Source organism: Eutrema salsugineum, unplaced genomic scaffold (genome assembly GCF_000478725.1).
Source record: "Eutrema salsugineum unplaced genomic scaffold, Eutsalg1_0 scaffold_9, whole genome shotgun sequence".
NCBI lineage: Eukaryota > Viridiplantae > Streptophyta > Magnoliopsida > Brassicales > Brassicaceae > Eutrema > Eutrema salsugineum.
The window spans coordinates 7,948,287-8,020,037 of NW_006256342.1; the positions used below are offsets into that span (position 1 = coordinate 7,948,287).

The 71,751-nt window shown below is 37.5% G+C and overlaps 7 protein-coding genes across 7 annotated transcripts in view; 1 reads left to right on the plus strand and 6 right to left on the minus strand.

Annotated features, from left to right (window-relative positions):
- LOC18008614 (beta-glucosidase 32) overlaps nt 1-2,239 on the minus strand; it is a 3,412-nt gene extending 1,173 nt beyond the window's left edge. The window contains exons 1-9 of the mRNA XM_006391282.2: nt 1,997-2,239; nt 1,825-1,894; nt 1,538-1,593; nt 1,227-1,302; nt 1,038-1,115; nt 827-914; nt 487-742; nt 260-378; nt 1-151 (exon numbers count right to left, since the gene is read on the minus strand). The exon at nt 1-151 is cut by the window's left edge and continues 67 nt beyond it. Coding sequence (XP_006391344.1) covers nt 1-151; nt 260-378; nt 487-742; nt 827-914; nt 1,038-1,115; nt 1,227-1,302; nt 1,538-1,593; nt 1,825-1,894; nt 1,997-2,146 — 1,044 coding nt within the window. The 5' untranslated portion in view covers nt 2,147-2,239. The remainder of the gene's footprint in view (nt 152-259; nt 379-486; nt 743-826; nt 915-1,037; nt 1,116-1,226; nt 1,303-1,537; nt 1,594-1,824; nt 1,895-1,996) is intronic.
- An 8,396-nt stretch (nt 2,240-10,635) lies between these two features.
- Nucleotides 10,636-11,591, minus strand: LOC18008608 (protein OPI10 homolog). The gene is made up of 2 exons (XM_006391283.2): nt 11,349-11,591; nt 10,636-11,268 (listed from the first exon to the last, which is right to left on the minus strand). Exons 1-2 carry the CDS (start codon nt 11,449-11,451, stop codon nt 10,799-10,801), a joined length of 573 nt encoding a protein of 190 aa, XP_006391345.1. The 5' UTR covers nt 11,452-11,591; the 3' UTR covers nt 10,636-10,798.
- A 14,313-nt stretch (nt 11,592-25,904) lies between these two features.
- Nucleotides 25,905-27,282, minus strand: LOC112085179. Its single transcript, XM_024154218.1, has 5 exons — nt 27,236-27,282; nt 27,097-27,147; nt 26,819-27,018; nt 26,699-26,774; nt 25,905-26,238 (listed from the first exon to the last, which is right to left on the minus strand). The coding sequence occupies exons 1-5, from the start codon at nt 27,280-27,282 to the stop codon at nt 25,905-25,907; spliced, it is 708 nt and encodes a 235-aa protein (XP_024009986.1).
- Nucleotides 27,283-28,143: 861 nt separating this feature from the next.
- On the minus strand, nt 28,144-28,578 carry LOC18008778. Its single transcript, XM_006391284.1, has one exon. It carries the CDS (start codon nt 28,576-28,578, stop codon nt 28,144-28,146), a length of 435 nt encoding a protein of 144 aa, XP_006391346.1.
- A 5,284-nt stretch (nt 28,579-33,862) lies between these two features.
- Nucleotides 33,863-36,965, plus strand: LOC18008400 (uncharacterized oxidoreductase At4g09670). The gene is made up of 3 exons (XM_006391285.2): nt 33,863-34,342; nt 34,921-35,215; nt 36,518-36,965. The coding sequence occupies exons 1-3, from the start codon at nt 33,878-33,880 to the stop codon at nt 36,841-36,843; spliced, it is 1,086 nt and encodes a 361-aa protein (XP_006391347.1). The 5' UTR covers nt 33,863-33,877; the 3' UTR covers nt 36,844-36,965.
- A 10,251-nt stretch (nt 36,966-47,216) lies between these two features.
- On the minus strand, nt 47,217-49,492 carry LOC112085181 (meiosis-specific protein ASY2-like). The gene is made up of 5 exons (XM_024154243.1): nt 49,162-49,492; nt 48,800-48,934; nt 48,397-48,734; nt 47,991-48,306; nt 47,217-47,914 (listed from the first exon to the last, which is right to left on the minus strand). The coding sequence occupies exons 1-5, from the start codon at nt 49,490-49,492 to the stop codon at nt 47,217-47,219; spliced, it is 1,818 nt and encodes a 605-aa protein (XP_024010011.1).
- A 12,226-nt stretch (nt 49,493-61,718) lies between these two features.
- Nucleotides 61,719-63,926, minus strand: LOC18008758 (zinc finger protein 4). The gene is made up of 2 exons (XM_006391286.2): nt 63,735-63,926; nt 61,719-62,796 (listed from the first exon to the last, which is right to left on the minus strand). The coding sequence occupies exon 2, from the start codon at nt 62,762-62,764 to the stop codon at nt 61,973-61,975; it is 792 nt and encodes a 263-aa protein (XP_006391348.1). The 5' UTR covers nt 62,765-62,796; nt 63,735-63,926; the 3' UTR covers nt 61,719-61,972.
- Nucleotides 63,927-71,751: the final 7,825 nt, after the last annotated feature.

Here is a 71,751-nt window from a genome sequence, read left to right on the forward strand (position 1 = left end):
GACATATCGAGCACTGTAGTAGTTCATCCCGATAAAATCGAACGAGTTTTTAATCTTTTCAGATTGTTTTTTGGTGAAAGAAGGTAATCTATTTCCAGCGTTTTTCTGCATCGTTTTTGGATAGTCTCCAAAAATTAGAGGATCAAGATGCCTACATAAATCACAAGAGAAACAATTAAGATCAATTCTTGCACAAACTTGTATTTGAATTCATAAAATATTGTAAAAAGGAGAATCAACATCATAAGTCTCAACTTACCAACCAAGATAGTAGTCAAGAGCTCGTTCAACAGCTTCTTTATCAGCATGTGAATCAACATCATAAGGTTCGACCCACATAGGTGATAACACTATGCCTATCTTACCATCTTGTGAGATCTGTTTTGCAACAACAAAAAAGACTTGATTATTATCACAAAATAATTTTTTTTTAAAGATCTTATATGTTTTTTTTTCGAGCCTTCCATATAAAGTTAGATAATATACCTTGTCACATTTTCTAAACTCTTCAACAGCTGCAGCATGAGCTAGAAGAAGATGATGAGAGACTAAATAAGGTTCTGTGCTCGAGTCACCAGCCACACATAAGCTGTTTACCCATTTTGAGCATCGTCCCATTGCTTTAGTGCCCTTGTCGTAACCCGCAACGGTATAAATATATGGCTCGTTGAACGTTACCCACATATCGACCTTGTCACCGAATTCTTGAAAACAGACTCTTGCAAAGTTCCGGAAATCATCACTGTTTTAGCAAAACACCAACCAAAAGTTAAAGACCAAATATAATAATCATTTCTTGTTGTTTTGTTTTTTTTAAAAAACTTACATGATTCGAGGGCTTAAGAATCCACCATACTCATCCTCGAGAACTTGAGGGATATCCCAATGGTAGATAGTTACAAAAGGTTTTATGCCTGTTTTCATGTTTGAATATACAGTTTATGATCAGAAAATAATAGAAAAAGTTGGACTTAAATAGTTTTTTTAGAAAAAAAATAATATATATATATAAACTCTTTTGAGTATTTGATTCTCACCGTTCTTGATAATTTCATCAATGAGATTTTTGTAAAATTGAATTCCTTCGCTGTTTACGCCGTCGCTTACTTTTCCACCTGAATATTCAACATTTGAAAAATCAACAAATGATGAATATGCATATAAGACAAAACTATATATGTAATTATCATTTTTAAATATATTTTGAAACTTCAAGTACTACTCACTTGGTAATATTCTTGACCAAGAGATGGAAAATCTGAAAGTATCCATATTCATTTCCTTGATCAGCTTGATGTCATCCTGTTCGTTCATCACGTGAATTTTATGGTAACTCAGTTAAACCCGTTTATGAAAGAAAAAAAATACACACAAAACGTTATTACTTTAAGGTTTTGGCCAATTTCAATGTCGGGGCCACCTACTTAATCAAGAAATATATTTTGTAACACACGTTTCAGATTTTCTGGTGTGGCAAATATTAAAATAATAGTTACGATCACTCACTAAAGAAATAAAAAAAATCATAAAACCACACCTTATATCGATGATAAAAATCGACTGCTATATCTCCATTGTCCATATTTGTTCTTTCTGCAAAACAATTACCACGTTACTTACAATTTAGACAGCCAAAAAGTTTCACAATTTATTAATAAAATAATGGAATAACAGTCAAACTTCTATAACGACGTCGAAAATGTTATATTTTTTTTTAGTTCTAGAGATAATATTTTGTTGATGAACCAATTTTAGAACCGAAAAAGCATATTAATTCTTTGAAGTATTAATTTATAAATGTTGTATTATAGATTATATACATACCTGGATATGCATGTGTGAAGTTGTCCCAAATGCTTGGTGTCCTCCCTCCTTCTGCGGTTGCACCTTCATACTGCATCACAAGAACATATACATAACATTAACCTTTAGTTTCACTAGTTTCTAAAAAATGTTAGGCAATATATATAACACAATTACATTATAAAAAACTAACCTGATAAGCTGAAGAACCAACACCAAAACTAAAATTAGGAGGAAAACTATAACGATCAAGATGCTTCGTCGAAGATCTAAGAGATCTTCCATTTGTAAGAGCGCATGAGGCTAGAAAGAGTATGACTACAAGTGCAAGCTTAATTGCCATTTTTTTTCTCAGCCTAGTTAAGAAAACTAGTTAACTGAATACTAAGAATGTAATTAGGGCTTGTTCGTAGCCTGAGAAATGATAATTTCTGTAGGAGAGCTTATATAGAGAGAGGAAGCTAGGGCATAAACGTGGCGTTAAAAAGTGGGAACTATTATTATATTATATTTACCGAGTAAATCAGTTGGCTTTCGTTGAATAATCCATGTGGGTTTCGTTGACTGTTGTTTATTTGTTGAATAATCCATGTGGCTAAAAGCTCAGTTTTTAAAAATATATAACCCATTATTAATTAAGGAAACCCACATCATCCTATTATTTCTAATTACTGAAATTGTGTATACCACTTTTGTATACATCGATTACTCTGCATCATCCTATTATCTCTAAGTTGGACTCTCTTAATTAAATTAATAATATGTAAACTTTAGTTTCCAATATAGTATCAGAGCAAATTTGCTCTCGAATCAATCTAATGATCGAATTCTCTCTGTTCGTCGTTGCTTTTTTAAACATCAAATTCGTCGTTTCTAAGCCAAATGTTTCTATGATTTAAGTCTATTAGAGATCTCTGCATCAGAGTCACAATGATCTAAGGATCGATCGACTTCGTTTCTCATTTTTGATTCTTTTTTTTTTAAGCTAAATGTTTCCATAAAATGCAAATTCATGATTCTCTTGATATTTAAGCAATATATTATAAGCCTATCATAAGCTTATCATAAGCCTCTGAATTTAAGCTTATCATAAGCCTCTGAATTTAAGTTATAAATTTCTAAAGACAAATGTTTACATTTGGATTTTTTTTTAAAAAAAATATATACTCATCACTGATATCATTTTCAAAGGTTTTTTTTCTAAATTTTCATCAAAACTCTTTTAAGCCAATGAAAGTTTCTTTATTTTCTTACAAGCCAACATGAGATCTTTGATCTCCACCGTGGCTCTTCCACAACTCAACACATTCAATGTTCTTATTAAGCCACTTCTGGTAGCTTCCTTCCAAGATCTGCGCTTCAAGATTGAAGTTGTCGAAGCCCCTTCATCTTACAAAAAAAATTACAAAAAATTTACGAAAAAGCAAGTAGAAACAAATAATTTCTTACAATATCGTATTATCACTTTTTTTCCAATGTTCGACCCAATGCATGAATGCAATGATACGATATATAAGCAAAACAATGATACGTCCATATATAAGACAACGATCTACTTTAAAAATAATAATAATAATAAGACAACGATCTTCCCTATAAAATGCATGCTTAAGTAGACCTTCTGTTTTTTACCTGTTTTTTTTTGGGTGTGTCAAAACTCAAAAGTCGTATTTGCGATCTCCACGCCATGAAAAAACCTTTCATTTAAGAAGTTGATGTATAGTGTGTTGAATTTTCCATATATTATACATCATCTTTAATTTATTATAGAAAAATATTTGAGACTTATGTGATATCACTATTTATTAGCAGCATTTTGCTCCAGTTTAAGTTTCTAATTTTTTTATTTAATTATTCATTTTTAAGATCAGTGACTTAAATTTCCCCTTTTTCATTCCTTCGTATATTTATGTCAATACTATTAACAGTAAATATAGTATAGTCAGATTCAAAAAAGGTAATCACATTTCTATTTCTTTTGAAATGAAATAAATATTTTCATTTCCTTTTGTGTGTCCCACATTGGTTAAATGGATAATGACTTCACAAATTCTCTTATAAATATAGCTAAGCTTTTTAGAAAAATATGTCAAGCCAGTTTAAATTCAAAGCTGGCTCTGAGAATTTGGAGACCAAATATTTATGTATATTACCTTAGAAATATTTAGAGATTAGAGGCCAATATTTCATCTGGCATTCCCCAGAGCCAGCGAATTGGATTACAAAACAAAACAAAAAAAACTGAACTTATACAAGTACTCAAAATTTGAATAATCTTTCTGGATAAAGTTAAATTTTGAATGTGAGACTTATTCAACAGTGTTCATTGACTGAATACAAGTGGAAATTGTTATCCGCCACACGACTAGTAGTCGGTATAACTTTCAAAATCTGAACTTAAAAAGTATCCACTTTTTTTTAGTTTGCACATTTTTCCCAAGAATACCAATATAATCTCGACCCTATAATCTCTGATTGTTCTTTTCCGAACTCCACCAAATTAATTGATATAGAAGTTTTCATTCAAGTTGGGCACAGTCGTTAGTTCTACCTGGGACGGATCTAAAAAAAAATTTTAGTTGGGGTACAAAGGTTTTTTTTTTAAACTATAATTAATTTTTAAATTTGGACATTTAAATAATTTTTGTACTAATAATTTTTTTTTAAGATGAGACACGTGTTACCTAACGTTTTCACCAGCATACGTCCCTGGGTTCAACTTCGGCCAGTCAAAAATATACCTCTTATTAGTTGTATTTTTTTTTAATTGACTTAGTTGCATTTATTAATTTTTCTTATAGAAAATCTTGTAGAATTTACATCTAAATGTTCGAAAACAAAATCGATTTTTTTTTTTTCATTATAATACCAATGCTTTTAATATGAACTAAGTATATGGTTACGCCAGTCAACAATGAAAATTGAATACAATATAATAACAAGATAACTGATGAAAATCTGCACATGTTAGTTTTTGTTTTTGTTTCTTGATTTATTTTTTCATTTCACCTACCATTTTCGCATCTACTTCAAAATAATATTTTTCTGATCATATCAATTGAATCACTAACACCAGATAAATTATTTCAAATACTATATAAGTAAGTAAACAAGGTAAACATGAGGACGCAACAGAGTACGTCCCGGGTCGTCTCAAACTATCGTTAGACCATGTTCAAATTATTTATTAAACATATATTTAGCATAGTAAAAAAATATAAATATAAACCCTATTTTAAATTTTAAATATATAGTTAAAGATTTTCAAATAAGAAAATTCGTATTTGAATAGGACCTTATTCGACCGTTCTATTCACATGTGGTACTTAAAGACGGTCTTGAATGCATGCCTTCAAAATTGAGAGATATTGCTACCACTGGATAGGAACGGAGACAAATATCCCTTTGCATGTTTCTTCCAAACTCCACCATATTAATTGTTATCGATTTCTTCATTCAAGTTCAACCAAAGTGGTATTACAGTTTTTGAAAACAAAAAAAAATATTCAAGAAATGTTAATTAGAAAAGTTTATTATGTCAATGACAAATATATTGAGTGGTTGATCCAACGGCTATCTAACATGCAGATCGAAATTAATTTTCCTCATATGAATTGCCCAACTTTTTTTTCGACGAGACTTATTCAAATCAAACAAACAAAACAAAAAGAAGTGGTAAAGATAGTAAAAACAAATGAAAGTTTCTAAACAAGTATAATAGGTTTAATTTGTCAAATAATTAATCAAACTAAGATCAATAACTTTGAGAAACATTGCCAATATATGTAATATAACAGTTTGTTTTAACGTTGTTGATGTATCACCACCAAAGTTTAGAGGGAGAATTGCTTTTATAATGTCAATTCAATTACATTTGTCTTTTTAATATTTTCTATTTTTTTGGTCGTTTTTTGACATATTTGTCCTTTTAAATCAGTTATAATAACAGTTATAATAAAAAAAAAAAATTTGAAACTATATTTTAAAATTTTCAAAAATATTTAAAAAGAAAAACAAAATATTTTTGGATATCATTTATGGAAAGAAAGTTTTAAAAAATATTTTTAAAATCCGTTCTATGCATGGTAGAATGTGTGTGCTATGTTCTACATCCACATAGAATCTCATTTCTATAGTTCTTTACATATTCTACCAGCCTGTAGAATTCGTTTTCCATAGTTCTTTATATATTCTACTAATTAGTGGAGAACGTATTTTATATATTACATATATTCTATATCACAGTAAATTACAAGTTCTACTGGATAGACTTTATTTAACATGTTCGTAGAATACAACTTCTACGTATTTATTAGATTAGGTTCTATGTTTTTGTAGAACAAGTCTTCTACATATGGTCTGCATTCACATTAACGTAGAATACAACTTCTACTAAAATCTTAAAAAAATATAGGAAAATTAGTTAATTTCCCAATTTGAATATTTTCAAAAATCTTTTATTTATTTTTTTTTCTACGTTTTAAATCTGTTTTTGATGTTAATATTAGTAAATTCCCTAGAAACAAAATCCAATTCTACGATGTTGAAACTTGTCTTGAATGACTCAAAGGAGAAATACCGGATTTTAATTTCAATAAGAACTCATTTCTGAGTTTAAACATTCGAGTTTAGTTTCAATAAGAAAACTAGTTTCTGACTCAAATGATTTGTTCTGGGTTTGTCCTTAATTTCAATAAGAAATAATTTTAATTTTATTTGAAGAGATTTTCAGTTGTTTTGCTTTGATTTTGTATTTCATCAAACAAAGAAGAAGAAGACTCACGTAAAAAACAAAAAGAGGAAGAAGAAGACTCGTGAGGGGAGACGAAGAAGAAGATTGAGTGGGACCACTTATGATTTGTTTTTGTTTTTAATTAAAACTAGATTTTAACTCTGTGCGTCCGTACGGGAATGTTTTATTTTTTATTTCCAATATAAATTGCATTTATCTTTTTTTGTTTAGATATAATTTATTTTTGTTATTTATTTTTTTAAGTCAAAAATTGTTATCATATTTTAATTTTAAACAGTAAAATTTGTATATTAATAGAATAAGAGTATACGTTAATTAAGTATACATTGATTTAATGTTAATTATAAACTTTGTTATTATGTGAATTTAGATTTACATATAAACAATCTATATATCTATGAATTTGCTAATCCATCCGTTTAGTTGTCTTAAATCATTTTAATATCTTACATGTTTTGACAAACTAACACTATAATTATAATTATATAACCTTATAAATATTTACTAATATGGAATATTTGGCCAATTGATTATGAAAAAATATAATAAGATATTTATTTACTATTTGTGCTATTAAAAAATGTATATATATATATATATAAACGGGCTAACTTATTAGTTTAGTTGTCTCAAATCATCTTAATACCTTACATGTTTTAATAAATTAACTCATGGACCTTAAATATATATATAACTTTAATCAGCTCGATTATATTATTGTATAATATAAATATTTATTAATCTCAAATATTTGATATTTTAGACCGATTGTTTATGATAAAATACGATAAAATATTTATTTACTATGCATTTTTATAAAAATATTCATTAAATTTAAAATTTAAAATTAAATCTTTTCTGTATTTAAGAATTCTAAAGTATTAAAATTATTATCTAAATTTTCGTAATAAAATTTAATTATAATTTGTTTTGAATTTTTTGAATTTAAATTAAATTGAATGCAAATTTTCGTAACTAAATTTAATTAAATTTCTAATAATTTAAAATTTAAATTAAAGATAACCTAGATTTTAGGAAATCTAAAAATATTTAAATCAATAACTAATTTTCAAAAATTAAATATAAAAATAAAATAAAATATTATAAAAAAAACTTTGGGAGTGTTTGGATGCAAGCACTAGATGTGCTTCTGTTTTAATAGAATAGATTTAATAAATCAAAAATTAGAAGGTAAAATATGATTAACATTAATATAAATATTAGTTAACTTTTCAGCATCTTGCGCGGATTGATATAATTTTTATTTAATTGTTTAAAAATCTAATAGTAGTTTGGATTCATTTGTTTTTTATTCTTGAGTATATTTGTTTGTTAGATTTTCTTGCATTTTAATGTTGGAAGACATGATTGTGAAAACAATATAAAATAGACGAGAGTAAATAAAAACATAGTAGTATCCAAATAATTATTCGATTTTGATCATTGTTTTATGTGTTTTAAACATCACAAAACCCGTCATTCCATTAGTTATATATATATATATATATATTTTTTTTTTTCTTCTTTTTTTTAACTTTTTTGTTAGAGTTTTTTTTTTAATTTCAGTTATTTTTTTTGTTTTGAAACGATATTTCATTACTTTTTAAATAGTTTCTATTTTTTGTTTCTTTTAACATTTTTGTTAGATTTTTTCTAAATTTCGAATACATATGAAATGGTAAACACTAAGAGATATATAGATTCTATTTTTTTTTATAAAATTTTTTTCTGCTAAATTTTTTTAAAATTTCAATTATATATAATTTTAAAAAAGATTTGATTGACTATAAAATTAAACATTAAACCATAATAGAATTGATTTAAAATTATACTGGTTTGTTTTAAGTCTTTTTTACACATCATCAGATAAGAACCAATAAAAAATGACAATTGCAAAATAGGGATAAACTCTTTTTACAACCGAAATTCGTTCTGGAACTGACACGTAAATGAAAGATTGTGAAAATAGCTATGAGCGCGACACATAAACAAATCACTACACAAATAAGTATATAGATTAAAGGCACAACTTTTTTCTAAAAAACATTAAGAAGACAAATAAGATTTAAATTTGCATTATAAAAGCAATTCTCCCAAGTTTAAATTCCGATTATGCAATTACCATTTCATAAATGAATGGAATTTCATTATTTTGAACATTTTCATATATAGTGAATGAAATTTTATTCATGACGAAGCCTTTCAAACCTTAACATCGTTGGATTTAATAACATCAGGTCCAATTCATTTTGCAAAGATAACTGACACTTATCATAAGTTATATAAGTTGCTGATTGTAAAGTCTTATGTCTAGTTTTATTATCAACGGTGGTGGAGTCTTGGAGACGAAGACAAGTTCTTGAAAAAATGCAATTATAGAGAAAACCTTAATTCGGTGAAAAACACTAAGAGATCTAGAAAGAAAAATCTCATTCTACTCAAGTTGCAGAATAAAAAGTTGAATTGAGATTTGTCCGGATATACAAACAAAAAAAAGCTATTGAGATTGAAACGATAAATAGAAAAAAAAAAGCATTAAATATAAGAGTAAGAGAACAATTTAAGTTTTGCTTAGAATCTTGAATCTATTTGGACTGGACGTACTTGTATACTGCCGTTTTTGTAGACGCACATCCATGCATGTTTTCCAAATTAGTCAAAACTTTTCAAAATACTTACTCATTTAATATTAAGCTTTTTTTTTCTTTTGATAAAAAAGCTTTCAATATAAATGCAGGAGAATGAAAAAAGAAAAATTACATACCCAGCCCACACCAGATTATTTATTGGGTTAAGCCCAGATTAAATGATAAACCACAAATAAACCAAACAAACATCAAGGATTTAATTTGAACTAAATCAGTAGTTTGAGAAGTGGCAAGTTTTTTTTTGGTAAACAGAAGTGGCAAGTTTCGATACCAGTAATACGAATTTAAGAGCACATATCTGAAAATATCAAAATTGCATCCAGTTACTGGAAATGAGAATATGAAAGCAAGTAAAAAGTGAAAGCGAATATATTCATATACCAAATCCTACTTTAGTTTCTCAACGGAAGATAGAAGGAGACACTGAAGCCTTGGACAAAGAAGGTCAAGATAATGCCACTAATAATCAAAGTTTTACTCCTTAATCTTTCATCTACCTTAGGGCAAAAAGATAAAGTTCAACACTTTAAATTGCTTAAAGAGCAGGGTTTTAGCTTATGAACACAAGACCATATCTGAAAACAGAATCCACTTACTGAAACTGGGATTCATATGCAACCAATAAGAATATTGAAAGCAAAATATTCACATCCTCACAATTTCTCATTGGCAAACTAAGTAAACTACAATATCTTCTTCACAGTAATCAAGTGAAGCTTCCTTGTAATGGATAAAGTTTTAACACTTTCAGTTGCTAAGAGCAGACTCTGAGCTTTAGTGAACATAACCAGATCTGAAAGAGCATCAAGTTAATGGATTTGTGACTCATATGCAAGCAAGAACAACAGTGAAAGCAAATTTATGCTCATTGGCAAACTAAAGTAAAATACGATCTCTTCTTCAATTTATCATACTGAACTACAATCGCCACTGTAGTGAATGAAGACTAGCATTTTCGATTGCTAAGAGCAGGCTTTGAACAGATCTGAAACAGCATCAAGTTAATGGATTTCTGATTCATATGCAAGAAAGAAAACACATCTCATTTGTAAACTAAAGTAAACCACAATATCTTCTTATATTCATCATACAGAATCACGACCAAATTGCAAAAAAGCACCATCATTGTAGTGCAGTGAAGCTTCCCTGTTAGTGAATAAAGCCTAACACTAAAAGTACACTTTGAGCTTAGTGAACATAACCATATCTGAAACAACATCAAGTTACTGGCTTTGTGATTCATATGTCTGAAAGCAAATATTTCTCATTGGCAAACTATAGTTAACTACAATCTCTTCTTCAATTCATCACACAGAACCCAAGAAAAACCGCCATTGTAGTGCAGCGAAGATCTCTCTAGTGAATAAAGCCTAACACTTTCAGTTGCTAAGAGCAGGCTTTGAGCTTAGTGAAGTGAACTAAGTAAACTACAAATTACTTCTTCAATTCATAGTTTCATCATACAGAACATAAGATCACAACAGGAAAAAAACCGCAATTGTAGTGAAGTGAAGCTAGCTTTCCCACTAATTTCCAAGTTGAAAAACACAAGATCAAAGGAGACAAAAACATTAACCTTTGAGTGTTTATAAAGCTACAAAGCAAAGCTTTTGAGAAAACCAGGATCACGTTTAGCTTTCTCCTGAAACTTCTTAAACCACCGATCCAAAATATCCATCGGAACAACCAACTTACTCCCATCGACGCCGCAGAAAGATTGCATGAAATTGAACAGATTCTCCCCAACTTTCATCGCCAACCTCTCGATTCTCCTCCCCGCCGCTACATCCATCGACTGAAGCGCCGCCGCATCTTCCACGGAGACACCGATTTTCGCCGATAAAGGACTCGAATTTCCCGCCGTGAGCTGCATCTGAGCTTCACTCCCCGGCTCCGGCCACTGAAGAGATAAAACCGCCGAGGGTCGGTTTAGGGTTACGGCGCCGCAGAATACGAAACCGGATCCTGGAGATTGGACGTAGACGGCTAATGCTTTATCCGGTGGAAGAGTGAAGTTGTTCAATAGGAAGATACACATCTCTCCTATTTGATCGTAAGCTTCGCCTGCCGGAAAAAAATGAGAAATTGAGATTTGGGTTTTAGGGTTTTGGGGAATTGGAGAAGAGGGTCATGAGGAAACTTACCGACGAAGTGGTTCATGTCGAGAACCCAGTGGAAGGTATCGATTTGGACGAAAGTTGAGATGTCGATTGGGAAACTCCGGTTGGGGAAGACGACGCCGAACATGGTTTTAGCGGTTGATTTTGAGTTTTAAGAGGAGAGAATTGGTTTTTGAAGTCGTCTCTGTGATTGATTTGACTAATGAGGAAGAAAGAGCTCAGGTCGGGATGATTCTAGAAACAGTTACAACAGTTCCGCACGAAGGGTCCTGGTGACCATAACTGAAAAAAGGAATGATAGAGAATATGATATTCCTTTCCATTCCCAAATATTTTTACCATTTAAATGGAATTTTTATTACACATAATTCCTCTCTATTCCTTCTTATAAGAGGAATTATAAAACAAATATATTCCTTATTAAATTTGATAGGGAATAGAGAATGATAAGGAAATAATAAATAATGGTAAAAATATATTGTTTGACATCAATTTAATGTGAATTTGTTCCATTTTTTGTTCCTGTTTTTTAATTACCATTTATTATGATAATTTGTTCCATTCCTTCTCTACATTGATTCCTTATATTTTTTTCCCTATGATTCCTTTTATTCTTTTTCCTTATCATTCATGTTATTCTCCAAATAGTCACCAGTTGGACCCGAAGACTCAAGTGCGTGTGTGTGGGTGTCACCAAAGACTTTTGGGGCAAAAAAGAGATTACCCAAAAGATTACAACAATGATGTAAAATCCAATTACAAAAGAGAATAATTACCGCTAAGATTGAACAAAAAAAAATTACAAGATTTAGGGGTTATTATAGAGTTTGGTAGATTTTAAAAGTCCAAAAGACTTGTTAAATTTTCATAGAGATTGTTTGGATTAATGACTTACCCCCAATGATTTCAGACTTCGAATAGGTGATATGAGATTCAGTAATTGATTTGTTTTTTAGTTCAATATTTTTTTAAGGTTTACAAAAACCAAAAAACAACTCACTAATAAGTATCCCACATAATTAAATATTGACATCTTTTGAGTATGTATAAAGTTTTATAGATAAATTAGAATTACTCCACTTTTGTTTTTTGAATGGTTAAATCTCCATTGAGATAACTTTTATAAAAGTCCAAAAACATCTATTAACACTTCATACTGAAATAACCTGGTTGTTGTCATGATTAATTTCACAGAATTTAGTTACTAATCTGGTTTAAGTTTAATGTTAAAACCAATAATTTATAAACTCGATTAAACCAAAATTAAACAACCAAATTAGATGTTTTTTTCCCTTAAAATTAGAGAACAGTGGCGAATTCGTTAATCCTAAACTAGGTGAATACCCGCACGTAACGTGCAGATTTTTTTTTTTCAAATTTTTCAATTGTTTTTATTATATTTTTATAAAAATTAATAGAATCATCACTTATTATTTACTTACTTGTTAATATTTTATTCTAAAATTTTTTAAAATATTAATTTAAAATATATATTGAATATTATTTAATAATTTAAAATTATATTAAAATTAATACATATCATTCAATATTTTTAATTAGTTATATCATAAATTTTTGTTTGACATTTACACAAATATTAATTAATAGTCAATTAATAAAAAAAATTAAAATTATATAATCATCATTTTATTTGTTACTTATTAGTATTTTATTATAAATAATCTTAAAAATTAATTTTAATATCTTGAATATTATTAAAAAATCAACAGTTATATAAAAATTATATATATATCTATCAATGTTTTTAATTAGTTATAACATTAATTTTTGTTTAACATTAATATAAATGTTAGTTAATACAATCTTTTCATATTCTTTAAGTGGTTATATAAATGTTAGTTAATACAAACTTTTCACATTCTTTAAATGCTTTAAAATTTACTATTAAAATTTATTATTTAAAATTTAGTTGACAGGTGTCAACTTCTCCAATGCTGATGTGTCAAGCATATGGAGAAAGTTGATTGTAAAAAATTAAAATTAATATAATCATCATTTTATTTGTTATTTATTAGTATTTTATTATAAATAATCTTAAAAATTAATTTTAATATCTTGAATATTATTAAATAATCAACAGTTATATAAAAATTATATATATATATATATCTATCAATATTTTTAATTAGTTATAACATTAATTTTTGTTTAACATTAATATAAATGTTAGTTAATACAATATTTTCATATTCTTTAAGTGGTTATATAAATGTTAATTAATACAAATTTTTCATATTCAAGCAATCAAGTGATATCATTTTTTCCAAGCTGCTGCTGCAAAACTTGATTCCTCTTCATTTCTAAGTGCTATGGATATCTGTTTCATACCCTGGCGCAGTAAACTGAAGGCGTATCTGCATTTGGAAAAACAAAGAATTTACTTCACTTAGTATCAATTATAAAAAAACCTCCTAGTTTCGGGGCCGTGGTGTTATCAGCAGCATAGAAGAACAACACACCCTATGTTGATTGCTGTCTCCATCTTATCTCCTGTCAAAACCCATATCTTGAGACCAGCTTGGGCAAGTTTATCTATGCATTGAGGCACCTGAAACGAACAATAAACACTAAGCTGAAAAAAATGTTCAAAATTTAGCGTCTTGGTGAGAATCACAACCAAACTTCCACTGCATACCCCTTTCTGCAGTTTGTCTTCCACTGCAGTTGCACCGACAAGAATCAATTCCTTCTCCATCATATCAGATACTTTTTCGAGCATTTCATCTCTATCGGCTCCAACTGAAGTTTTGGCTTTGTGAAATTCACTGTTCCAGACCGAATACTCAGTCTCATCCAGCTTTCTATAACTGAGCGCCAACGTGCGTAAACCTGCTTCACCGTATCCATTCAAATGCTTGGAAGTGGCTTCTAGATAAGTTTTACCATTCTTGGATAACCGGTCAAAAATGATGCTGCAAAATTTTAAGATAAAGCATTGAACTTTACTTCAGAAGAACTGATATGCATATGGAAGTGCTAGAAGTTATGCAGCCAACCTGTCAGCACCTTTACAGAGTTGAAAAATCTGCCCTTTTTCATCACGGACGATAACGTTACGTGCGGGTTTTTCTTTTCAAAATTTTTAAACTTTTTTTTTATATTTTTATAAAAATTAATATAATCATCACTTGTTACTTACTTACTTGTTAATATTTTATTCTAAAAAATTATAAATATTAATACATATTGAATATTATTTAATAATTTAAAGTTATAATAAGATTAATAAATATCATTCAATATTTTTAATTAGTTATAACATAAATTTTTGTTTAACATTTACAGAAATATTAATTGATAGTCAATTAATTTAAAAAATAAAATTAATATAATCGTCATTTCATTTGTTACTTGTCAGTATTTTATTATAAATAATTTAAAAAATTAATTTAAAATACATCTTGAATATTATTAAGTAATCTAAATATTATTAAGTAATCTACAATTATATAAAAATTAAATACATATCTATCAATATTTTTAATTAGTTATAACATAAATTTTTGTTTAACAGTAGTATAAATTTTAATTAAGAGTCAATTAATAAAACAAATTTTTCATATTCTTCAAGTGTTTTAAAATTAATATTAAAATTTATTAATTAAAATTTAAGGCAGGTGTCAACCTATCACATGCTGATGTGTCAATCATATAGAGAAAGTTGAGCAACTTTTATATATAAGACTAGATGAATACCTGCTGTACACACATGTGTTTTGTTTGTTTTAATATATATTATAGAATTATATTTTTCTACAAAATTAACCTATTTTTTATTTTTGATAATATAAATATCATCCAAATTTGTAAAAATAAAGTCATTAAATGTGATTTTTTTTGTTTAATATAATTTATTAATAGACATTTTTCTATAAGCTTAATCTAATTTTTTGTATTTGGTAATATGAATATCATATGAACTCATAAAAATGTAGTCATTCATATGAACTCATAAAAATATAGTCATTATTTTTTGTAGATGTAATACTTGTTATTTTTGGACCCAACCAAATATTTCTTCATTATTATTTTTCTCAACCTGTTTTTTTTTGTTTGTTAGTTAATTTTTAATGATAAAATATATATTTTGTAAGACAAATTTAAAATATTCACCAAATCGTATTTTTAACGCATTTCCATCATTCAGAGATATGTTTTCGCATATATTTTGTGTTAAAGATTAAAGCAGAGAGAGTGAGAGTGGAAAAAATACGATATTATAGTTTACGAAACCTCTATTTTTGTGATGAACTGAACAACCTGAAATGGTATATCCCCAACTGACCTTATTAATGATTCTTCAGCTTATGTCTAATCACTACGAATAGGAAGAGCGTCAGGAAGATGGTTTTTGTCGAGAGACTTGGTGCACTTGGAAGTAAAAAGCAAATATTTAAATTAAATAAAATTAAACCCTACAAACTCGTCCTGTTCACAGTCCATATTACAGGTTTATTTGAAAAATTAAGTCCTTTAAAAAAAATTCCGCATTACCTTCCATTGGAAACATGTCTTAAATATCATAGATGAAGAAGAAGCCTAAAAGAGCAGATGAGACACAAGCCAATCAGGCAACCAAATGATAAGGACATCAACTTTTTGCACATATCTATGGCACTTTTGTCTCAAGCTCCACTCTCAAACTTCCCTTCTTGACGAAAAGTTATAGCTACCATCCCATATTTAATATCATAACTGAAACTTCAAATCATACATCAAATAATAAAGTAAGAGACTTTCAACCAAAATTCAAAATAGATTTCATTAGAATTTAGAATTTCAAGAGCTGACCTTGAAGCTTTGTCATTGATTTGCTTAAACAATACAGCTCATTTCCTTGTCTTCTTTGACTAATCAATCAAGATTAAAGGAAATAAAAAAAATCAATGAGCATAATTTGAACTTAATCGTTCGAGATTAGCTAAATTCCTTTGAGTTGAGCTTTTCTTAACAATCAGTGGCAAATTCCCAACATGAACAATTATAAGAGCTTACTCTTTACTTCAAATCTTCCCTTCAAAACCATCTTATCCTCTACTTTCTGCCTCGTCTCACCAAGTGTCTTCTCTATGTTGTCGTACTTCTTCTTTGTGCTCAAACAGTGTTGTGTTCTTCCTTGTTCTTGTTGATTTCTACCCGAGACTTCAAGTCTCAATCCTTTATTCCGGTGGTAGCGTTGTCATCGGTGGGTATGCCTTTATTCAAAGAAAATGAATCAATGTCTATGTAAACAAAATCAGAATGAATTCAATACAAGGAATATAATGCAATTTTCAAAAACCCATAAATCAAAGAGGAGACGAAAAATAAAAAATCTTACCTATTGACTTGTGGAATTTTGAGTCATATTAGAAAGCATTGGAGATTGTTTGAGATTCCATCTTTCCAACTTCTAAAATGGAAATTAATTTGCAGTTCATTATGAACCATAAATTAATATGCACTTCTCTTTCGGTTTCTGTGTTCAATTAAAAACGAAATTAGTATAATTTAATAATTTAATTCTCTCATAATTTTTTTTAATCTGATGTGTCAAAAAAATAGATGCTGATGTGTCAAGATTGTGAGACTCAACTGAATCTTTATATAATAGATCATAAGGTAGAACACACAAGTAAACCAAGACAAACTCTCAAAAAAGGGAAAAAAAGGCCCCAAAGAGACAATACTGAACACTAATCACCATCAGAAAGAACCGGCAAACAACCAGAAAACAAAGCTCATAGTCATATCAAGATGTACATTTCTTCTCGTTGAAACCCATAAGTCCATAACCCCCTTAGAAGTGTTCTGTTTGACTCGAGTGGATTTATTCTGATCGATGCTTCAGTGATGTTTCATTAGGTTTATGTCAACATAGTCATCGCCGATAAATTCAAAGATTTGAACTTTCAAATGGCATTAGGTAGACCAGATACCATTTATTTTTATTTTTTTTAATTCTTATTTTTTGGTTAGATCCATTTATTTTTATTTTTTCAAAAGCAGAGATTATATAACCAAAAGTAAAAAAAAAAAAAAACAAGGATTATATCATCTGTGTAACACCCCGATTCCTGGTTCCAGAGGAAACCAGAATAAACTGGGATATTAACTAACCTAAACTAAACCAATTCCAAATAACTTGTTGTTCTTTATTCAAATCCAAACCCAAATCCAAGTCTTACAATAGAAATGAAATAACTTATTAAATCCGAAATAAATAGAAACATTGTCTTAAAAAAAAAGGTGAAATAGTTCTTAAAAACAATAAAACTTCCTCCATTTCTGAAGGCACACCACACTAGAATTACTCGTCTAGTTCTTCCCATACATCATCACAATCACACTCACAATCACAATCACCTGCACATCGGAATTTAGAGAGAGAGGGGTGAGTAATTTGGGAGAATTACTCAGTGAGAACCAAACCAGGCTCCCGCCTTATTCATTTATTTCCACCAACATATTAAGAATAAATCTAATGAAACCAAACAAGGACTCTACAAGTGCACAAGCAACTAACAAGCAGTGATGTCTCCGATCCCGCCTCTCAATAGGCCAAACCACCTTGTCACTCGGACACAGGTCGACATCTCACCCTGTCACACAGACAGACGCCCTGTCACACAGACAGAGACCCTGTCACACAGACAGTCCAATCCCGGCATGCCACATGGACAGCCCCGTGGGTCATCACTCCACCGGATGAATGGATTATTGCCACGGTCACACAGACGACACATAACCCAGCAAACAAGCCTGCATTCGGCACATCACTATACCAGAAACAGACTATGACCTTTAGGACTTCTACCAATCACTAACCAATCAACAGGGTTATCAATCAATCATGCTGGTTCTTCCTCTAATGAGATCCTAGATCTTATTAGTTATATACATATATATGAATCTGCCTAGATGCACAAGAAGACAGACCTGTCCCACCAGATCTAGACTCAACACACCAGAAGAAGATAAAAGGATAAGAAGAAAAACCTAGATCTAATCCTCACCTTGGCCTAAGAGCAGATCTGAGATTAAGGAGAACTAGAAGAGGCAAAAGAATTAAGCAACTTCTGAGAAGGTGGAGGCAGGCGAGTGCTCCTTCTTCTCTCAGCAAGCGGCGGCAGCACCCTTCTCCGGCGGCGGCGGCTTCCCTCCTCGGCGGCGGTGGCGTGCAGCTTCTCCTTCTCTCTCTCACTTTCTTTTCTTTGGGGGCTAGGGTAATTAGAGGCAGAATGAGGCTCATTAACTCATAATTCCCTATTTATATTAGGGTTTCTGGAGTGGGCCTGGATTTGATGGGCCTCCTCTAATTGGGCTGGGTTTGGGATGTTACAACTCTCCCCTACTTCCATAGAATTCGTCCCCGAATTCTCTCCTACTCCTCCGGTTTCTCCTTTGTCCTTAAAGAGTTCCGGGAATTCCTTCCGCATTTCCTGCTCTACTTCCCAGGTTTCCTCGCGGATTCCATCCCTTTCCCAACACACCTTAACTGCTGGCTTCCTCTTGCCATTCAGCTCCTTTTCCCGAAATTCCAACACTGCCTCAGGCTGATATGCTGCTGAGAAGTCCTTCCTTACATCTGATGGCGGCTGGGGCAAAATGAGCTCTGGCTCTCTCACAACTTTCCTCAGAAGCGAAATATGAAACACATCATGGAACTCAGCTAATTTTTTGGGCAACTCTAAGCGATAAGCCACTTCTCCAATCCTCTCCAGGATAGGGTACGGTCCCATGTACCTAGGCTTAAGCTTCTTCATCAGCCGATGCTTATCATTCCCTCTGAAGGTCCTCAACTTCAGATACACCAAATCACCAATTTCAAAAGACAACTCCTGCCTTCGCTGATCTGCATAGCTCTTCTGGCGATCATGAGCTTCTTTCAACCTTGTCTTAAGCATTTCCACTTGCTTAGACGCCTCCTCAAGAAGTTCTGGCTCTAGCACTCTCATTTCTTCTACTTCGGTCCAGCACAGAGGTGTGCGACAAGGCCGACCATATAGAACCTCATATGGTGCCATCCCAATGCTACTATGATAACTGTTATTATAAGCAAATTCCGCCAAAGGCAAATGCTTCTCCCAACTTCCTTCCCAATCTAAGACACACGCTCTCAGCAGATCCTCCAGGGTCCTAATCGTCCTCTCCGATTGGCCATCTGTCTGAGGGTGGTAGGCTGTGCTGAGATGAACCTTTGTTCCCAATGCTTTCTGGAAAGCCTGCCAGAAACTAGCTGTGAACTTTGGATCCCGATCCGACACTATGCTCACTGGAACTCCATGCAACCTCACGATAACATCAATATACTTCTGCGCCAACTGCTCCGCTCCATCCGTCTTTTTAATTGGCAAAAAGTGAGCTGACTTAGTAAGACGGTCTACGATTACCCAAATCGCATTCTTCTTACTTAGTGTCCTGGGCAACCCCGTCACAAAATCCATAGTTACCATATCCCATTTCTATTCTGGTAATGGTAAGTTCTGGAGAAGTCCACTTGGTGCCATCTGCTCTGCTTTCACTTGCTGACATGTAGCACACTGGGATATCCAAGCAGAAATATCACGCTTCATACCAGACCAATGGTAGTAGCGTTTCAGATCTCGATACATCTTGGTGTTCCCTGGATGAATAGAGAACTTCGACTGATGAGCCTGACTTAACACTTCCCTCCTTAGCTCATCATTCATGGGAACACAGACCCGATTTCTGTACATGTAAGTCCCATTGTCTGCTTTGTGGTACCCAACCACTTGCTTTTCAAAAATCTCCTTAAGAGACAAATCGTGCGCTTGCTCCTGACGAATCCTCATCAGCAGGTCAGCTTTATCCAATGCTTCCAATCCTGCGGCATCATCCTCTACTTCAGCGACACTCAAACTCAAATTCGCTAGAGTCGCTATCAGCTCCTGCGTTTCTTTAGCCTCAGAAACCGCATTTCTCCTTCTACTCAAGGCATCTGCCACCTGGTTGGCTTTTCCCGGATGATAGGAAATTTCCAAATCATAATCAGCCAATAATTCTATCCACCTCCTCTGCCTCAGGTTCAAATCATCCTCAGTGAACACATGCTTCAAACTCTGATGATCAGTATATATGTGCACCTTTTCCCCATACAGGTAAGCACGCCAAATCTTCAGAGCAAAGACTACTGCTGCTAATTCCAAATCATGAGTCGGATAATTCACTTCATGCTTCCGAAGCTGTCTAGATGCATAGGCTACGACCTTCTTCTCCTGCATCAGTACACATCCTAGCCCGGATCCAGAGGCATCGGTGTATACATCATATGGTATTCCGGACCTTGGAAGTACCAATATTGGGGTCTCTGTGAGTTTCTGCTTCAACTCCTCAAAACTCTGAGATCTCTTATCCGTCCACTCAAACTTAACATTCTTCTCCGTCAAGCTAGTGAGAGGTTTGGCAATACGGGAGAAATTAGGCACAAACTTGCGATAATACCCAGCCAAACCCAAAAAGCTACGGACCTCAATAACACTTTTAGGTACAGGCCACTCTGTCACTGCAGTGATCTTCTCAGGATCCACTGCTACTCCCTCTTCGGAGACAATATGCCCAAGGAATCCCATCTTCCTCTGCCAAAAGCTACACTTGCTTAGCTTCGCAAAAAGCTGCTGATCCCTTAACTTCTGCAGAATCATTCCCAAATGCCATTCATGCTCCCTCTCCTACCTTCAATAGACCAGGATATCATCAATAAAGACAATCACACACTTATCCAAGTGCTCCCGAAAAATATCATTCATTAACTTCATGAAAACTGCAGGCGCATTAGTCAATCCAAACGGCATTACCACAAACTCATAATGACCATATCGAGTTTGCAGTGCCGTGCTTAGATCTGTGATGGCTTTAGGCGAACTAAAAAAATATGACCCTTACAAAAAATTAGTATAAAAATATCATCTTAAACATACAAAAAAATAATAATAACCGAAACTATAAAAATTATAAAACATAATTTTTCTTCTTTTCTTTTCTAAAAAATTATTTACCAAACTCACATAATCGAGTTGTTTAACCACAAATCAGACGGTTATGTAACGTATAACCGGAAATCGGCTGACAATCCGGTCGAACTTTTAAAACCAGATAAATATGGAAATACTAATTAAAAATTTTCAAACCGATTGATCCAGTCAAACCCAAACTTTGTTTGAACATTGGTTTTTAAGCTTAAAAAGATTTTAATTGATACTAGATTTTGCGTCCACGCTATGCGTGTATACTTTTAAAAACCAGATAAATCTAGAAATACTAATTAAAATGTTTCAAACCGATTGATCCAGTCAAACCCAAACTTTGTTTGAACATTGGTTTTTAAGCTTAAAAAGAATTTAATTGATTTGCTACTTATATTGAAGAAAAATTATAGGCCTCCTCATTTAGATATGGATGTGAGACTTTTTAATTTATACTTAATTTAAGTTTTTAGTTTCCTTTTTTAATTTTCCTTTTTTATGTTTGAATATCCATAAAAATAAATATCAATAATATTAGTATATTGGCTTATCTCAAAGGAATAACCCAACAATATTTACCTCATTAACTATATACATGAACTAATTAATAAAATTGTGGCCTTAAACTTTTTTCAATTTTTGGTGGCCTTAGGCTAATGCCTAACTCACAAGACATGATGCACGACTCTGCGAGTTCGGAATGCTGTCTTACTAATGTCCTCCTCTGCTATTCGAATCTGGTGATAGCCTGACGCCAAATCAATCTTAGAGAACCATGAAGCTCCTTCTAACTGGTCCAACAACTCATCAATCCTTGGCAAGGGATACTTATTCTTGATGGTCACCTTATTCAGCTCTCTATAATCAATGCAAAGTCGAAAGCTTCCATCTTTCTTCTTTACAAATAGCACGGGCGCTCCCCATGGCGAGCTGCTTGGCCGAATAAATCCTTTATCCGTCAAGTCCTCCAACTGCTTCTTTAGCTCAGCCATCTCTGCTGGTGCCAATCGATATGGAACCTTCGAAACAGGGGCTGTTCCTGGTTCTAATTCGATAGTGAAGTCAACTCTTCTTCTTGGCGGAGGTCCAGTCAATGGTTGGAATACGTCCGCATATTCATTTACCACTGGTATCTCCTCAAGGCTCTTAGGTGCTCCTTCTCCTACCATAGAGACTGTCGCCAAGAAGGCTTCACATCCTTCCTCTATAAGATTCTCGGCATGAATCATCGAAATGACTGGCACTCCTGTGTCGGTCTTTACTCCTTGAAAGACAACCCGACCTCCTCGATGCAGAATATAGGCCCTCGACTTCCGGCAATTCAGGACAACTTCATAATGCTTCAGCCAGTCCATTCCAAGGATGACATCATAGTGGCCCAACTTTATTTCCACTAGAGCCCAAGGAAAATCTGCTCCTTCCAACAAGATAGGCACCTCTTCATGGATTCCAATAGTCTCCACCTGCTCACTTCCAGCAGTTTCCACTGCTTTCAACCTGGGGGTGAACTTTCCGGAGAAGGTCCAACACTGGGTCAACCTCGGGCTCACAAAACTATGTGTGGCACCGGTGTCGAACAGTGTATATGCAATCGCGCCCCCTACTGAGACCGATCCTACATGATTACTTATATCTAGTCATGCATTTCCATTCTACATTCCTATTCACAAGCAAAAATATAGAATCTCACAAAACATTACTAACCAGCGATCGGTGCTGCTCCTTCGGGATCTCCGATGGCGAAAACATGGGGTTCCACAGCTTGCCTCTTAGCTGGTGGTCCTGGCAATGCTCCCACTCCTTGCTGAGGATTCGCATTCCCCGGACAATCCTTCCTCTGATGGCCACTCTTCCCACAACGGTAGCACCGGTTAGTCCCCACGACTGCGCAATCCTTCTCATGGTGGCCAACACTACCACAGCCAAAACATTTGGGAGCGCCACACCTTCCTAGGTGCCTCCTTCCACACCTCTAGCACATAGGCAGTCCCACCCCTGGAGCTGCCATAGTGTCCCAAGTCCTTTTTGGCCCTTCCTGAGCACGGATTGGACAAGACAAGCCCTGCCTGACTCTCCTTAGCTCCTCAAGCGAGGTCTCTTAGATGGCAGCTGTCTCCACAAGCTCCACCAAGGTGTCATATCTCCTAAGAGAACACCTGCTCCTTAGCTCCAACTTCAAGCTCTTCATGAACTGACGAACCAAATCTGCCTGCGTGAACTGCTTCCTGGAGAACCTCCTCAACCGGTTAAACTCCTCCTTGTACTCCCTTACAGTACGGTGCGCCTGACGCAGGTCCTCGAAGGCACTCTCCATCTGATCTAAAGCTTCAGGTGAGAAATACTCCTTAGCAAAGGCTTCCTGGAATTCCCAGTAGGTCAACTCATAACGACCTTGAATCGCTTCGACCACACCATCCCACCATATCAGCGCCTCTTCCTTCAGGTACTGAACAGCTAGATCCTTCCGGTATTCCTCCGGACATCTCATGGCTTCAAAATTCCTCTCCAACCTCTTCCTCCAGTTATCCGCAGACACTGGGTCAGACCTCCCGCCAAAGGCTTCCATTCCCATATCCTTCAAATGTTTCATGGCCTGATAATAGGTCAGTCCAAACACATTGACAGGCGCAGGAGGCAGTGGAGGCACATACTGCTGCTGAACATACACTGGCGGCACTACCACAGGCGGCGGCTCAAACACTGGCGGCTGCACATTCTGCTGCTCCTGATGCTGCGGCTGCTGCTGGTCCTGCTGAGCATTCACTCCCACTCCAGGGTTCAAGTGGCCATACATCTCCCGATAACGGCGCAACTCCTCCAGGACTGCAGCATGAGCTGCTTCTGCTGCTGGAGGCACTTGAACAGGCACACCTCCCGCAAGGTTCTCTCCCTGCTGATCCACTGGAGCTGGGGGCACTAGGGCAACACTTCCTGATGTGTTCGAGGCCTCATCAGCACCACCTGAACGACGAGCTTGGGATCTGGTGCGCACATTCTTTGCCCTCGGAGGCATCTGACAAGACATGGAGACAGATAAGTTAGCCTGGTCCCGTAAAGACTAACTTCCTGCAAAAGAAAAGAACAACAAAACTAGAGAGGCTAGTCTAGGTGGTGGTTTTCTTTCTTTGAAAACATTTGAAAAATCTTTGAACTTTGAAAACTTGAAAACTTTTAAAAAAAAATTTTTAAACCATTTTTTCTTTTTTTTGAAATCCGAATCCCATTCCCACTATTCTAGACTTAGCTTTCTTAACACCTAGCTCGAACCATGCTCTGATACCAAATTGTAACACCCCGATTCCTGGTTCCAGAGGAAACCAGAATAAACCGGGATATTAACTAACCTAAACTAAACCAATTCCAAATAACTTGTTGTTCTTTATTCAAATCTAAACCTAAATCCAAGTCTTACAATAGAAATGAAATAACTTATTAAATCCGAAATAAATAGAAACATTGTCTTAAAAAGAAAGGTGAAATAGTTCTTAAAAATAATAAAACTTCCTCCATTTCTGAAGGCACACCACACTAGAATTACTCGTCTAGTTCTTCCCAGACATCATCACAATCACACTCACAATCACAATCACCTGCACATCGGAATTTAGAGAGAGAGGGGTGAGTAATTTGGGAGAATTACTCAGTGAGAACCAAACCAGGCTCCCGCCTTATTCATTTATTTCCACCAACATATTAAGAATAAATCTAATGAAACCAAACAAACACTCTACAACTGCACAAGCAACTAACAAGCAGTGATGTCTCCGATCCCGCCTCTCAATAGGCCAAACCACCTTGTCACTCGGACACAGGTCGACATCTCACCCTGTCACACAGACAGAGACCCTGTCACACAGACAGTCCAATCCCGGCATGCCACATGGACAGCCCTGTGGGTCATCACTCCACCGGATGAATGGATTATTGCCACGGTCACACAGACGGCACATAACCCAGCAAACAAGCCTGCATTCGGCACATCACTATACCAGAAACAGACTATGACCTTTAGGACTTCTACCAATCACTAACCAATCAACAGGGTTATCAATCAATCATGCTGGTTCTTCTTCTAATGAGATCCTAGATCTTATTAGTTATATACATATATATGGATCTGCCTAGATGCACAAGAAGACAGACCCGTCCCACCAGATCTAGACTCAACACGCCAGAAGAAGATAAAGGGATAAGAAGAAAGAACTAGATCTAATCCTCACCTTGGCCTAAAAGCAGATCTGAGATTAAGGAGAAATAGAAGAGGCAAAAGAATCAAGCAACTTCTGAGAAAGTGGAGGCAGGCGAGTGCTCCTTCTTCTCTCGGCAAGCGGCGGCGGCACCCTTCTCCGGCGGCGGCGGCTTCCCTCCTCGGCGGCGGCGGCGTGCAGCTTCTCCTTCTCTCTCTCACTTTCTTTTCTTTGGGGACTAGGGTAATTAGAGGCAGAATGAGGCTTATTAACTCCTAATTCCCTATTTATATTAGGGTTTCTGGAGTGGGCCTGGATTTGCTGGACTTCCTCTAATTGGGTTGGGATGTTACAATCTGGTTACTGAGAAAATCGATAAATATTAATAGGATTCACATACATGTTTATCAATTATCAAACACAGCTTCATAGCAATTGATAGCTATAATCCCAATATGACAGATGATAGATATTGTAATCAGACCGAGACCAAAGACTTGCGAGATTCGGTGATATATGAAGTACGAGGCTGTTAAAAGTCCAATTAGTTGGGCGTAGCTTCTGCACATCACATGTTCTGACAGTGAGATGTCACGAAATTCGAAATGAAAGTAAACTAGGAAGAGTATGAAGAAATATAATAAGCTCTTGATGATTTTGATATGGTAATGTGCAATCAACGCAAGATTGGCTCCCAATATTATCTCATACATGGTTCGACCAAACTCCTTCGATCCCCACCTATATCCACAGATTAGACAACTAAATAACGGGTTTGAATGGAATGCAAGTTTTCTCATATTTTTTCAAAACGCTATTCCACATATATATATATTCGCTTTGATCTGTTAACCACTTTAATTGGAAAAAAAATCCGGATATATGTAATTCTACAGAGCAAATTAAATATGAAAATCTAATATCCTTTAAAAATAAAGCAAATCCAAAATACTAAAAAGTACATCCAATAAGTATATATTGTATATAAATTGTATAGGTAATATTATAAGTAATATATATATATATAAGTTTTATAAATGTATGATCATCAAGTTAACTATTATAAAATACAAATTAAGATGAAAATATTATTTTTAATGAAATTATTGTCCAATAAAATTTAAATTTATACTATTTTGTTAAATGAAAAAAAAAATTAGTCTATTTGTGAATTTTGATATAGACTATTTTCATGACTTACCAACGAATCTGAGATATATGTTCAGCTGGAATATCATCAAGCAAATGCTCATCGTCTAGGCTTGTGGTGAAGTAAGCTACATTATTGTCCATTCTTCTTGGTAAAAAAAAAAACAAAGACAAAGAACAACCAGACAATATACGAAGAATAATATGCCCATATAGCGACATAATTGATCATCACTCAGTTCAAAGACCAAAGAGAGGATAATAAAACTGCCAAACGCATGGCTCAATCGTCCGAACATCTTGTGGACGACGAAGCAGATCAAGTCTCGATCATTTGTCCATCTCCAAGCGAGAAAAAGTTCACAGATTCCACAAACAAAGTACGAGACGAAGGGTGGTGAGAATATCAACTCGATCACTGTATGGTTATATATGTTCACTGCCATAATAACTCCTGTGATCAGCTCATGCATGCTTCGAGAATAGTTGCCTGATTCCCACCTAAACAAAATACAAAATCAATCGTATATTCTTTTAAATTACTCAAGATATATTATCTGAATTAATATTATAACAAAATCTCACGTACCATAGGAGCCAATGTGGAGGAAACTCTCTAGCTTCGTTAATATCCATCTCTTCGTCGGTTCGTCCTCACGATACTTTTCTCTCCCACTTTTTTTTTTTCTTCTTTTTGATTTGTTTTGCGAAAGTGAAAGAGAAAATAAAATCGCACCTACATATTTATAGCTAATTAGTCTTGTTATACTTTCATAAAACATTATTTTTTTGTTTTAATAAAAAAATCTATCAGTAATCTTATCTTTTTATATTTAGAAAATACACTCTTTGTATTTTGGTATAGATTTGAATGGTGGCTTACTTTTAGATATTTCTCTAAAAGGTCTTGTGGATTTTTTTTAATGAAGATTTTCTCTATAAATACATAATTTCCTCTAAAAGCTAATAAATTTAAACTTCAACAAATTAATTTTACATTAAATGTATCCTTTGATTTTATCTATTCATATTTATGCATTCAGACAGTGAGTAAGAATTACAAAGTGTGATGATTAAATTTTGGTGGAGTAATTGTGAAGTGGAGAATAAAAATATCATTGGTATAGCTTGGAAGTTTCAGAGATTTATAAAAGTGACAATATAATTAGCCTAGTTTAGCTAAGCAAATTAGTCGAATGTAAAATCAACCTCCAATTTCATATAACATAAAATCATAATGTTCTACGTACAAACTCTAGTTTCTTCACATTTCACAACATGCAAAATTCTCAGTAAAACCAATTACAAAAAAAAAAAGAAAAGAAAAGAAACCTAAACCCTAAACCTTCGAATCTTTTTGAGCAGTTAATATCAAAATATGCTTTTGAATGAAATCAAGAATCATCCTCGTCGCAATCTTTGAATCTTTTCTAACTCCATTGATTGTCATAATCATCAAAGCTAAACGTGGCATTTCGTACTCAGGCCCGCGAAACGTCAAAGCTTCTCGACACAAGATATGATTCTCGAGAGGGGTTTGGAATCAAGATCGGAGATTTCTTGTTGGACAAGGCAAGAGTTGAGAAGTTCTTTGATGTCATGCAACGCCTCTGTTTTCAATCTGATTCTTGAATCTTCGAGATCGATGAGAAGTGAGTCGAGGAGCGAGAGGGAATGGGATCGAACCATCGTCTTCGACTCCGGGAATCTGTAAACTTGGAGGAGTTTCACGGCTAAGAGATTCGGGAAATGTTTTTTGAAGGATTTGTAGAGAAGATCCGAAGATTGGTCCTCTGTTTCTTTCGCGAAACCGAGAGTCGTGACGAGTTTGGTGATTTCTGTGACGTCATGTGTTGCGAGGATCTCTTTGGCTTTTCGAGCGACGTAGAGAGGGGATGTTGTGAGGGAAGGAGGGTAGGAGGAAGAAGCCATGTTCCCGGATTTTCCCGAGAAAATGAGAGAAACTTAGACGAAACTCGGATTTTCCCGAGAAAATGTTGTTCTGTGAGAGAAGGCTAAGTCAAGAGAAGAGAGTTGATGATTTTTTAAGAATATAGACTGCGTATATGACTAAATTACAGCGTTAGCAGAATTGTGTTATGGTATATCAAGGATATAATGTGCTAAGAACTTGTTTATAAAGAACTTCTCTTCTTTATTAGATTTAGAAACTTCTCAAAACTAAACCTCTTATCTTAGTCTTAAGGAACATCTCTCCTTAGACTCTGTTTATATAGATATTAGCTTCTCCTAATTCTATATAACAAAGGAAATATAAAACCTTATCTAGATATTAAACTATATCTAAAACATTATTAAATAAATCCTTATGTTTATTTCTTAGACAACTTTCTAAGGAGATAACTTCCTAAACAAGTTAGGAATTATCCAACATTCTCCCCCTTAATTCCAACTTGAACTTCAGGTGAGAATATGTCTTCTACTCCAAGCAAACTCCTCATTTCTTTGAACTTGACTCTCGCCAAGGCTTTAGTAAGGATGTCTGCCTTTTGTTGCGTTCCTGGAATGTGTTGCACTTCGATCTGATCATTCTCCACACACTCTCGGATGAAATGATACCTAGAAAGAATGTGTTTGCTTCTTCCATGAAACACATGATTCTTTGTAAGGGCTATGGCTGACTTGTTATCAACTCTAAGTATGACTTTGCTGGAGTCGATACTTAGTATTTCTTTTAACAACTCTTGAAGCCATATTGCCTGTTTTGCTGCCTCTGTAGCTGCCATGAATTCTGCTTCACATGAAGATAGGCGACGGTGGATAGCTTCTGAGATGTCCAAGTAACTGGTGATGCACCGAGATAGAAGACGTGTCCTGCAGTACTCCTTCCATCATCGACATCAATGTTGTGACTACTGTCACTGTACCCAGTAATCCTTCTTGTTCCATCTCTCTTAAAGTCCAATCCCAAGTTTGTTGTTCCTCTTACATACCTTAGAATTCGCTTGATAGCCTGTCCATGAGATTCTCTAGGACTCTGCATATAGCGACTTAAAACCCCTACTGAGAATGCTAAGTCGGGTCTCGTGTGAAGAAGGTACCTCAAGCACCCTATTGTTCTTATATATCGTGTAGCATCGATTTCTGCTTCGTTTTCAGTTTTTGAAATCTTCAAGTTTGCCTCCATTGGAACATGAGACAGATTGCATGCCTCCATCTTGGTATCAACTAGTATTCCCTGAGCGTATCCTTCTTGTTTTATTTTTATTCCATCTGCTCCTTGAATTACTTCTATACCAAGATAGTATCTTAACTTCCCAAGGTCGGACATCTCAAACCTTGTTGACATATCTTCTTTGAATTGTTTGATAACCTTCAATGATGTTCCAGTAACAAACAAGTCATCAACATATATCGCCACAATGAGAGTGTCTTCCTTGTTCGTCTTAAGGTATACCGATGGTTCTTTTAAGCACTTCTTAAAGCCCATCCCTTTTAAGACCTGATCAAGCTTGATGTTCCAAGCTCTAGGTGCTTGTCGCAGGCCATATAGTGCCTTATGAAGTCTGTACACAAGATCTTCTTCTCCTTTCTTCACAAAGCCTTCTGGTTGACATACATGGACTATTTCATTGAGATCTCCATTCAAGAAGGCTGTCTTGACGTCTAAGTGATGTATTTCCCATCCTCTTGCTGCTGCTAGGGCTATTAAAAGTCGTATAGTTTCGATTCTTGCCACAGGGGCAAATACTTCGTCGAAATCTACACCTTGTTGTTGCACATACCCTTTTGCCACAAGTCTGGCTTTATACTTGTTCACTGAGCCATCCGCATTCCTTTTGATCTTGTAGATCCACTTTAGTCCGATAGGTTTAACTCCTTTTGGCCTTTTGACAAGCTCCCATGTTTTATTTTTTTGAAATAGAATCCATCTCGGCTTTCATAGCATCGATCCACTCTTGTAATTGCTCTGCTTCTTGAAAAGTTTCTGGTTCTCCATCTATGGTGAAAAGCAATCTCTCACTTTCTTCTTCTGCAAGCATTACAAAGTCATCTAAGTACCCAGGCTTTCTTATTACTCGGCCGGATCTTGTTGTAGCTGGCTGTGGTCCTATTTCTTGTTGCACTTGTTGTCCACCATGTTCTTCTTCCTCTTCTTGAATCGGTAGTTCTTGCTCTTGTTGATCATGATGATTTAGGTTCGATTTCTTCTTCTACCGAATTTCCTTGAGGAAGCCTGAACATTCCTGGTTCACCATTGGTTTCTTTAATCTTTGGTGACCAGTCCCAACCCCTTGTTTCATCGAAGATAACATCCCTACTAACCAATACTCTCCCTGCCTCTGGATCAAGTAGCCTGTAGGCCTTAGAACCCGGCTCAGTTCCTAGGTTTACTACACATCTTGACCTCTCATCTAGCTTCTTTAGATGTGGCGTTGTGATTTTAGCATAAGCGATACATCCAAAAACCTTTAAGTGCTCAATGTTTGGTTTCTTGGAGGTAAAGCTTTCATATGGAGTTTGATTCTTTAGGGCTTTTGTTGGGATTCTGTTGATGAGGTAGGTTGAGTGTCGAACGGCTTCTCCCCATAAGTGATTTGGAACTTTCATTGCGATGAGTAAGCTCCTTGTCATCTCCATAAGCGTCCGATTCCTTCTCTCCACCACACCATTCTGCTGTGGTGTGTATGGTGCCGTTAAGTGTCTTCTTATTCCATTCTCTTCACAGAACAGATTAAACTCAGAAGATGTAAACTCTCCTCCTCTATCGGTGTGAAAGGTTTTTATGGACAAACCTGTTTGCTTTTCAACACCTTCTTTAAACCTTTTGAACCGATCAAATGCTTCTCTTTTTTCCTTCATCAATATAGACCACATGAATCTTGAGAAATCATCGATAAGTACAAAGATATATCGATTGTTTGCTGGTGTTGGTGGTGATATAGGCCCGCACAAGTCACCATGGATCAGCTCTAATGCTTGTGTTGCTCGATACATTGTCTTTGTTGGGAATGACCTTCTTGTTTGTTTCCCTACTAGACATGTATCACACACTCTTTTCTCTTGCTGAAACCGTGGTAACCCTGTGACCAGATCATTGTCGACCATGTTCTTGAGTACTCCAAAGTTCACATGACCCAGCCGTGCATGCCAAGTCCAACCAGTGTCATCGTCTTGTGCTTGAAGACACTTAGGAACCAGTATTTCCATTGGAGTTTTGTACAGACGGTTTGGTGATCTTTTGACTCTGACAAGTAACCTTCCTTGAGGATCACTTAGTGTTAGTGAATCTCCTTTCATATTCACTTCACACCCATTCTCTGTTGCTTGTCCTAAGCTCAAAATATTATGCTTCAAACTCGGGATAAAGTAAATTTCTTTGAGAGCCTTCTTTTCACCTGTCTTGCTCACAAAGGTAATTGTACCTTTTCCCATTATATCAACATATGAGCCGTCACCAAACTTTACTTGTCCTTTTATACGCTCGTTTAGGCTGGAGAAGAATCCTCTGTTTCCCGTCATATGGTTGCTTGCACCATTATCTAGGAACCATATGCTCTTATTTTCTTCACCGGTATCATAGTTGTTTGGGTTTATCTTGTCCTCGTTCAGAAACACGACCTCGTGAACATATAATGCCTCGGCTTCTTCCGTTTCATTAAGGTTGTCTCTTGGTTTTTATTTTTCTTTTCTGGACAAGTTGATGCGAAGTGACCAGGTTTGTCGCATATCCAACAGATGACTTTCGACCTGTCCTTCTTTTGTTTCTGATTCGATTCTCCAGGTGCTCCTCCTTGGTTTTGGCTATTTGATCTCCCTCGACCTCTTCCTCTGCCTCCACCACCTCTGCTCTTTCCACGAGAACCTCCATAACCTCCACGGTTATTCTGATCAGAGTTAGCCCACATTAGCTTGCCTTGATCTTCCTTTTGAGCTTCTTCTCCTATTCGCTCTTCGTATGCTTTTATCCTCCCAACTATCTCTTCAAAACTTGTTGCGTTTAAGTCTAGAACTTGTTCTAGAGAAGCCACGATCTGGATAAACTTGTTTCGGGGAAGAGCTTTCAGGAATTTCTTTACTAGCACTGATTCTTCAATGGTTTTTCCTAATAAGGCTGACTTAGAAGCCAAACCTGAGATTTTTCCTGAAAAATCATCTACAGAATCAGTGTTGCTCATTGTCAGCTTGTCAAACTCAGCCATCAATGTCTGTTGCCTTGCTTCTTTCACTCGATCTGCTCCTAGATGTTGCGACTTGACTGCATCCCAGACTCCTTTTGATGTAGTTTGCTCACCTAGCTAAAGTATAAGCGATTCGGGTATAGATTGAAACAGCAGGGCTATCGCGATGTCATTCTTCTTTGCATCCGTAGACCCTGGTTCGATCGTGTCCCATACTTCGTATACTCTTAACATAACTGTCATCCTCATCGTCCAAACTGTGTAGTTTGTTGATGTGAGCATAGGACATTGGATCGCTGCTGATCCGATATCCTTTGGACGTGGTTGGACCAACTCGTCTCCCATCGTCGTGTTGCTTGTGATCTTCGTTTAGGTAATCCCTTAGGCTTCGTCTTTGCTCTGCTACCAATTCAAGGATATAATGTGCTAAGAACTTGTTTATAAAGAACTTCTCTTCTTTATTAGATTTAGAAACTTCTCAAAACTAAACCTCTTATTTTAGTCTTAAGGAACATCTCTCCTTAGACTCTGTTTATATAGATATTAGCTTCTCCTAATTCTATATAACAAAGGAAATATAAAACCTTATCTAGATATTAAACTATATCTAAAACATTATTAAATAAATCCTTATGTTTATCTCTTAGACAACTTTCTAAGGAGATAACTTCCTAAACAAGTTAGGAATTATCCAACAGTATAGTGCATTATAAGTTCCAGAAATTACTCTTTTAACCTTGTTCGTTTACAGAGGGAGATGGTCTAACAGAAATAGTGTTCTGCTATATTTTCTTTTTTTTTTGTCGCGTGTTCTGCTATATTTTTAATTCTTTGAAAGGTAGGTAAAATCCAGATAAAAAAAAAAAAGAAAGGGTAGGTAAAATAACCGACTTGAACCGAACTGAGATTTACTAATCCTAACCCGAACCGAGACCAACTTTAATTTGAATGGCATATAAATCGAAGAAGATAATTCAAAATCCTTACAAAGGCTCACGATTCGCCACGTGGCAATACCTTCAAATCTCATCACTTTCATTAGAAAGGAGTCTGGAGTAAAAGATTTCTGCAACAAAAAAAAAAGAAAAATGGGAGACAATACGGTGCGTTTTGGCCTTCTCGGATGCATTAGATTCGCGTCAAAATTCGTCAGAACAGTAACCCAATCCTCTAACGCCGTCATTATCGCCATCAGCGATCCGTCACTAGAAATCGCGAATACATTCGCCGCCGCAAACAATTTATCGCCGGAGACCGTCACGGTGTACGGAAGCTACGACGAGCTACTCAACGATCCACGCGTTGACGCTGTTTACTTGACGATGCCGGTGACGCAGCGAGGGAAGTGGGCGGTGACGGCGGCGGAGAAGAAAAAACATCTTCTGGTCGAGAAACCGCCGGCTCAGAACGCGGCGGAGATTGATAAGATCGTGGAGGCGTGTGAATCTAACGACGTGCAGTTTATGGACGGTGCGATTTGGTTGCATCATCAACGGACGGTCAAGATTAGAGAAACGATGTTTGATTCTGGATTACTTGGAGACGTTCGCCACGTAAGCTTTGCATTTTAAATTTAATATTGCAAAATACTCCATAGTATCTGTTACTTTCCTAATTGCTCCCATTTTTAAGTTAGAACAATTCAAATAACCTATATTTTCCGAATTGTGAATTGCAATTCATTAATATACAATTTTTTTTAATCTATTCAATTAAATCGAATTGAAATTCATTCCAAACAGTATCGAACGAATGATCCGACTGAAATCTGAATTTTGTGCAGCTAAAATGAATTAACCGAAATTCATTTAAGAAAATTCTTATATTCAATAAATGTATATACAGAAAAATATATGTGAATAGAATCGAATTTATATTATTAATCCAAAACAGAATCAAAGCTTTTTAAACCGAACCAAACTAAATGGAATGCCTCGGCCTAAAATCAAACCATGTGTGTTGTGTCCCATTTAAGTATAAGGCAGATTATTGAATCCATTTTAGTATAACGCAGATTATTAAATCCATTTCATGAGTATATATGTTAGTATCAATTATACACTGTTTCACTAATCACTAGCCCCTAAAGCATATCAAACTTAATCTGAAAATGTGTTAATAAATTTTGCAGATGTACAGTACGATGACGACTCTAGTACCGGAGCAAGTACTAGAGAGACTAACCAAAGAAGCGTTTGGATCGGCCGGAGCCATTGGAGAGCTTGGTTGGTACCCTATAGGCGCAGCTCTCTGGGCTATGTCTTACCAAATGCCGATTTCTGTTAAGGCTCTTCCTTCCTCAGTCGCCACAAACTCGGTTGGGACGATCTTGTCCTGCTCTGCCTCTCTTCAGTTCGGTTCAACCGCAAACGCAATCATCTACTGCTCTTTTCTCTCTCAACTTTCGACTGACTTGGCTATCTCAGGTTCTTGGGAATGTCTTTATTGGTGAAATAGAAATACTAATTACTAATAGTCCAATCCGAAATAAACCGAACTGAATTTTAAAAAACTGTTAGAAAACCAAATAACTCTTAGTTTGGTTATATACCGAACCAAACCCGAACTTTTAAGAATCTATTATATTAAAACAGAAGCACATTTAGTATTTGCTTCCAAACACTCCTAAAATTTTTTTAAAAATATTTTGAGAAACAGTTTTGAAATTATCCTAAATTATTGTAATATTATTTAAAAACATATTTTCTTTTATATATAAAAAATCTGAAAATTAGATATGAATTTAGATAACTAAAGATTTCCTTAAATATAGGTCATATTTAATTTAAAATTCAAACTATTTTTGTAATTAAATTTAATTCTAAAAATTGATATTAATTTAAATTATTTTATACTTCTTTAATTATACGTCAGATTTAATTTAACATTTGAAAATTTAAATAATATTTTTAGAAATACAAATATGATTAAGAAAATACCTTATTGTATTTTTTAATCATATTCAATCAGAGTAAAATTTTACATATTAAAAACTAATAAATATTAATATTATATGGTAATTTGATAGGGTGAATTAGGTTTTTTTAATAATTGCAGTCTTATATTCAAAACATGCAAGATATTAAGATAAATATTATTTCAAAATTAGTAAATAATTATATAATATAGTAATATGACAGATATATTAGAATTATGATTTAATAACTACAGTTTTTCGGATTAATAGAATGAGTAAGTTAAAAATATATTTTATAATAACGGTTTTTTTCGATTAATAGAATGATCGGGTTAGAATTATATTTTTATGATCATGGTCATAATATAGTAGAAAAAATTAAAAATAAATTATATCTAAACACAAAAATAAATTTTTGTCATTTATTAAAAAATTATACCTATAAAGAAAACATAAATAACATTATAAATTTTGATTAAAAAAACTTTCTGTGCGGATGCACGGGGTAAAATCTAGTTTTTGCATTAGAGATAATATTCCTATAATATTTCTAAATCATGATTAAGATAAAGTTTGGTGTTAAATTAAGACTTTATATATTTTTGTATAATATGACCTCACTTGAAATGAAACTCCATTAATTATTATTATTTTTTTTTTGCTCTATTAATTATTAGAAGCAACATTTAAAGTATAATGTAGAAATTTTAGAATCCATACACATAAAATCCTAAAACAATCATATCAAATCTCAAATCTTATATATTATCAAACCTAGATAATTAAGATGATTGAATTTTTGTATGCTCAGGATCAAAAGGGTCGATTCAGATGAATGACTATGTGATCCCCTACAAGGAGGACACAGCTTGGTTCGAGTACACAAGTGGCGCTAAGTTCGTGGACATGCACATTGGTTGGAACATGAAGCCGGAGAAAGTTACCGTGGACTGCGGCGGAACCGAGGAGTCGCAAGAGGCAATGCTGCTGAGAGAGTTCGTGAGGCTTGTCCAAGGAATCAAGCGGGGCGAGTCAGAGGCTGATCGGAGGTGGCCAGAGATCAGTAGGAAGACGCAGTTGGTGATTGATGCTGTGAAGAAATCTGTTGACCTTTGTTGTGAAGTGGTTTATCTGTAAATCATGTTGACATATTCGGTTTGTTAGGCTATAATATTAGTATTACTGAATACTGATACATGTACTTGTTATGGTAGATAACTTTTATAAGTTGAAGTTTATTTACTTCGTGATTTTTGAGACATCCCGACCCGCCCTCCTTTAGGGACCAGGCGCGGACCGGCGATATCAATCCTAACTCCCCCCAACCGCCTCTTCCAGTGAGCCCAATACCCTCTCTAGGCACGTGGGCCCAACGTCCTCTCTCTAGACCCATTGGCCCAACGCCTTCTCTAGGCCCGTTAGCCCACCACTGTCCGACGGTCGAGAGTCGTTAGTTCGAAAAGCTCGTAAGACTTGTCTACTGTCTCTGCAATCACCACATGATCTTTTCCCATGCTTTGTCCTCACTCGCATGGTACCGCAGAGAACTTCCCGGTAAGTCACCCATCCTGAGACTACTCCAGCATCAGCACGCTTAACTCTGGAGTTCTCTCAGCACACTTGACCGGAAAAGATAAGTGCACTTTGTTGACATAGGTAGCCAAATCAATTCTTATAAGCCTTTCCGACTACCCGAAAATCGGGATGTTACAATTCTTATGACATCCCGACCCGTCCTCCCTTTGGGAACCAGACGCGGACCGGCGATATCAATCCTAACTCCCCCCAACCGCCCCTCCCAATGAGCCCAACGTCCTCTCTAGGCACGTGGGCCCAACGTCCTCTCTTTAGGCCCGTTGGCCCACCACTGTCCGACAGTCGGGAGTCGTTAGTCCGGAAGGCTCGTAAAACTTGTCTACTGTCCCTGCAATCACCACATGATCTTTTCCCGTGCTTTGTCCTCACTCACACGGTACCGCAGAGTACTTCCCGGTAGGTCACCCATCCTGAGACTACTCCAGCATCAGCACGCTTAACTCTGGAGTTCTCTCAGCACACTTGACCGGAAAAGATAAGTGCACTTTGATGACATAGGTAGACAAATCAATTCTTATAAGCCTTTCCGACTACCTGGAAATCGGGATATTACAATTCTCCCTGACTTCCAAGGAATTCGTCCCTGATTTCTCCCTTTACCCCCACAGTGCTTGTACCAGGATCGTTCACCCTGTTACGGTGTGAGGCCACATGCCCGATTCCTTGGAATTCTCCCCAAATGTTTTTTTTGGGATTTTACTCAAATTGCATCATACCTTAAACTCCTTTTCTTTCACATTTCTGTCTATCACTCTGCGTTCTAAACCTTTAGCCTTCAACTCCTTCTTGGCGCCATGCGTTACATGATTTCCTTCTTGTTCTTTCCTCTTAGCCATCATTCCTCCTAGTGCCATGGTTCATTTCTAATTCCCCTTCTGATTTTATTTCTAGTCCCACTTCTGATTTCGTTTTTTTTGCTCTTCCTTCTAAACTCATTTCTATTTCCTTCTTATTTAATTTCTGATTTCCTTCTTGTCTTTTTCTTCTTAACCTCTTCCTTTCTAGTGCCATAGTTCCTTGTGGTTCCATTCCTAATCTCCTTATGAATTTTATTCCTTTTGATTCTATTTTCGATTTTCCTTATGGATCCATTTCATTTCTTGCTTCCATTTCCTGATCTCATTCCTGACTTCTTTCTCTTTCTGCGACCAAGCTCCTCTCCTCCCTTGTGCATTTATTTCTCTTGGTCTTTAGCTTTCGAATTTCCTTTCAGAAACTTCTCCCTAGGAATCGGGGACGAATCCCCTTGAAGGGGGGGGGGAAGATTGTAACACCCCGACCCGCCGGGTCGGTTGTTACTAAAAATCAATTTCCGGTTTACTTAAATTAAACCATCTTTCTTAATTAAGCCCACTTTTAATATTTTATTAATCTTTTTTTAACTTTTTGCGAGCCCATTAAGCCCAACCTAAACTAAGTTAACCTAAATATAAATACCTCTCTAATCTTTCATTCTCTATTTTGGAAAACTCTAGCCACATTCTCCTCTTCTCTTCTCTTTCTCTCAGCCACGCCATCCTCCTTCTCTCTCTCTCTCTCACCGTGGCTCTCTCCCTCTATCTCTCTCTCTTTCTCTTCCTCTCTCCCTTGGCCGCTGCTCTCTCCTCTCCCATCAGATTCGCTCCCTCTTTCTTCTCTCTTAAACCCTAGCTGCCACCGTCTCCTTCCATGACGTTTTTCCGGCGAACCGTGTGGATCCACGAGACGAGCTACCTATCAATCTGTAGCCCCGAGTGTCATCTTTCTAAGAAGACCGAGTTCATCTGAATCAAAGATCTGTGCCAGGAGATATGGCTGTTTCCGTGTCGGGTGTCCAGATCTGCTTTGTTGCTAAGGTGAGGATTAGATTTAGGGTCTTCTTCTTATTCTTTTTTCTTCTTCTGGTGTGTGGAGTCTAGATCTAATGAGCCTAGGATGTTTCTTTGTGCATCTAACTGGATCCATGTGTGAATCTAATGAAATGATATATGATCTCATTAGAGGAAGAACCAGCATATTTGATTGTTCACCCTGATGTGTGGTTAGTAATTGGTAGTGTAGCTAGATCAGGTGTTCATCTCGGTGGTGATGTGCCGAGGTATGGACTTGTTTGCTGGACTATTGCTGTCTGTGTGACCAAAGCAGTAGTTCAACGGTGGGGGAAGGTACGCCGATCCTTCCGGAGTCTATATGACTGGAAGCCTGTCTGTGTGACCTGGCAATGTTAAACCTGTCTGTGTGACCTGGTGCCTGTCTTTGTGACCTGGCGATGTAGAGCCTGTCTGTGTGACCTGGCAATGTTGGAGACATCACAATTGCTTGCTAGTCGTTTGTGCATCGCTAAGATGCTTGTGTGTTGCTTGTTGGATTTACTCTTGACATGCTGGTTGGAAATAAATGAGTGGGAAGGGAGCCTGGTCTGGTTCTCACTGAGTAATCCCCATTACTCACCCCTCTTCTTCTCTTGTCTTATCAGGTGTAGGTGAAAGATCCGCCTAAGTCTATGTTGTTGATTGTTACCTGGGCATTTTCGATCCTGGCAGACCTGAGGTTCACCATCTGGACCAAACCAGGCGTCTGACCGAATGCGGTTAGATGGCCAACCTAACATGCCCGATTTCTCCGGTTTTCTTAGGAAGCCTGGGATAGGGATGTTACAATTTTAATCGGCACATGTTTGCACAAACAAGAACAAAAAATATAGGCGCATGTTAATCCATACGGCGCATGATTTTGTATGGAAAGGAAGATTTGGGCATTCTTATGCTTTTGTATGGTAAGGAAAAAGATGCGTGTTATACCTAGAGTAAATGTAATACTCGGATTTTTGAAAAATAATGATGCATGACTAGTGGCGGAGCTAAAATAATTTTTTACGGGGTCAATATTAATATAATCATATTAATATTAAATCTGAAGTCAATATAAACACTCGAGTTTATATAATTCATGAAATATAAACAAAAATGAATATCTACAAAAAAATTATAGATTTCACTGGATCAACTGACCACCCTCACCGTTAAGTAGCTCCGCCATTGTGCATGACAATATGAATAAAACTTGACATCATGGATAAAGCTTATAAGAATTGATATTAATATCACCAAAGTACACTTATCTTTTTTTGTAACATACCGGGAGAATTCCATAGTTTAACATACCTAACTAAGAAAATTTTAAAATAGATAACATAATGTGAAATGATTCCTAACACTATATGAGTCAAAAAAATATCTTGTTGTGATTTGCAGGATCAATAAATAACAAGTTTTTTAAAAATTTCAAAGTAATGGATCGTTAAGGCTTATGGAAAATGGCGGTTAAGGGTTTACAAGAAAATTGGCAAAATAGGAGTTTCGGAGAAACAAAGCAAAGTGAAAAAGAAATTGACAAACTAAACTACTGACTGTTGTATGTGGGCTGAGCACAGCCCCCTTTTAGTAACTTCGATCAAGCTCATTAGCTGGTTGATAAAGCCCAACGGAATCGAAAGTGGATAAGGGCCCAATCGCCAAGCTGACACGAGGTTGTTTAAGAGACGAGCTTCACAAGTTGAAGGAGCAGCTCGCCACGTCGACGCAGGTAGAACAGCTCGCCACATCGACGTAGGCGAAACAGCTCGCCACGTCGACGTAGGTGAAACAGCTTGCCAGCACAACACTTAGATAGACGGTCGGTCAGGTCTATCTGCCCCGCCATCCAATCTACTCTGACTGAATTGTAACCTAATTTGAACACTATAAATAGCCCTGTAACTTCATTTATTACGGGATCCGTAATCTGAAATAAAGACTAAATACTTGATACTTGCGAACATTAACTCTCACCTCGCTTAAATCATATCGAGCTCACCTCTATCTAAACAAGAATCTCCGAGCTCTCTTTAATAACATTTATCGAATTGACATCGTGTGCGGATACTAATCAGCAATTGGCGCCCACCGTGGGGCAAAGAGATTTCTTTCTACGCAAAGAGGGGCTCAATAATGTCAGGAATTCAAGCCAACGAAACGATCAGTCTGCCTACATCGACTACTGCCGAGGAGGGGCTCAACGTATCACCAGCTAACAACCAAGAGACCTCGAATAGGCGATCACCAACGTTGAATCCCGTGGAAAACACAACCTTACACCCAGAGGTGCAGGATGTAAACCGAAGCGCACCGGCCCCCGCCGATGTCACAGCATTATTCACAACAATGATGGCTCGAATGAAAGAGTTGAATCATCAAACAAGTGTTCGCCTGAACGAACTAGCTGCAGCACAACTCTCTTGTCAAGACCAAGTCAACGTGTTGCACTCGTCAGAGACTCAAGCGCCGGAAAGACGAGCGCAAGAAGTTCAGCGCGTGCATCGTGCCTTATTCGGAGACTCTCCCGCACCGCCGATGACAGAAAATCACCCAACCTCGAACTGAGGCGAAATAAATATCGGAGCTCCTGAACACGAAATGCGTCAACTTCGAATTAGAAACCCCCAGCAAGATGAAGAGATGAACGAAATGAAGGCAAAACTGCGAGCCATGACCTCGCTAGTACATCAAGCTACCAGCTCGGCACCTGAGATCGATCGTGTGCTGAAAGAAAGCCTAAGCACCCCGTTTACAACCCGAATCACTGATTTCCCGATAAGAAATCAGGTGAAGTTCAACCTCCCGACGTATACGGGCAACTCGGACCCAAGCCAATATATGACCGCGTTCAGCATTCAAATGGGCCGAGCACGATTCACCTCCGAAGAGAAAGATGCGGGTTTCTGCCAGCTGTTTGTCGAAAATCTCAGTGGCGCGACTCTCATCTGGTTCTCTAAGTTAAAAGCAAACTCAATCGACAGTTACCAAGCATTGTCGATTGCCTTCCTCAAAAGGTACATGATGTACGTCCAAGGCGCAGTGTCCAGCGCCGATCTCTTCTAAATCAAACAGGGCGAAAAAGAATCCCTTCGATCTTTTATTGGCAGATTCAATGCGATAGTTTCTCGTGCACCGTGAGTGACGAGACATCGATCTCGGCCCTTCGAAATGCTCTCCAAATTGACACGAAGTTTCGGGACAGCCTCAATTTCAGCTCCCCTCAAACTCTCGAAGATGCGCTTCACCGCGCCACCTTGTATATCGAAGACGAGGAAGAGAAGACGACGGTACCCACCGAGCAGCTTCTGCCTCTTCCCCCAACGAGCGAGCAAGCCAACAACGACCTCAGAAAGAGAGATCGGGGTAACCAACCTCGAGGCGACACTCCTCCGGCATCTTGAAAAAAGGTGTTCATGATTATGGGAGGCTTATCAACATGCAATGATTCCGTTCGATCGATAAAAAAGTACGGCCGGCAGGTCATGTTTGCACAAAAATAGCGAGTAAAAGGTCCCAAGGCTACTGAAAGCGATGCGATCGCGTTCTCCGAGGCCGACACGGAGGGAGTCGACATGCCACACAACGACCCGCTTGTGATCGAGCTGCGGGTAGCAAATTGCGAGGTGTCGCGGATATTGGTTGATACAGGAAGCTTAGTAGACCTGATTTTCAAAGAGACTCTCGATAAGATGGAACTGGCAAACCATCATCTCAAGTCCTCAGTTAAGCCACTCACCAGATTTGATGGAGATACGGTCTACTCGATCGGAACGATTAGACTCCCGGTTTACGCAGCGAAGACAACCCGCCTCGTCAAATTTGTCGGCATCGACAAACCTGCCATCTATAACGTAATTCTGGGAACACCCTGGCTACAATCCATGAAGGTGGTGCCATCAACCTATCATCAATGCCTCAAGTTCTCAGCGTTCGGGGTAAAAACTATTCGGGGATCCCAAGAGATGTCGAGACTCTGCTTCGCGGCCGAACACAAACTCCGATTCAAATCCATGGTTCCAGCCAAGGCGTGCCTCACGATCTTACCCGCAACTCAAGTCGATTTACCATCTCATGAAGGACCCAAGCAAGACCTCGTCGTACAAGTAAACATCGACGAAAGCGATCCCGAACGATGCGTAGGAATCAGAGCCGACCTAAAAGAAGAGATCATTGTTGAGCTCGTCAGACTCCTTCACCGAAATGCATCGACGTTCGCCTGGTCGGTACGCGATATGCCTGGGATCGATCCCGCGATAACAAGTCACGAGCTCAATATCGACCCTACATTTAAGCCGATCAAGCAAAAAAGGAGAAAGTTAGGTCCGGAAAAGGCCCAAGCTGTCAATGATGAACTCGAGCGTTTGTCGAAGGCTGGCTCAATCGTCGAGGTTAAATATCCGGAGTGGTTAGCAAACCCAAATGTTGTCAAAAAGGCGTGCCCTAAGGATAGTTTCCCCTTGCCACATATAGATCGAATCGTCGAGGCGACTGCAAGGAACGAGCTCTTGTCATTCATGGATGCCTTCTCCGGCTATAATCAGATCACGATGCTTCCCGAAGATTGCGAAAATACGTCCTTCATCACTGACCGAGGGACCTACTGTTATAAGGTGATGCCATTCGGCTTGAAAAACGCGGGCGCGACATACCAACGACTAGTTAACCACATGTTTGCTGACCTGTTGGGACGAACGATGGAGGTTTACATCGACGATATGCTGGTAAAGTCACTTACCGCCGGTGATCACATTGGTCATCTACAGGCCTGCTTCACTGTCTTGAATCAATATCAAATGAAGCTCAATCCGACTAAGTGCACCTTCGGAGTTACATCCGGCGAATTCCTAGGCTACATCGTCACTAAACGAGGAATCGAGGCAAACCCGAAGCAGATCGACGCCCTAATCATCCTCCCATCACCTCGCAATACTCGTGAGGTCGAACGCCTTACCGGCCGGATTGCGGCACTCAACCAATTCATCTCACGTTCTACAGATAAATGTCTTCCGTTCTATCAACTCCTCCGAGGCAATAAACATTTCGAGTGGGATAACAAGTGCAAGGAGGCATTCCAGCAACTGAAGGAATACCTCGCAAGCCCACCAATTTTAGCAAAACCTGAAACGGGCGAAACCTTTTACCTCTTCATCGCGTTATCGAGCTCGGCAGTGAGCGGAGTCTTAGTCAAGGAGGATCGAGGCGAGCAGAATACCAATTTTCTACGTCAGTAAAACTCTGGACGACGCAGAAAAACGTTATCCAACATTGGAGAAACTCGCACTCGCGGTCATCATGTCCGCCAGAAAGCTACGACCCTACTTCCAATCTCACTCAATCGTCGTCTTGACAAATCAGCAACTTCGAACAATACTACACAGCCCGAGCCAGTCAGGTCGCATGGCGAAGTGGGCTGTCGAGCTGACGGAGTATGACATTGAATATCACAATAAGACAAGCGCCAAATCGCAGGTCCTCGCGGATTTTCTGGTAGAGCTTCCCCCGGAGTTAATCCAGACCGACCTCCCTGACAAGAAGTGGTCTTTATACGTCGACGGATCTTCCTCGTCCCGAGGTGCAGGTATTGGCATCTAATTAAGAATCCCCGACAAAAGAGATATTGGAGCAATCGTTCCGGCACGAATTTCCAGCCTCCAATAATGAAGCAGAGTACGAGGCTCTACTTACGAGACTTCGTCTAGCCCAAGGGATCGGAGTTAAGAAAATCGAAGCTTTCTGCGACTCCCAGTCGTTGCTAGCCAATACAGCAGCGACTACGACACCAGGAACGACCAGATGGACTTGTATTTTAAAGCCGTCAAGAATCTCACCGATCGCTTTGAAACTTTTTCCCTCACTAGAATCCCGAGAAGCGACAACACTTCCGCAGACGCACTGGCCGCTCTCGCTTTGACGTCTGAATCACATCAAAGGCACGTTATCCCAGTCGAAAGCATCAACACCCCCAGCATCATCTTGCCTCGAGGAGTATGTGCCGTTCGAGAGCTCGAAGCGAACAGCATAGACGCCAATGAATTGCCTCTCCCCGCTATCGTCGATGAGCCTGCCGAAATGGAACTATCGATAGACGACTGGAGGATCAAAATCCTGGTCTACGTTACGGATGGCCAAGTCCCACCCGACCGATGGGCAGCAAGACGTCTTAAAGTTCGAAGCGCCAAATACGTCCAGTCGCACGACAACCTCTACCGATGGAGTTCGACAGGAGCCCTGCTCAGTTGCCTGCACGGCGAGGAGACACAAGATGTCATGAAAGAAACACATCAGGGAGCGTGTGGAAATCACTCTAACGGTCGAGCTCTCGCTCTAAAAATCAAAAATCACGGCCACTTTTGGCCGACAATGCTAACAGACTGTGATCGATTCGTAGCTCGCTGCGAGCAATGTCAACGACACGCACCGATGATCCACGCACCAGCCGAACTCCTCGCCGCCTCCTCGCCACCTTATCTCTTCATGCGATGGGTGATGGACATCGTAGGTCCACTTCCCCGATCCCGAAAGAAATGATTCATACTTATCATCACCGATTACTTTACGAAGTGAGTCGAGGCCGAATCTTACTCCAAAGTCAAAGCAACTGATGTGAAGAACTTCGTCTGGAAAAACATAATCTGCCGCCACGGACTCCATTACAAGATCATCACCGATAACGGTCCTCAGTTCATCTCCGACGTATTCAAAGACTTCTGCGCCAAATGGAAAATACGGCTAAGCAAGTTAACACCACGATACCCACAAGGGAACGGACAAGCCGAGGCAACCAACAAAACTATCCTCGACGGTATCAAGAAGAGACTCGAAGATAAGAAAGGCTTATGGGCAGACGAGTTAGAAGGAGTTCTCTGGTCACACCGAACTACACCGCGCCGATCGGCGAACAAAACTCCTTTCTCGTTGTCTCACGGTATGGAAGCTTTAGCTCCTGCCAAGGTCGGTCTACCGAGCATTCGCAGAACAATGTTGACACAAGACGGCAAAACAAACGGAAGAATGATGAATGATAGCCTCGACATGCTCGAGGAGGAGCGAGATCGCGCTTTATTACGCATGCAAAACTATCAGCAGCGGATCGCTCGTTACTACAACAAACGGGTGAAAGTTAGACACTTCGAAACTGGCAACCTCGTCCTTCGCAAAGTGTTTGAAAACACCGAAGAAGACAGAGCCGGAAAACTGGGCGCAAAGTGGGAAGGCCCCTACCAGATCACCAACGTCGTAAAACTAGGCGTTTACGAGCTTATAACAATGGACGGTGAAATGATACCTCGATCATGGAACTCGATGAACATTAAGCGGTACTACTACTAACAAAAAAAAAAAGGACGCTCACCGAGCTATACTCGGTCGAGCTAGATCTCAAATATGAACTACGATCGGCTTGATCCCAGTCTGTTGGGTACGTAGGCAACCTCTTACGATGTACAGCAATTAATAAAGTTTACTTTTTACCAAATTTTTACATCGACATCTTTTACATCGACATCCTAGCTAGATGTTCGATCTCCAAATACGCATTTCCCTACAATGCAATCTCTTAACAAGTTCTAAGGAACAAAAACCTTACGATTATAAGAGAATAAGTCGGGACCATTCCCGCATCCTTTCTTAAATCACCCGAATAATTACGTTGTGAGCATTCTCACTACTCAGACACGATTAACGAAATAAAACATGGTAAGCCGAGTCATACCTCGCACCTATTGTTCTATTATGCCGAGTTTCACCTCGCAACTATTATTCTATTAAGCCGAATTTCACCTCGCAACTATTGTTCTATTATTCCAAGTTTTATCTCGCACCAGTTGTTCTATTAAACAGGTTCTACCTCGCACAAGCTATCTTGTTAAACAGATTTTCACCTCGTCCTAATCGTTTTGTTATGCCTAGTTCTATCTCGCATCTATTAGCCTATTACGGTTTAAATCAATGTGACTTTCATTATACAATAAAAACTTTCATTAAGAAAAGCGATCCGGGAAACGTTACAAGTGAAAGACTAAAGAAACAAAATACAAAGACAACGAGGTAAGACAACAACAAAGACAAGAAGATCTATCCCTAAGATTGAGCATCACAGTCGAAGTCTTCTCGATGCTCGGCGCCATCGTAGTGCGAGCCACCACTTGGGGTTTCGGTATAAGGCGGAGGCAAGTCGTCCTCCTCGAGATCGGTGAGACTGAGGTTCTCCAGCTTTTGTTCGCAGTCGCGCTTCGATGATTCAAGTTCGGCTCTTAGCTCCGTTTCGGACATCTCTTTCTCCTTCAAAAGATCGAGGCACTCCAGTGTACCTCGGGCTTGAACGAGATCGAGATTTACTTGCTCAATCGCCTCTTGTTGTGCAACACAAGTCCTCAGCCGATCGATGTGACCTGAATACTTAGCCGCAGCATCAGCCCAAATTCGAGTAGTCTCTGTCTCGATCTTCTCTTGGGCGTGATGCTTTGCGCAAGCGACCTCGATAGCGATCGACTTCTCAGCTTGGATCTTAGCCTCGTTAACCAATTGAAGATTCTTGACTAAGTCCACATTTTCCAATCTCATCGCCTCGATCTTCTCGGTCAACTCCTTTACCCCGGCATCCAGATGCTCCGCTTTTCTTTTCATGGTTTGCCAATTGTCTTCGGCAACCCTCCGCTGAGCAATGGTGGCATTGCGTTCAGCCACTGACCGGCAGTCTGGGCATTCTTCAATCGAGTCGCGGCATTCTGAAGCCAGCGCATGTATTGGCCCCTCGTGCGATTGCAGCTCGCGATAAACTGAACAAAAAGAACAAGGAAACCGTCTGAATCGAACTCACACTGTAAACACAAATGTCGGATGGAAATTCCAAACATACTTTGAAGGCGAAGCTCGCCATTTCCTTGAAAGCCGCATCGGAGCCAGCAGGAACCTCAGTGGTAGATCCCCTTATCTTCCCGAAGAGCTCAGCACACTTGTCAGTGTTGTTGACGAATGGTTTGCTCGACTCAGGGTACTCGAATGAGAAGCTCCAGTCGACTTCTTTGACCTTGTCACCGCCAGACGGAGCAACCTTCGCTCGTTTACTCGCTTCCTCGCCACTGGCCTGACCTCCGTCCATCTCTTCTCCAGCAGAAGGCTCCTTCCTTTTTCCTCTCGCCTTAGCCTTGGCGACCTCTTCCTTCTCCTTCTGTTGAGCCAGACGAGCGGCTTCAGCTTCTTCCTTCTTCTCCTTCCTCTTCTTGTCCTTCTTCTTCTTCTTCTTATGCTTCTTCTCCACCTTCCTCGCCGATCTCGCGGCTTTGTCTGACTCTTCCTCCGTTTGATGACTCTCCTCTTGATTCTGAGCATCGAGTACGGGGTCGTGTTCAGCGACCTGAGTCTCAATCTCGCCCTCAGCGACAGGATCGAGGTTTGCATCATGTTGAGGAACGACCTCAGCATCCATCTGAACCGTCTGCACATGATCCGAACGCTCAGACCGAGAAGCAGAAGCCTGTTGATCCTTCTTCTTGCTCTTTTTGGCCTTGAGACGTGCGGCAAAGCCGGGTGCATTCACTTGAATTGGAGCCATCGCGATCGATCTCTCCCTTTGAAGGTTTTCTCTCCTCCAACTAGCTGAAACAAATTAACGTGTTAGACGAAGTTAACTATAAAAAGAATGCCGACAACATCGAACCTACCGCTTGTAATGCCATTAATGGCAGCCTCGACTCTCTGACGATGAATGTCAGGCCACTTCTGAATGCCACAGGATCTGAGCTTTTGGAGATTCTCGAAGTAATCTTCTGGGTAGGTGTCGAGGTTAACGTTTCGATCTGCAAAAAAGAATTAAGACGTAAGTAAGATATAAAGAGAAAACCAAGAATCGATCAAACTAACGATCTACCAATGCTCCGGCTCCTTTCGCTTCAAAAATTTCTAGTCGTGTCGACGACCAACGACTCGTCGATCTTGGCGTAGAAGAAAGACGCCTCCTAATTTGACTTCCTATTCACGGGGTAGATGAGAGAACAATTCTTCCCGGCTTTGATGGTATAAGTACCCGGGATCGAGTTATTCCTCTGAACAGTGGTCATCTCTTCGAAGAAGCGCCAGTCAACATTAACCCCAACCTCGCTCCCAAAAAGAAGGGCGGCGACCATATATCGGATTCCCGCTTGAAGAATCTGCGAGAGAGCGATGCCTCGCCGGTCTGCGTAATCCGTCAGTAGCCTCGGCAACGGAACCCAAAGATGACACATGCTGAACCAGGCTTCGTATAGCGTGACCCAACCGTCCGGAGCTCGCCATGGACGATAATCAGGACCCGGCGACCTAAGCTCGCAGCAAAAACCGTAGACCGCCCGCACCTCTTCAAGGCGCTCAATCGTCATCCGAGATCTGATGTCCACCAAACGATTTTTGATGTTCGCCGTACGTTAGGAACCATTCCTCCGAGGTTTGGTTTGATTGTCTTCCTCCTCGTCGTCCTCCTCGACCTCATCCTCGGCCTGTTCTGCAGCATCCCCTTCGCGGGAATCTTCTTCGAGATCGACTATTTGAGGATTCGAAGCCTCGCATTGCGAGGACGCACCATCGGGCCGAACTCGATCGGCCAATTCAATGAGCGGCGACTCCTCTCGATCCGATTGATTTTCAGACCTCAAGCACGCCTCGGGTGAGGAGCTGTCATTCACAGAAACCTCCTGGTCCGACTCAGAGCCAGACTCCAAGCTCGACTCAATCCGTTGTTTCCCCAACGCCATCGTCGATGTCAAAATGTGATAAAAAAGCACGATGATCGGAGAAATCAAACCGCAAAAAGGAAAACGGACACGGCAGAAGAGATGAATTCTAGAGAGAGAAAGAATAATTCTAGAGAGAAGGGAGAGCGAAGTTACCTTTTGTCAACGGAAAAGAAAATGAGAAGAAGGGAAGGAGAGCAGAATATATAAAGAAAGAAGTAGCGGTTACCGAGGAAGGTAATAATGACTCGGACGCGCCCCAATAATTAAATTAAGTGCAGATTCACGCGCTTCTCGAAAAATCGGATCCCCACTCGCGACTCTTCATTAGTCATGATAACGGTCATCTGCAACGCTTCAACTTCCAAGTATTACCTCGTCTCGAAGATCTTGCAATCAATGTTGAGGCCCTAAAGTTTAAAGAACCCATAACTCGAGGAGTTGAATATCGATGTAACATCTCCATCAACGGACTAGGGGGGACAATTGTTGTATGTGGGCTGAGCACAGCCCCCTTTTAGGAACTTCGATCAAGCCCATTAGCTGGTTGATAAAGCCGAACGGAATCGAAAGTGGATAAGGGCCCAATCGCCAAGCTGAAACGAGGTCGTTCAAGAGACGAGCTTCACAAGTTGAAGGAGCAGCTCGCCACGTCGATGCAGGTGGAACAGCTCGCCACGTCGACGTAGGCGAAACAGCTCGCCACGTCGACGTAGGTGAAACAGCTCACCAGCACGACACTTAGATAGACGGTCGGCCAGGTCTATCTGTCCTGCCGCCCAATCTACTCTGACCGAATTGTAACCTACTTTGAACACTATAAATAGCCCTGTAACTTCATTTATTACGGGATCCGTAATATGAAATAAAGACTAAATATTTGATACTTGCGAACATTAACTCTCACCTCGCTTAGTAGACCTCGCTTAAATCATATCAAGCTCACCTCTATCTAAACAAGAATCTCCGAGCTCCCTTTAATAACATTTATCTAATTGACCTCGTGTGCGGATACTAATCAACACTGACCCAAAATCGTTGTATGTTTATTTTTTTGTAATCCATGTATAAAATACAATCGACCTATTTCTGTGAATTTCTTAAGTAATTAAGTAAATTTACTTAAAATAGTTCTTAGTCTAATGGTAAAAAAGGAAAAACTTCCCCCCCAATTAAGTCAAATGTTCTTAGTTTAAATTATGCCCTCATCTAAAATATTTCTAGACCCAACTCGTTGTTTTATGTTTCTATTTATAAAATGTTTTCTTATCAGTTATCGCATGGGATTTTATCAAAGAAGCTCATATTTGATAGTATCTTGATCTTTAAGTGTGTTCTTCTTGCAAAAAATAATCGATGACTTGAAACCAATCCTCTTCTTATATTAGGGAGCCAAAGTTGAATCTTTTCATTGCTTTTAACTTTTACAGAAGTGTCTTCATCTATCTAATTTTAGAGATGTACCTGAAAGCTGATAACCTTTCTTGAGTATTAACAGAGAATGTACAACGGTTAATATAGCGTGAGAGGTTAAACAAAATCAGGGATCAATCCCTATAATCAAGGTCGTTACAAAACTATATTCACAAAATAAGGTAACAGAATATCTTGCACATCTTTAACTTCTATCATCCTCCCACAGTCACAACGTCGAGTTTGCTGACGGTGAGGCTGGAACACAATTCATTATGAATAGAAGTCGGAAGTCCCTTGGTGAAGATGTCGGCGTATTGTAGCGATGTCGGCACGAAATAGAGGAAACTCAAATCAGTTGTTCGGGACGATAGATGCAGATTTAGTAAGTGAATACTCTAGCTCCTTAGCTAGCAATAGTAGTATTAGAAAGTGAGAGATAGGCCTACAGTTGAATGTAGATATCATTAACGCGAGGTGTAGGATACCAGGCCGATGGTGCGAGGCTGTCTCAGTGGCTGTGTGGGAGGGGCGGAGATGGTGGTGTTTGGTGGCTGAGCTGTGGGAAATGGAGCCTGAAGAATCGATTTAAATACCGGAGAGGTATAATCGAGTTCGTCGAGAAATTTGTATGTTTCTTTAGGGACAGGTTTTTCCGCAGCAGGGAAGATATCTTTGTCGAAAATTGACATGACGAGAGATAAGATTTTCTTGGTTTTTAAATCCATACATCTGTAGGCACAATCTTGAGAAGGATAACCAAGGAATAAACACGGAGTGATTCTCGGGCAGAGTTTTGTGAGGTTGGAATGATTGAGGTTTGGAAAGCATAGACATCCGAAAACCTTTAGGTGATCGTATTTTGGTTGCTTTTGAAAAAGAAGAGTGAATGGAATTTGATTTTGAATGCCTTTAGAAGAGATAATGTTGAGGTTATGAGTAGCAATATGAAGGGCTTCTACCCAATAGCAAGAGGGCAGACGGGCTTAGAACAAAAGGGTCTGAATTGCATTGTTTATCTTTCGGATCATTCTTTCTGATTTGCCATTTTGCTGAGAGGTATGAGGGCAAGAAAATCAGACATTGATGCCATTTTGGGTGAAGTAGTGGTGGAAATTTTCATTATTGTATTCTCTGCCATTGTCACATTGGAATTTTTTGATTTTGGTGTGGAACTGGTTTTAGACATAAGCATAGAAATGAAGAAACTTTGAGAAGACATCACTTTTGCGACGGATTGGGTATACCCAGAGAAATTGAGTAAAGTGATCGAGAAAGAGGAATGCCGCTCATGCTGGGAATTGGTGATGTCCAAAGGTCGGAATGAATGATGTTGAATGGTTTTGTGACATGAGAATTAGATGCAACAAAAGGGAGTTTTATTGATTTGCCCAAATGGCATGATTTGCAAGAGAAATGAACTTTGCATTTATTACATAAATCTGGACACTACAAGAAAATAATCGTTTTCCAACGGTCCATTACGACGGTTTTCAAATCGTCGCAAAATTACAACGATTTTAAGACGATTTTACGACGATCTTACGTCTAATTTTAAAACCGTCGTAACACCGTCGTATAAAAAAATCGTCGTAAACTCGACGTACAATTTACGACGAATTACGACGATTATACATCGATAACGAGAGATTTGCTAATAAATGTAAAATCGTCGTAAATTCGATGCAAAATTACGACGAATATACGACGAGTGCATTTCGATGTACATATTACGACGATTTTACGTCGAAAAAGAAGTTAGGTGAAAAACATTTAAAACATGTTTACCTAACAATTGTAGATGAAAGATTTTATCGCATAATCGTCGTAAACTCGTCGTAATATTATTGTTGAATGTAAAACCGTCGTAAAAAGTCGTCGTAAAAGCGTTGTAAAGCCCGAAATTTTCCTATAAATAGATCTTCATTCCTTCATTCAATCACAACACAACATCATTCAAACATAAGAGCATCTTCATCTTGGAGACCCATTGTAGGTCTCTTAAATTTTAGTATAGTGTTGTAAATCCTTATATATTGGGTTGTCCATTGCTGGAAACCCGAATTAAGAGTTATATTACTTTGAAAAAAAGAAGTAATAATATTATAAGGTTAATTACTCCATTCACGTGGCTAGACGTGACACAAGAGACCACCTCCTTTATTTTCTAATCAATAAAAAGAGATATTATTTTGAGTTTATTTTCAAGATGTCTATATACGAGCTAAGAAGTTGGATGTATATGCGTAAAGATTCAGATGGGGCGTTGACAGAAGAGTTCAAGAACGGGTTAGAAATATTTATGTTTCAGGCTACAAATATGGAGAGAACGAAAGATAGTGGGAAGATATTTTGTCCTTGTTTGAAATGCAAGAATACGAGGTATACACTAACCAAAACCGTGTGGACGCATTTATTAAATAGAGGGTTTATGCCGCAATATTTTGTTTGGTATCTACATGGAGAAGGATATGGCAGTAATACTCATGGGAATGCTGGTAGTAGTAGTAATTATCAAAGTCATGTTGATATTGATGAATCGAATTATGGTCATCAGCCTAATCAGTATCAATATGATCAAAGTGTAGATCATGATAGGATGCACGAAATGGTGACTGATGCATTTCATGAAACCCATACTGGTAATGCTGTTGAGGAACCTAATGTAGATGCCAAACGATTTTATGATTTGTTAGACAATGCTAATCAGCCAATCTACGAAGGATGTAGAGAAGGCTTGTCTAAATTATCGTTGGCAGCTAAGATGATGTCAATTAAAACAGATCATAACCTGGCTGAGGTTTGCATGGATGATTGGGCTGATCTTCTGAAGGAGTATCTACCGGAGGATAACTTGGCAGCGGGAACATACTATGAAATTCAGAAGTTGATTTTTAGTCTTGGTCTACCTTCTGAGATGATAGATGTATGTGTTGACAACTGTATGATTTTTTGGAAAGATGATAATCAGCTGGAGGAATGTCGATTTTGCCATAAACCAAGATACAGGCCGCAAACTGGTGGGTGTAAAAGGATACCGTACCAACGTATGTGGTATCTCCCTATAACTGATAGGTTAAAACGGCTTTATCAATCTGAAAGGACAGCTGCATCAATGAGATGGCATGCAGAACATACACAAAAAGATGGAGAAGTTTTTCATCCATCAGATGCAAAGGCATGGAAACACTTCAATATGGTATACCCAGATTTTGCTAAGTTCAAACGGAATGTCTATCTTGGTCTGTGCACTGATGGTTTTAGTCCATTTAGTATGTCTGGTAGACCATATTCATTATGGCCAGTAATCCTAACTCCTTATAACCTTCCTCCAGATTTGTGCATGCAAAGGGAATTTCTTTTCCTAAGTATTTTGGTTCCAGGTCCAAATCATCCGAAGCGAGCTCTCGATGTATTTCTGCAGCCACTCATACATGAGTTGAATCAGTTATGGTATACTGGCGTTCGTACATATGACTGTTCTACGAGAAAAATTTTACTATGCGGGCTGTGCTTATGTGGACAATACGCGATTTCCCCGCTTATGGTATGCTATCAGGATGGACTACACATGGGAGGCTATCTTGTCCTTATTGTCTTCATCGAACTGATGCGTTTCAGCTAAAACATGGTAGAAAAACTTGTTGGTTTGCTTGTCACTGGAGGTTTTTACCGGATAACCATTCATATCGGAGGAACAAGAGGTTATTTATGAAGAACAAAAGTGTACATGTCCCTCCACCCGTTAATTTAACAGGAGCTGATATACAGGCGTAAATCGATCATTGGAGGGCAGAGGAAACAGTAACGCGTGGGGGAAACTGGCACACTCCTGCAAATATGCTTGAAGGTTATGGAGTTCATCATAATTGGCACAAGAAAAGTATCTTTTGGCAACTACCTTATTGGAAAGATCATCTGCTCAGACACAATCTTGATGTCATGCACATTGAAAAAAACTTTTTTGATAACATCATGCATACAATTATGAACGTAGCGGGAAGAACAAAAGACAATGGTAAGTCAAGATTGGACTTGCCTGATTTATGCAACAGAAGTGAGTTGCATCTACTGAGAAACGGGAAAGCACCAGTTCCTGTATTTCGGTTGAGTGCAGATCAAAAGTCAGCATTGATCAGATGGGTTTCTTCTGACGTTAAATTTCCTGATGGATATGTCTCTAATCTTTCCAAATCTGTTGAGAAGGGGGTAAAGTTTGCTGGGATGAAAAGCCATGACTGCCATGTGTTTATGCAACGATTATTTCCATTTGCATTTGCTGAACTCTTGCCCAAAAACGTCCATGAAGCTATTGGAGTCATTGGTGCTTTTTTTCGGGATCTTAGTACACGAACATTATCAGTTGATGTAATATCACAACTGGCATTGAATATTCCAATATTGTTGTGCAATTTGGAAAAGATCTTCCCACCATCATTTTTTGATGTTATGGAACATCTTCCTGTTCATCTCCCACACGAAGCAGAGCTCGGTGGACCCATTCAGTACAGGTGGATGTATCCGTTCGAGCGTTTCATGAAGCATCTTAAATGTAAAGCCAAAAACCTAGCTAAAGTGGAAGGCTCAATTGTGGCGGGAAGCTTGACGCAAGAGACTTCACACTTTACTTCATACTATTTTGCACCAAAAGTACGAACACGCAAAATAGCTACTCGTCGATATGATGATGGAGGAGTTGGCCATACATATGCCGTTGAAGGTGTACCTGACATATTCTCGCCGATCGGACGTCTTAGTGGAAAACTAAAAGATGTTTGGTGGTCCAATGAAAAAGATTATCACAGTGCACATACGTATATCCTGTTAAATTGTGAAGAGTTGTCATCGTATGAAAGGTACTTTTTAATTAATAATATCTTTATATGAATTGTCAGTATTAATAACTATTTGTTGTTTTTCTCAGCACATTTGTTGATGAGGTTAAAGAATGCATATCTGGGGTTTCTGAAACTGAAATCAATGATCGTAAAGATCAACACTATGCCCAGTGGTTAAAAGGGCAAGTACGTATAAAATTTTAATTAAAAGACTACTTTAATTTGCTATATATCCAAATCAAGAAATTAAAGCGGAATTTTTTTCTTATTAGGTGGACCCGAATGATCCGGATGAATTTCCAACATGGTTCCATGAGTTACTACTAGGTCCGATGGCAAAAATTAACTACAGCCTCAATGTATTTCACTCGGGGCTATGTTTTTCACACATACCGTCACGGTGCAAAGCGGGCGACAACTAACTATGGAGTTTGTGTGAGGGGTGAAATCGATTTTTATGGAGTTCTGCAAGAAATAATTGAAGTAGAGTATCCTGGATTGTTAAGGCTGAAAACTGTTCTCTTCAAATGTGATTGGTTTGATCCAACTGTTGGAAGAGGGGTACGTCTAAACAAGTTTGGAGTTGTTGACGTGAACAAATCACGACGGTACAACAGGTTTGAGCCATTTATATTAGCTTCTCAAGCAGAACAGGTAACGTTTCTGCCATACCCTCGAGTTCGATCAACAGGAATTTCATGGTTAGCTGTAGTTAAAGTGGCTCCGAGGGGCAAGATTGTAGGGGTTGAGGATGTTCCACTTCAACAGGACACTTGCGTAGATCTGTCTGAACCAGATGTTGATGAGGAGATTTTCTTAATAGACCCTCGGAACAGGCAAGTTGAAGATCTTCCCGATGATACAGAAGAAGAAGGTGATGATGAGTTTGCTGAAACCGATGATGACGATTTGGCGGAAGAAGACGGTGATGGTGATGAAGTAATAGAGAAAGATGAATCTGATTGAGTTTCATGCATTGTATTTAGTGAATGCTTGGGTTTATATAATTTGTAACTTTGTTTGTTTGAATTTTTTAAAAACCCTAAAATTCGATTTTACGATGGTTTTACGACGGTTTTTCTAAACCCTAAACCCTAAGTCTAGGTTTTAAGCCCTGAATGAATAGGGTTTCAACATTACGACGTCTTTACGACGAACCATCGTAATATCGTCGTAAGGTTACGACGGTTTTACGACGAGTACACTATTTCATCGTAAAATCGTCGTAATGTTGAAATCTAAGAATTTGAATCTTTTATATCTTATTGGTTGTAAGGTATTTCACAAATGTTTTTGATTGGTTATCTTATTTTATATGAAATGCTATCAATCTGATCAAAATCAAAAATTTGAAAAAAAACATACATATTTACAAGTTCATGCATGTTTTCGTAAATGTTAAGTGAAAGGTTATATATTAGATTACGGAATTTCAATTTTTACTATCTCATGTCACAAATCCATCACACATGCAAAGTTGTAAACCTTTTGTTATATGTTAGGATACAATAACCTTTGCATTGTTTTTTATTCAATATCTCATTTATAAGATTTAGGGTTTACTTACTTTTTTTAAAAACTTCATAAAACCGTCGTAATATAATCGTCAATTTACGACGGTTTTACGTCGAAGTTCTCTAAAACCGTCGTAAAACCGTCGTAACGTTTGCACTGGATAAGCTCTTGATCCGAGGTACGAGGTTATAAATGTTTAGACGTTACGACGATTTTACGACGGTTTTGGGTAAAATCATCGTAAAACCGTCGTAACGGTCAAACGCTCCCATCACGACACGTGTCATGTCATGCAGTGGACCGACTGTTATACAACCGAATCGTCGTAAAATCGTCGCAAAGTTACGACGATTTTACGACGATCAAAAAATCTATATAAGGGACGCGAGTTTTCCCCCTTTCGTCGCTCATTCCTCTCTTCACTCCCTCTCTCCCTACTCTCCCAGCCAATACTTGTAAGTTTTTTTTAAAATTAATTTCATTACATATTCTTTTAGATTTAGGTTCGGAATTTAGATTTAGGTTCGGAATTTAGATTTAGGTTTTGGAATTTAGATAGGCCCGGATTTTGTAAATTTAAATAAATACTTGAAAAGTTAGTAACAAATTTTTTTAAATTTTGTAGATTCTGTCAATATGGCTCTTCGGGCTAAGAGATTTCACAACCGACAGCTGGTCGATTCTGACGGTTCGGCCCCGTCTACCTCGGCGACCGGATCAGCCATCGCAGAGTCCTCGGGCACACAACAGACGGTTTCCCAACCGGTCGTTGTACCGCAGCCGGCACCGCCTCAACCACCACCAGCCGAACCAGCGGCTCCCGCACCGGCCGAGCCTGAGGCTGATCCGATCCCGCCTGTACCGTATGCCCAGTTTACGGTACAGGATCTTCTGGCACAGCCGGGTCGTGAGACCATGAACAAACTCGACCCGGATCGAGCCCCGGGCACATTTTGGTACGTAATTTTTTTCCTACAATATTTTTAAATTAATTAATATTTATTCTTATATATTTGAAATTAATTTACTTTTCTCTTTCTATTTGACTAGGTTTACGACCGACAATGCAGTCGGTCGTAACATTGCGGATATCATCAAGGGGTTTTTCGTACAACCCCATACCAGCTGGAAGAAGCTGGATTAAGCCACACTTGACACTTGGTTCAAGTGTTTTGCGGTAAGTAATTTACAATTTCGTTTACTTTTAATTTCAAATTTTAACTTTTTACAATAATTACTAACTTCTTTATTTTTCCTAGCAAAACTGGCATTGGGAAACATCCGCACACGGACGTGTGGAGACGGCCTTCAAGGAGAATGTCAAATTCCCCCTCAACAACACCGTTTCCGACTGGAAACGGAAGTGGGAGGTTGACGGCGACAAGGCCAAGCCGGCGCCTATGGCCAATACCGTCTGGCGGAGCCTTGTCCAGTACTAGTTGGATCCGCACAACCAGACTACGGCCGCCAAGTGTTCCGGATCTAGGTATGTAGTTAATTCCAATAATATTTACATTATTTGTTTTCATTAATTAATTTTTATAATAGATTCTAATGAAAATATTTTTCAGGAACACTACTGACGATGCGGGAAATCGGAAGAACGTTCCGCACACCTCCGACCAGATTCCTTTTGCCGGAAGACGGTTTATGATGGTAAGTAAATTAAAATTACTAATTTTTTTTGTTTTCAAATAATTAACCCTTATTTGTCGATACTAATTTTTTCATTTTGATTTTGTAGGTCAAAGATAACGGAGGAGAACTTCCTCCGATGACAAAGGTTTTCGCCGAGACGTATAAGAAGCGGAACGGCGAATTCACGGATCCTCGGACGGAGGAGATCTACAACGCCGCCTGTGCGGCGATCGAGGAGCGACAAACGCAGCTGACTCAGCAGGCGCGTCAAACATCTTCCGGAGGTAGCTCGGTCCAATCGACCCCGGCGCTGACGGTGGCGGAGATGGACCAGATTTTCGAAGAGATAAATTAATTACTATATTTAATTAATGTAACTTTAGTTTTAAATTGAATTTCTAACCATAATGTTTTTAAATATTTGTAGGTTGCCCTAAAGAAAAAGAGGCGGGTATTAGGGATGGGGTCCATCTGTGATACCCCGATAGCTACGGCGACTGGTCACGTCCGGGTCCCGGATCCGGTTATCCGCCAGGAGATCGATCAGATACGGATCCGTTACGAGACGAGGATCGACCAGCTCTACGGTCTCTTCGAGATCATGGGAGCCAACAACCCGGTGCTCATGGCGCAGTTGGAGAAGATGCGGGCTGATGGGGTTGTCGGATCGTCTGCCGCCGGGTCATCCACTAGGATGTAACCGCCGGTGCAGACAGACGAGGAGATGTTCCGATCTTTCGGGGTTGAGCCTCCTAGAGCCGGAGATCAGGCGCCGGCGGAAGCATCAAACCGAAGACCCGGCAAGGAACATGTCCAGGACGATGGGGAGGAGGCCGGTGACGGGATCGACGATACAGATTTAGATTTAGATTTAGAGCTGTAGGGTTTTTATGTAAATTACAATTAATTTTAATTTGAAATTTTAATTTCAATTTTTAATAAATTTTAAATTGTAAATTATTTTTTTAATTTAAATTTTAATTCGAATTAATTTTTTTTTTAATTTTCAATTATATTAAACGTCGTATAATCGTCGTAATATCTTTATTTAAAACCGTCGTACATTCGTCGTAAATATTACGACGAATTTACGACCAAAATGTACGACGACAAATACGACGATTATACATCCGTGCTTTACGACGATTTTACGACGAAATGATTAAATACTTTACGATTTATTTACGACGATTTTTGCGTCGTACATTTTACGACGATCTTACGTCGACCACTTAACGAGGGTCCAGGCGAAGACCAAGTCGACGCAATTCGATGTAAACTCGTCGTAAACTGTACGACGCATTTACGACGATTTTGTTTCCCTCGATGTTACGACGAAATGAAACCGTCGTATATTATACAACGATTTTACGACGATTTGTCTATTACGACGATGACTTTACGATGATTTCGAAATCGTCGGTAGTTCGTCGTAATAGCCCTATTACGACGAAATAACGACCATTTTGGCCGTTGTAAAATGATGTTTTTCTTGTAATGGGATTTGCTGAAATAATTGAACTAAGAGAAATAGAATTGAGATGCCCGAGTCTCTTATTCCAGAGAGCTGGAGTGGAAACGAGAAGGGCTGTGGATGAGGTTGGTGACTTTTTAAAGGAAGCGGGAAGAGAGTAGAGGTCACTGAAGCTTTCACATTGGAGCAGAGCAGAGTTTTCCGACTTTGAAGATCCTTCACAGAGAAATCAAAAGTATCAAATTAAACAGAGCACCAATTATCTTTCATGAACTTACAAACAGATATGAGATTTTTAACGATTTCGGGAGTGACAAGAACATTATTGAGAGATAAGGGTTTAAAGTTGGTTTTTATGGAAGTGGAACCAATGGAAGAGATGGGAATGGTGGAACCGTTACCCACAATGACTGACAGATTGGTTGGGGGATTAAGATTAGAGTGAAGATTAACGATACCTGCGTTGGCGACGAGATGAGCCGAAGCACCGATGTCCATGTACCAGTCAGCAGAGGGCTCGGTAATGTTCTAGGAGGTGTATACCTGCTGGAGCTGAGGGAACTCGATCAGGTTAGCCTGCGGCGGCGGAGCGCTTGTTGATGAGGCCAACGGCGACCACGCCGAATATCACAGCATCCAGTACGGAGGAGTTGATGTCGGCCAAAACGAAATATATAAATATATAAAACAAAAAAAAATTACGACCACCCACCAATGGGTGGATTAGAATCTAGTGTTTAGACCATTTCTATCGTCAAGAATCCAATTAAGCGTTTAGAACATTTATATTGTCAAGAATCCAATTAAGCTAGCGTTTTAAAACACAATTGGTATTCATTTCTATCTATTTTCACGGTTGACGTTTTTCTTGAACACTCTTGTATATACTGTCGCCAAAAGGCTTCTTTAAGATATTGAGGCAATTAGAAATTGCAATAAGTACCTAAATCAGCTGCACTTAAACGATGGTATAGCAAGTTAATGAGTCGATATAGCATTGATGGCATAATATTATTAAGTGACACTTTTACACTTGACTTTAAAATACATATCTTTTTCGCTTATACACCATAAGCAAACACTAGAATTGATGATTTCTTGGTCGATCAATCGATAGTGACCATATAACGAAAACATATTAGAAATTGTTTGTGAAACTCTCACTGTACATGATATAGATAGTTATGAAGCTCGTCCAAGCAAACTAAGAATCCATATTCCAAAAGAAAAAAGAAACAAAGAAAAGATAGCTCAAAGCTTCAAGGTTAGATCTGGTAGAGAACTCTCCATATCCACTGCTTGTTTGACCTCCAAGAAACCCACTTTACTTTCACTTATATTATCATTGCCCGCTTCAGCCGCAACTGCATCCGCTGTATGCCTGAAACTCCCTGGCCAGAGCAGCTCGGCCTCGTCATCCTCCACGTAGAAAGGTACACAATTACTGAAATACCCCTGGTTAAATCTGGCAATGTTTCTAATGATCGTTTCTTGTGTCGGCCTTGTAATGCTGAGGTCGTGGGACGAGGCATGTGCCCGTATTCCCAAAGTCCTGAACGATGTCATGTTAGCGTTTCCACTTCCGTGGAGCGGTAGACATGAGAGAGCTGCTGCTGTGGCAGCAGCCGCGTAAGTGTTACTGGAACCTCTGTTGGGGAAGACACCAGCGAGGCCCATACGCATAGCACGTTTGGCGAGCGTTCTTTCTCGTTTGTGAGCGTTTTGGTGACCACCAAGAGCCTGAGAGCTGTAAAACTTTCTTTGACAGTAGTTGCAAGAGAAGACTCTCTTTGTTACAGACGGTTGTTGTTGTTGTTGTTGCTCCGGATTGCTACTCTCGCTCGTGCTTGACATTGGCAGCGTCAGAGAAGATGATTCAAGATCCAAATTGTTGTTGTTGTTGTTGAAACATAGGCTTAGATTTAGAGAGATGGGTTTATAATCATCCACTGGAGACAAGTTGGAGGCTACTTGGCTGCTAGTACTGTCTGAGTGATCCTGCTCCGATGAAGGTTCAATTTCGAGGTCCAAGATCGGTCTCATGATTCTACTAACGGTTGTTTTTTTTTTTTTTTCTGCAATGATTTTTTAAAGAGAATGTCAAAAAACTGTTTTCAAGTATAAAAAGTAATAATGATGAGAATTTGGATGTACCACAATTGGTTCTGTCCAAACAAAGTCGATAATGTCTTCAAAAATAATAATAATATCAAGAAAAACAAACAAGTGGGAGAAAACGTTGGTGTGACTATAAATGGTCCGAGTTAAAGAGTAGACAACATCAGAAGTGCCAAATTTAGTACTGACACATCCATCAAGCAGTCAACTTTAAACTACCTAAAATTCTTCTATATTTTTCACTACGTTAAAATTTAAAATTAATCAATTTCCATTTTTTTTTTGTATTTAGCAATAACACAAACAAACCTCAAAAAAAGTTCTACTTCATTTGCTATATTTTTTCTTCTTTCGACAGTGGAATCCCAAAAAAAAAGGGCAGAGACATACATACACAAAGCGACAAACAAAAAAGCAGACAAACAAACACACTCACAAAGCAACAAACAAAAAAACAGACAAACAGATATAGTGAAAAGATCACCGACAGCAAAATCAGCTTGCATATGAAACAGATCCATAAATAAAAATAAAATTCTCACAGTAAGTTCTTTTCAATATCATTCAGGAAGAACTTATCCCAGTAACAGCTAGAATATAACCAAATTTATTTCTTAAAAACTCTATATTATTAACTGTAGCATCTAAAATACAATATTTAAGTATAAAATACAGTTAATTTTTAGGGAATCCAATGTTTTTGAGAAAAACGAAAAGAAAGAAACTAAATGGAAATCTTTTGATTGACCCAAACCTTTTTAATAGTTGTACAAACCATACTAATCAGTATTGATCAATAATCAAAAGAAACTTCAATCTTAGATGCCATAACTGTGAGAAATTAATCTCTAAGGGCTCAGATTTCCAAAAAAAAAAAAAGAGAGAACATTCATACCTTAGGATGATGAGGAGACAAAAGATTGGGATTAGAACGAAGAATTGAGGGTTATGATCAGCTTTGTCTCCATCGATCTCGAGGGTAGTTTTGGGATTTAAAAAGAAAGAGAAGAAGAGGGAGAGAGAGAGAAAGAGTTATTGAGTTTGTGAGTGTTATGTTTGGTTTTGGAGCACAAAAGAGAGGAGAGAGTGGGAATGTAAGTGTAAGATGATGTTCTTATTATTATGGGAAAAGCTAAGGTTGCTGTGAGTGGGAGTGGAGGGGACAATGGTGGGACGTCTCACACTTAAGTCAGACTACAGTTTTTTTTATTAATTTATTATTTCTTAGGATAATTTTTTTTAATATTTCATCATGTATGTGTGTGTGATGGTTCAATTGGTTTCATACTCAGGGTCCATAACTCTATTTGTTAATTTAAAATCTTTTAAAACTGAAAGTTGGCAGTCAAGTGCGGCCAGTTGACTCAGTTAGATGAGTGTTACTTTAGTATTATGGGATCTGAGTTCAAATCCAAGATGTTACATTGAAAGAAAAATGATTTGCTATTTATTCATTCATCACAAATATTATCAAACGTTGGTCTTGAACCAAAAGTATATGGAGCTCTCTCGTTACATTTATAGCATGTACATCAGGGGATCAAGAGGGGTTCATGGTATAGTTTTTGAGACAAAAGATCTTAATATTAAAGAAACAGTATCATCCCGACGAACCTGAAGAGACGATATCATCCCAAAATGAAGCATCTTGATTGGTTAAAAATTATAATTTTCTAATTTAAAAAAAAACTAAAACAAAAAAAAATGTTATTATATTCTAGTAAACCCCTCTCTTAAAGGTTCACTAATGTACATGCTAATATGAGAGGTGAACCCATAATAAATACCTCCACAGTAATACTTGATACGATAGAGCGAGTGACACAATGGTCATTTTGAATGTGTAAAAGACTTGCTAGGTAAATCAAGGTCGTAGATATATACCAAAATTCACATGAGAGGTAAACCCATAGATACTAAAGAGCGAGCGATACATTTTGAATGGATAGAAGAATGGTTATGTGAATGAAAGACATGAATCAAGTTCCATCATATACCAAAATTGATATAATTATTTTTTGACCGTTTTCTAAAAATAGTAAAAATACATGGTTTTTTTTAGGTTTAGGAATTCATGTTTGGGCTCGAAATCTATATCTCGATTATGAAAAAAAACAAGAAAAAAAAACTCTACACCCAAATTTACTATCTAGGAGTTGTTAACGATTTATTGCGGGTGCTGATGCATTTATAAGATCTGATCAATTCACTACAAGAAATCAGTAGATTAACAACGAAATTTAATGACGATATAAAATCGTTGTAAATTCCCTTCGAATAAACGACGATTTAACGTCGATCTTCAGAATCGTCGCCAAATCGTCGTTAATTTGCGACGAAACGAATTTGTCGTTAAATCGTCGTTAATTAACGACGATTTCGCGACAATTCTGAGAATCGACGTCAAATCGTCGTAACTCAGCGACGATTTAACGACGAAAGTTTTTCCTCGGCCATTAACGACGATTTCACGATAAAATAATAGTTAGGTCAAACACGTTTATACCAGATTCTTATTTTCGTCGTGAATTCGTCGGTAACCAAATTTTCGTCGCTAATTCATTGTTAAATAACGTTGTTAATTCGATGGTAAGCTAAATAAAAATCTATATATAGTGCCACCCCATAACCCAAAAAATCACAATGCTCCCAAATAAAAGTGATTGAATTGATCACTTAATTGGGAACAAGTATAAGTTTTAAAAATATTCACTATTGGTAGTGAATATTAAATATACGAAATGTCGTCCATATACAAAATTCGGAAATGGATGTACAATCGTATTGATTCAACGGGATCGTTGACAAAAGAATTCAGTGAGGGGGTAGAGGGATTCATGCATGAGGCAGGAAAACTCCCAAGAACGATTACCAGTCGTATGATGTATTGTCCTTGTCCTAAATGCATGAATAGAAAATTTATCAAAATCGCGAAAGTGTGGTCGCATATATTAAATAGAGGATTTATGCCACATTACTTTATATGGTATCATCATGGAGAAGGTCATGGAGAAAGTGCAGGTAGTAGTAATAGCAATTATCAAGCATCAAATTTTGAAGAGTCGTCAAACAATTTGCATCAAGATGAATATTATCATGCAGAGCAGCAAAGGTTTGATCATGATAGAATTCAAGACATGGTTACAGATGCATTTCACGAAACCACAAATACATTTGCACTTGTCTATGATGAGGAACCCAATGTAGATGCAAAAAATTTTTATGATATGTTAGGTGCTGCTAATCAGCCACTTTACAATGGATGCAAAGAAGGACAATCTAAATTATCACTGGCAGCTAGGATGATGACTATTAAAACTGATCATAACTTAGCTGAGACTTGCATGGATGATTGGGCTGACCTGATTAAAGAGTATTTGCCGGCAGACAATTTAGCAGCTGGAACTTACTATGAGATCCAGAAACTTATTTATAGTCTAGGATTGCCTTCTGAGATGATAGATGTCTGTGTTGACAATTGCATGCTATTTTGGAAAGATGATGATAAGTTGGAGGAATGTCGATTTTGTCATAAGCCAAGATATAAGCTGCAAAGAAGTAGTCGCAGCAAAGTATCATTCCAGCATATGTGGTACCTTCCTATAACTGATAGGTTGAAACGAATGTATCATTGTGAAAGAACAGCGGCAGCGATGAGATGGCATGCAGATCATTTGCAGACAGATGGAAAGATTACTCATCCGTCAGATGCTAAAGCGTGGAAACACTTTAAGTCAGTACATCCAGATTTTGCGAGAGAGAAACGAAATGTATATCTTGGTCTATGCACAGATGGATTTAGTCTATTTGGTATGTCAGACAGACAATATTCGTTGTGGCCTGTAATCTTAACGCCTTACAACCTTCCTTCAGATTTGTGCATGCAAAGAGAATTTTTATTCTTGAGTATTTTAGTTCCTGGTCCAAAACACCCGAAGCGTTCCCTTGATGTATTTTTGCAGCCTCTAATTGAAGAATTAGAGAAGTTGTGGTATACCGGAGTTCGAACATATGATTTTGCAAGAAAAAAGAATTTTACTATGCGAGCAGTGCTTATGTGGACTATAAGCGATTTTCCTGCTTACGGGATGTTATCGGGATGGACTACGCATGGTCGGTTGTCGTGTTCGTATTGTCTTTATCGGACAGAAGCTTTTCAACTAAAGCATGGGCGAAAGACATGTTGGTTCGATTGTCACCATCGATTTTTACCACCTCACCATCCGTACCGGAGAAACAAACGGTTGTTTCGAAAGAATAAAGCTTATCATGTTCCTCCACCCGTGTATCTATCAAGGGAAAAATTTGGAAGCAGATATTGATAATTACGATGCACAAGAAACGATTATTCGTGGTGGAAACTGGCATACTCCAACTAATATGCCCGATGGATATGGGGAGATGCACAACTGGCATAAGAAAAGCATATTTTGGAAGCTTCCATATTGGAAAGACCATCTGCTTAGACACAATCTGGATGTGATGCATATTGAGAAAATTTTTTTTTGATAACATCATGCATACGGTGTTGAATGTTCCTGGAAGGACTAAAGACAGTGGTAAGTCGAGACTAGACTTGCCTGATATTTGTTCTCGGAGTGAGTTGCACATTACAAGTAATGGAAGAGCACCTGTTCCTATATTTCGATTGGGTGCGGCAGAAAAGACAGCCTTGTTTAAATGGGTTTCATCTGGTGTGAAGTTCCCGGATGGATATGTTTCTAATCTAGCCAAGTCTGTTGAGAAAGGAACAAAGGAACAAAGTTTGCTGGAGGGTTGACTACTCGTGAAATCGATCAAATCTTCGAGGAGGTATATATTTAATAAATAAATTTAATAGTCATTTATTTTTTATATTTTATATTCTAATAAAATTTAATTTAAAATGTAGGTCGCTCCGAAAAAGAAGGGAAAATTAAGTTGTAGGGATGGGATCTATTAGAGACGTCTCGACTGCTTCGTCATCCGCACCACGCCGCCGAGGACGAGAAGATGATCCAGTCGTTCTACGGGCCAAGATTGCAACTTTAGAGGAGTCTCAAACCGCATATCACCAGGAAGTTCAGGAAGAGCTTTCAGAGTATGACTCCATCTTTGATATCATTGCCCTCTCAATCCTGGATGTTGCAAATGCCTTGCGAGCAAAACGTCAAAAACGTGCAGCGGAAAAGGAAGCAAGAATGGCGGCACGGAGAGCGGCGACACAAGAAGCAGGTACTCAAGGAGCGGGTACTCAAGGAGCATCTACAAGTGGTGGAGAGGATCAATCACAAAGCTCCGGTTACCAATCTTGCGGATGATTTTGGGATTTCGAAATTTGTTATGATACTTAAATATGATTTCTTTTTGTTGTAATAAAAATAATTTGTTTTGTTTTTAATTAAAATAATTTTATTTTCATATTTATTTTCAAATTAATTTATTTTAATTTTTAATTGTTATTTTTCAAAAAAATTTCTGTTTTTATAATCAAATAAAAGTTCGTCTTTAAATCGTTGTAAATTATAACGAATTACCAACGAAATATTTACGACGAATTAGTGACGACATCAACAGTAACAACGATTTAAGGACGATTTTTGGACCACAAATTCGCAACGAATTACCGACATAAGTTCGTTGTTAAATCGTCGCTAACTTTACATCGAAGTTACGACGAATGTTTCCCGACGATTTTACGATGATTCCTTGTTTCTCGTTAATTAATGACGATTTTACGACGAATTAGCGGTTACGACGATCAATATACGACGAATTCGGATTTGTCGTTAAATCGTTGCAAACTCTCTTTCACGACGATTATGGTTGTTGTTAAACAGCTGATTTCTTGTAGTAATTATGTGAAAAATGATGATCTTTACTTTGATTAAACTTTTGGAGATCTCTAGCGATCAAAGAAAAAAAAAAAAAAAAATTCATACTATACACTAGAGGTTCCACCAATTAGTCAAAACGTCTAGTTGATTAATGGATCTGGAAGTATATAGCTCATTATATGAGACGGATGCCTAACCGAAAAATTAAACTAGATTCCTAACCAGAAATTAGTAATCATTAAGCGTCTGAATATCCGATAAATCAATTTGAAAAATGAATTATAATATTAGTTAGAACTAAGAGATTTGTATACAAATTTCAAATGGGTTTGTTTGGTAAATAAAGTAGAGTAATTAAGAACCTATACAATGTTCACAGTTAGTCAAAGAAAAAAAAACACACTTTGATTTTAGGTAGACTTTAATCTCAAGAAGAATAGAGAGATTTGTTTGTAATTAAGATGAGAAACTTAAGATACTAGCTTTCGATTCCAACATGTTCGTTTTCCATTTGTTTCAGAAAGCTTCACTATTACTGGTAGAAGGTCAGGTGGACCAAGTTTATTTAGGTTTGTGCTTTGTTTTGTTTTGTTCTGTTTTCTGTAAAATGGTTGGCCATGATCGATGAGATTTTAGAGCTGACGACGAACATAGATAAGCTTGGAGGATTTTATCTATGTTCAACATACATAAACGTGGATGCAATTTAAAAAAATTTGGACAGTTAAACAGCGGACGGACGAAGTTCCAACAAATATTTTTTCGGAGAGTTTGGTAAGAAATTTGAAGCTTTAATGATTACTAACAAAATAGTAATGGAGGCATGCAACATTGTCTGGTTAATTTCTGGATAATTTGATCGATTTTATCATTTATTTAACTATTACGAAACATTGAGATGCCTAGTTATTTTTCCCGTTACACGGTAGTGTTTATGTCTAGTTTCTTCTGTTTCTGATAATTAAACTTAGACCATACTATTATCTTTCAGGTTTAAGTTTACAATTGGCCAAAAAAAAAAAAAATTACTGCATACGTACGTAAACGGAAATCCAAATCGTAAAAATTTCATCTTCTTTTTCTTTTTTTTTTTTTAAAAAAAAATTCCGATAAAAATTTCATCTTCTATATAATGCTTAGTATAAGTTTTGTATATTATTCGGGACATTGATGTGAGAGGTGAGATTATTGATTAGGAGCAGTTCGCAAGTCTCAGATAAGAGTCCAAAGTTGAAGTGAAGATCATCACTAAACAGAAAGCATATCCATGTAGGACCACGACAACTAGTTCCATTGTTTTTTTTTCTTCTCAGTCTCCACTAGTTACGTATGTTCTTGTCCAAATACACAATAATATATTCTCTTTACACAAAATAATTTATTAACTTTATTAATTGCTCATATATATCTATGTTTCATGTGAAATTTCTAAATATAGAGAATCGAAGGTTTTGGAGTATAGTAGATGTAGGGTTTAGATTCCTTCTTTAACAAGTCAACTATTCTTTGCAAGAAGGTTGAAAGGATTAAATTCTTTGTTTTGAATCTTTATTTTATTTATTTTGGAGTTGGAAGTGGGCAGGTTATTCGTTTCCACTGCATTTCCAGGCATTACGATTTAACTTTAATATGTTCAGATGATTTCTTTTTCAATTCAATTATTTACATTCATTATGGATAGAAAAAAATGATGGTGGTACAGTTCATTGTATCGAGAAGCATTTGGAGTTTCTTTTTAATAACATATGCATTATATATATATATATATATATATATATATACATATATGAGTGTATTTTGCAATTCAATTTTAATTGAATTTTGTTTTTTTGTATCGCTTTGACATCTGCATTCGAGGATGCAAATTTTTAAGATTAATTAGTGTAGTACTCCGGATTCTAAGAAATTAGGGTATAAATTGCTTCCTTCATATAAAAGTATAATAAATTGAGGTAAGAATATAATTGTTTTCTTTTCTATATAGTTCAATTTTATACGTTCTATAACAAGTTGCTAGTTGCATCAAATTGACAGATTGCCTAATTTATAGAAAAAAAAAAACTCGGGCTAGTTGAGGGATTTATAATGGAGTTAGAGAACTAATGTTTGAGTTTTCCTATTACGAATTTAATTATGAGTAGTTATTGTAGATGTTTAAATTACATTTTTTCTCTGGCTTAATAATGCATATTTTTTTCAAAGAGAAAAAATATATTCATTGATACAAGAACAAAATAAAAGAAGATTATTAATAGAATTTCTGTTTAAAATAAATTTTAATCACAGAAAAAATTATTTATACATATATATATATAATTCATATGTGTTTATTTAGATGTACAAAATCGAAGAATTATAAGGATGGTGGGAGCATTCCAAACAAAAGATTCTTTGTGTTGTTGTGTTTTTCTTCTTTTGTGTTTTCTCAAAGAAAAAAAAAGTGAGAAAGAAAAGTGAAGTAGCTCCTCAGTGCATGGGGAGGACATCTGAAATTTGCTTTATTTTATTTATTTTACTTTATTTTTCTATTTAATAGTATTAAATTTTTTTGAAGTTTCAGAGCACTTTTGATTCTTTAAAATTACTTATCTTGACCTTTGCTGTGCCTTGGTAGCCTCTCCTCAGCCATTGGACCTTTACTTCTTTTATTGGTTTTGTTTGTTCTTTTCTCCTTTATTTTTCTTATCACACGAACTACTTTTTCATTTCATGTCTAATCACATAATTCGAATCTCTTTCCAAATTGTGTGTATAATTGACATCCGCCGTTTGTTCGCTTTTACGTCCAGACACAATAACATGAATAATAGTTTTTGCTGTAGCATTTGCTATACGAAAATAGTTAAATTTTACAAAATCGAATTCACAAAAGTAAGCTCTAATACAATCATGTACATATAATTTATGGGAAGAAAAAAAAACCTTACAAAGCTCACCGTTCAAATTCATCTATCAGTCTATTTTGTCTAACTGATTAATTACGCTATTAAGAACACCATAAGTGGTATACCAAAACATATAATATAGTAGTTTGTGTTAATATAGTTGTTATATCACTATCTAAGTTTAAATCTGTATAACACCTGTTGTTGACAA

Coding starts and splice junctions, on each gene's coding strand:
- LOC18008608 (XM_006391283.2), bottom strand. CDS start 11,451: ATGTTCGGCGTCGTCTTCCCCAACCGGAGTTTCCCAATCGACATCTCA. Junction 11,269..11,348: donor CGACATGAACCACTTCGTCG/GTAAGTTTCCTC, acceptor TTTTTCCGGCAG/GCGAAGCTTACGATCAAATA.
- LOC18008778 (XM_006391284.1), bottom strand. CDS start 28,578: ATGGCTTCTTCCTCCTACCCTCCTTCCCTCACAACATCCCCTCTCTAC.
- LOC18008400 (XM_006391285.2), top strand. CDS start 33,878: ATGGGAGACAATACGGTGCGTTTTGGCCTTCTCGGATGCATTAGATTC. Junction 34,343..34,920: donor TACTTGGAGACGTTCGCCAC/GTAAGCTTTGCA, acceptor TAAATTTTGCAG/ATGTACAGTACGATGACGAC. Junction 35,216..36,517: donor GACTGACTTGGCTATCTCAG/GTTCTTGGGAAT, acceptor TTGTATGCTCAG/GATCAAAAGGGTCGATTCAG.
- LOC112085179 (XM_024154218.1), bottom strand. CDS start 27,282: ATGGATATTAACGAAGCTAGAGAGTTTCCTCCACATTGGCTCCTATG. Junction 27,148..27,235: donor CCTCCACATTGGCTCCTATG/GTACGTGAGATT, acceptor TATTTTGTTTAG/GTGGGAATCAGGCAACTATT. Junction 26,239..26,698: donor CATATATCTCAGATTCGTTG/GTAAGTCATGAA, acceptor CTGTGGATATAG/GTGGGGATCGAAGGAGTTTG.
- LOC18008758 (XM_006391286.2), bottom strand. CDS start 62,764: ATGAGACCGATCTTGGACCTCGAAATTGAACCTTCATCGGAGCAGGAT.
- LOC112085181 (XM_024154243.1), bottom strand. CDS start 49,492: ATGACGATTGAGCGCCTTGAAGAGGTGCGGGCGGTCTACGGTTTTTGC. Junction 48,935..49,161: donor GAGGAATAACTCGATCCCGG/GTACTTATACCA, acceptor TCTTTTTTGCAG/ATCGAAACGTTAACCTCGAC. Junction 47,915..47,990: donor GAGCTTCGCCTTCAAAGTAT/GTTTGGAATTTC, acceptor CTTTTTGTTCAG/TTTATCGCGAGCTGCAATCG.